The sequence below is a fragment of the Phodopus roborovskii genome, unplaced genomic scaffold, assembly GCF_943737965.1.
Source record: "Phodopus roborovskii unplaced genomic scaffold, PHOROB, whole genome shotgun sequence".
NCBI lineage: Eukaryota > Metazoa > Chordata > Mammalia > Rodentia > Cricetidae > Phodopus > Phodopus roborovskii.
The window spans coordinates 2296726-2368009 of record NW_026125554.1 but is presented as its reverse complement, the minus strand read 5'-3'; the positions used below and the strand labels follow the sequence as shown (position 1 = coordinate 2368009).

General features: G+C 49.7%; 3 protein-coding genes across 6 annotated transcripts in view; all 3 read right to left on the bottom strand.

Annotated features, from left to right (window-relative positions):
- Window positions 1-15949: 15949 nt before the first annotated feature.
- Window positions 15950-24296, bottom strand: Plpp2 (phospholipid phosphatase 2). The gene is given in 7 exon segments (XM_051177494.1): window positions 15950-16645; window positions 16647-16753; window positions 16953-17129; window positions 17316-17373; window positions 19624-19898; window positions 20030-20181; window positions 24124-24296. Coding segments are annotated over 7 exon segments (948 nt in total). The 5' UTR covers window positions 24176-24296; the 3' UTR covers window positions 15950-16518.
- A 6300-nt stretch (window positions 24297-30596) lies between these two features.
- Mier2 (MIER family member 2) lies at window positions 30597-49520 on the bottom strand. 4 transcript variants are annotated; one of them, XM_051177487.1, is made up of 14 exons: window positions 49466-49520; window positions 44290-44380; window positions 43566-43705; window positions 43150-43275; window positions 42650-42767; window positions 42233-42321; window positions 41792-41861; window positions 38480-38631; window positions 38130-38211; window positions 37963-38057; window positions 32975-33099; window positions 32792-32880; window positions 31835-32264; window positions 30597-31544 (listed from the first exon to the last, which is right to left on the bottom strand). In XM_051177487.1, exons 1-14 carry the CDS (start codon window positions 49472-49474, stop codon window positions 31523-31525), a joined length of 1638 nt encoding a protein of 545 aa, XP_051033444.1. In that variant the 5' UTR covers window positions 49475-49520; the 3' UTR covers window positions 30597-31522. The 4 variants fall into 4 exon arrangements, with proteins under 4 accessions (XP_051033444.1, XP_051033445.1, XP_051033446.1 ...); XM_051177488.1 differs by having other exon boundaries at window positions 42650-42761; XM_051177489.1 differs by lacking the exon at window positions 49466-49520 and adding an exon at window positions 48933-49249.
- Window positions 49521-64415: 14895 nt separating this feature from the next.
- The window catches only part of Theg (theg spermatid protein), a 9798-nt gene continuing 2929 nt past the window's right edge, over window positions 64416-71284 (bottom strand). Inside the window, exons 5-8 of the mRNA XM_051177500.1 lie at window positions 71161-71230; window positions 70131-70248; window positions 67207-67366; window positions 64416-64707 (exon numbers count right to left, since the gene is read on the bottom strand). Coding sequence (XP_051033457.1) covers window positions 64469-64707; window positions 67207-67366; window positions 70131-70248; window positions 71161-71230 — 587 coding nt within the window. The 3' untranslated portion in view covers window positions 64416-64468. The remainder of the gene's footprint in view (window positions 64708-67206; window positions 67367-70130; window positions 70249-71160; window positions 71231-71284) is intronic.

Here is a 71284-nt window from a genome sequence, read left to right as displayed (position 1 = left end):
TGATATTAGCCTTCTCATTCTTATATAAACTGAATTCCCTTAGAAGCTATGACAAATAGGTGATTGACCATTAATGCATTTTGAGAAAGGAGCTCTCTGAAGAACAAAATGTAGAATAAATCTCAATTCCCATACTGTTTATAGACTTGGTTGCCTTGGAAAACACTTTGAAATACAGGCTTGCCTGAAACTCATTAGATCCTCTTGCTTCAGGCTCTCTAATGCTATGATTCATAATTCAAAATTCATAATGTAATTCCAGGTATAAATATTGAGATGACAACTCAATAAGTAAATAAAAACAACTAAATGATCAATGAGAGCGTATTTCTCTACTTTCAAATTCAGAAATAAGTTAAGTTTAATCCTATATTGAGATCAACACATTCTGGACCCCCATCGCTGGGACTCCGCTTAAAAGGCCTCAGCTGGAGACTGCCAGGCCCCAGCTACAACCACCTATCAGTGCGAAACATCCTGAATCTCAGCCTGGTCTTTGACCCCCATTGCCTTTGATCCCCATCACCAGGCCTCTCCTAGAGGTGAGTCTGGGAACAATTTGGGAGGAATCCCCACCACACCCTTCCCTAGGAACACCCTGGATTGGCCCCGGATCTTGCTCCCCTTGTGTCCTGTCCACATCGACAGTGTGCCTGGTGCTCTGATACACACCTACCCACCCCTACCAAGAGCCTGCCCTCCACCTAACCCAGCACCCTACCCTGCCCACTATTCCACCAATCTGGTTGAGCACTGGGACAGAGGGTGTATCCAACAATCCTGCCACCTTTGGGGAATTTTCTGGAGGTGTTCTGAGCTAGAACTGGCTATCCACACGGGACCACTCAGAATCCACACCTGCCTGGTCTCTGACCTCCACCTCCTGTCGTCTACTGGAGTTCCAGCCCCTCCCAGAGATCGCTTATCCCCTCTGAGCCATCCTGAGCCCCTGCAGACTGGATCCTTGACCCCATTCTCCAGGCTTCATATACACAGGCCTCAGCTGGAGAGTGCCAGGCCAAGGCTAGATCCCCCTATCGGCTCATGGAACATCCTGAGCCCTGGCTTTCGGGATATTTGACCACCATCACCAGTCTTCTTCTGGAGCCTGCCTGAGGAGAGACCTCCTAGAGAGCTTGGACCATTGAGAGCTACAGACATGGAACGTCTGACCCACATAAGCCCACCTGGGGAGTACCATAGAGAAAGAGAGACCCCACCTATACCTACTGGAAGGAGCAATGAGAAGATGTCAATACAAGAAAATACCTAACAACAGAAAGACAAGCATAACACCACCAGAATCTAGGGACTCTACAACAAATAGATCTGAACTCCCCAAAGCAGATGAAGCAGAAAAGAACAACTTAAAAACTGTCATCATAAAAGTGATGGAGGCCCTCAAAAATGATGTGAGAAAATCCCTTAAAGAAATGGAAGAAAAAACAAACAATAAATTGGAAGAAATGAACAAATTTCTTTAAAAAAGTACAAAAACCAAGAAAAAACAATTAAACAAGTGAAGGAAATGGTTCAAAACTTGAAAACTGAAATAGAGATGATAAAGAAAACACAAAATGAAGGAATACTGGAAATAGAAAGACTGGGCAAATGATCAGAACTACAGACACAAGCATAACCAACAGAATATAAGAGATGGAAGAGAGAATGTCAGGAGTGGAAGATAAACTAGAGGAAATAGATTCATTGACCAAAGAAAATCATAAATCCAACAAATCCTTAACACAAACCAACCAGGAAACGTGAGACACCGTAAAAAGGCCAAACCTAAGAATAATAGGCATACCTACAGACTACAGCTAGGATATCTGAATCTTCTTCGAATCCCCCAAGACAGCGCCCCTTACCAGCAGGAAGTAGTTTGGAAAGAACGACGCCCAAATTCCCAAATATTGTGTATAAATGTTTGTTTTCATTTAATTGGACTTTGTTATATAAAATTAAATAAAAAATACTCTATATGCATAAAAAAATTAAAAAAATTAAAAAAAAATAATAGCAAAAAAAAAAAGAAAAAGAATAATAGGCATAGAGCAAGGCAAAGAAGCCCAGCTCAAATGTGCAGAAAATATATTCAACAAAATCATTGAGGAAAACTTTCCCAATCTGAAGAAGGAAATGCCCATAAAAATACAAGAAGTATACTGAACACCAAATAGACTGGACCCAAAAATAAGAATCTTTGACACATAATAATCAAAACATCTAACATACAGAATAAAGAAAAAATATTAAGAGAAGCGAAAGAAAAAGGACAAGTAACATAAAAGACAGACCTAGCAAAATTACACATGACTTTTCCATGGAAACTCTCAAGGCCAGAAGGTCTAGACAGATATTCTACAGGTACTAAGAGTACATGGATGCCAACCCAGGCTACTACACCCAGCAAAACTCTCAATCACTATAGACAGAGAAAACAAGATATTTAATGACAAAGCCAGATTTTCACAATACATATTACAAATCCAGACATACAGAAAGTTCTGCAAGGAAAACTCCAATCCAAGGAAGTTAACTACACTCACAAAGACAAAGGCAATAGATGATCCCACTTCACCAGAACACAAGGGTGAAGCAGGACAAATATATTCACAATACCACTGCCAACAACAAATCTAAAACAAACAAGCATTAACAATCAATGATCTTGTGGATTCCTTCCAGACTAATATGGTTTGATCAAGCCAGACCACCTGAAACAGAGTACCAGGTGATCCTACATTCAAAACAGCTGGACAAAGCAGCCTTACAGACTACAGCCAGGATTTCTGAATCTTCTTCGAATCCCCCAAGACAGTGCCCCTTACCAGCAGGAAGTAGTTTGGAAAAAACAACACCCAAATTCCCAAATATTGTCTATAAATGTTTGTTTTCATTTAAATGGACTTTGTTATATAAAAAAATTTTTAAAAAATTTAAAAAACAAAAAACAATCAATGATCTTTATTCTCCCTCAAAATTAATGGTCTTAACTCACCTATAAAAAGACACAGGCTAACAGAATGGATACGAAGACAGAATCCTGCTGCATACAAGAAACACATCTAAGCTTCAAAGACAGACATTACTTCAGGGTAAAGAGCTGGAAAAGATCTTCCAATCAAATGGAACCAAGAAACAAGCAGGTGTGGCTATCTAAATATCTAACAAGTGAGACTTCAAACCAAAACTAATCAAAAGAGATTAAGACAGTCATTTCGTTTTCATCGCTGAAGAAACCCATCAGCACAAAGTCTCAATTCTGAACATCTACACCACAAATACAAAGGCATCCACATTCTCAAAAGAAAATAAAACTCAAATCTCACATAAAACCTCACACACTTATACTTGGAGACTTCAACACACCACTCTCAACACTAGACATGACCACCAGTCAGAAACTTAACAAAGAAACAACAGAACTAAGAGAAGTTAAGTCCCAACAGGGTTTAACAGACATCTATCTATAGAACATTCCATCCAAACACAAAAGAATATACCTTCTTCTCTGTTCCACAAAGACCTTCTCTAAAATCGACCACATACTAGGTGACATAGCAAATTTCAACACATACCAAGAACTTGAAATATCTGTATCTTACTAGACCACCATGCTTTAAGTTGGAATTCAACAACAACACAAATTGCAGAAACCCTACAAACTCATGGAAACTGAACAATGCAAAATTGCACCACACCTGGATCAAAGAAGAAATAAAGAAAGAAATTAAGGACTTTTTAATATCCAACGAGAATGAGGACACAACATACCCGAACTTATGGGACACCTTGAAAGCAGTTTTACAAGGGAAGTTCATTGCACTCAGTGCCCATATGAAGAAAACAGATGATAGTCATACAAGAGAATTAACAGCACAACTGAAAGCCTTAGAACAAAAAGAAGCAAACTCACCCCAGAGGAGTAGATGCCAGGAAATAATCAATTTGAGGGCTGAAATCAATAAAATAGAAACCAGGAAAACAATACAAAAAAATCAATGCAACAAAGAGTTGGTTTTTCGAGAAAATCAACAAGATAGACAAACCTTTATCCAAAGTAACGAAAAAGAAGAGAAAAAACATGCAAATTAACAAAATCAGAAACGAAAAAGGGGACATAACAACGTAAACAGAGGAAATCCAGACAATTTTTAGGTCATACTTTGAAAACCTGTATTCCACAAAAATTGAAAGTTCAAAGGAAATGAACAAATCTCTGGATAACTATCACTTACCACAATTAAATCAAGAACAGACAAACAACTAAAATAGACCTATAACCCCCAATGAAATAGATGCAGTCATCGAAAGCCTTCCAACCAAAACAAGCCCAGAGCCAGATGACTTCAGTACAGAATTCTACCAGACATTCAAGGAAGAACTAAAACCAATACTCCTCAAATTGCCCCACGCTATAGAAACAGAAGGTTTATTGCCAAACTCTTTTTACAAGGCCAAAATAACCTTGGTACCCAAGCGCCACAAAGACACAACTAAGAAAGAAAACTACAGACCAATATCCCTGATGAACATCAATGCAAAATACTCAATAAAATATTGGCAAACCAAATCCAAGAATACATCAGAGAAATCATCCACCATGACCAAGTAGGCTTCAGCCCTGGATTTCAGGGATAGTTTAACATACAAAAATCTATCAACGTGATCCACCATATAAACAAACTGAAAAAGAAAATCCATATGATCATCTCCCTAGATGCTGAAAAGCCTTCGACAAAATTCAACACCCTTTCATGATAAAGGTCTTGGAGAGATCTGGGATAACAGGAACATACTTAAACATAATAATAGCAATATACAGCAAACCAACAGCCAACATCAAACTGAATGGAGAGAAGCTTAAGGCGAATCCTCTAAAATCAGGAACAAGACAAGGCTGCCCTCTCTCTCCATATCTCTTCAATATCTTACTTGAAGTTCAAGCTATAAAACAACAAAAGGAGATCAAGGGGATCCAAATTGGAAAGGAAGAAGTCAAACTGTCTCTATTTGCAAATGATACGATAGTTTACATAAGCGACCCAATAAACTCTACCAGGAAACTCCTACAGCTGATAAACACCTTCAACAAATTGGCCAAATACAAGATAAACTCAACAAAAAATCAGTAGCTCTACTTTATTCAGACAACAAAGAGGCTGAGAAAGAAATCAGAGAAACATCACCCTTTACAATAGCCAGAGAAACAATAGTCGCAAACAACATAAAGTATCCTGGGTAACACTTACCAAACAAGTGAAAGACTTATATAATAAGAACTTTGTGGCTCTAAAGAAAGAAATTAGATACCAGAAAATGGAAAGATCTCCCATGCTCTTGAATAGATAGGATAAAGATAGTAAAATGGCAATCTTGCCAAAAGCAATCTACAGATTCAATGCAATCCCCATTAAAATCCCACCACAATTCTTCACTGACCTTGAAAAGATAATAATCAACTTTATATGGAAAAACAAAAGACCCAGGATAACCAAAACAACCCTGTATAATAAAGGAACTTCAGGAGGCATCACCGTCCCTGACTTTAAGCTCTACTACAGAGCTACAGTTCTGAAAACAGCCTGGTATTGGCACAAAAATAGACAGGTAGACCAATGGAATAGAATTGAAAATCCTGATATTAACCCACATACCTATGAACACCTGATTTTCGATAAAACAGATAAAGGAATACAATGGGGCAAGGACAGCATCTTGTACAAATGGTGCTGGCACAATTGGATGATAGTGTGTAGAAGGCTGCAGATATACCCATGTCTGTCACCATGCACAAAACTCAAGTCCAAATGGATCAAAGACCTCAACATCAAGACCTCAACATCAATCCAGCCACATTGAACCTCTTAGAAGACAAAGTAGGAGGTACCCTTGAACAAACTGGTATAGGAGACTGCTTCCTGAACATAACTCCAGGAGCACAGACACTGAGATCAACAATTAAAAAATAGGACCTCTTCAAACTTCAAACTTGCCTTCTGTAAGGCAAAGGACACAGCAGACAAGACCAAATGGCAGCCCACAGACTGGGAAAAGATTTTCACCAATCCTATATCCGACAAAGGGCTGATCTCCAAAATATACAAAGAACTCAAGAAACTAGTCAACAAAACACCAAATAACCCTATTAAAAAATGGGGTACAGAACTGAAGAAAGAATTCTCAATAAAGGAAATCAAAAAGGCTGAAAGACACTTAAGAAAGTGCTCAACATCCTTAGCTATCAGGGAAATGCAAATCAAAACAACTTTCAGATACCATCTTACTCCTGCCAGAATGGCTAAAATTAGAAACACCAATGATGACTCATGGATGTGGAAAAAGGGGAAGACTCCTCCAGTGCTGGTGGGAGTGCAAACTCATACAGCCATTTTGGAGATCAGTATGGTGGTTCCTCAGGAAAATAGGAATTAGTTTACCAGGAGACCCAGCAATCCCCTTGTTAGGCATATACCCAAATGATCCACATCCATGCAACACAGACATGTGCTCAACTATGTTCATAGCAGCATTATTTGTAATAGCAAGAATCTGGAAGCAACCTAGATGCCCCTCAACTGAAGAATGGATAAAGAAGATGTGGCACATCTACACAATGGAATACTACTCTGCAGAAAAAAAAAAAATAATGGAATCTTGAATTTCGCAGGCAAGTGGATGGCACTTGAAGAAACCATCCTGAATGAGGTAACCCAGTCACAAAAAGAGGAACATAGTATGTACTCACTCATATATGAATTTTAGACCTAGAGCAAAGGATCACCAGCCTATATATCATACCACCAGAGGAACTAGGATACAATGTGTATTTTAAGAGATTCATATAAAGTCCCTCACAGAAGGAGGAAGGGACAAGTCCCCCAGAGCACAGGGGAAGTGGGGGGGGGGGCAGTGAATGGAGAGAGATGTAGGAGAAGGCGAGGGGGAGGAGAGGAAAACATGTGCGACTAGGAAGATTGAGTCAGGGTAGGAATAGAAGACAGGAGAGAGAGAGAGAGAGAGAGAGAGAGAGAGAGAGAGAGAGAGAGAGAGAGAACATAAAAAAGAGCCATTATTGGTTTGAAGAGAAAACTGAACCTAAAGAAAGGTCTAGAGACCTACAAGACTACTGCCAACTAACAATTTGAGCAACCGTGGAAAGGCTACCGTAAATGCCCTTCCCAGATAGTGAGATTAACAACTAACTTATCCACCATCATGGAGCCCTCTGTTGGAAACAGAAGCAAACACCCACAACTAAACACTGAGTCGAACTAGAATCCAGATGCAGAGGGAGAGGACAAGACCAGGCTGCAGAAACACATAGACAGCTGACCTGAACAAGGAGGAGATAATGGGCCCCAGACTGATAGCTGGGAATCCAGCATAGGACTGACTCAGGCCCTCCTGAATATGGGTCTCATCTAGAAGGACTGAGCAGTCTAAGGGACCTCAGACAGTGGAACCAGGATGTATTCCTGATGCGGACACATTCCCCATGGATGGTTACTGCCTTAACCTAGAGACAAGAGAGGTCTTAGTCCCTACTTCAAATGACTTGACAGATTTACATGACCCCACCTGGATGGCATTGCCCTACATGCGGAATTGGGGTGGGGGAATGGGAGGGGATGGTGATCAGGGTGCATGTGAGGGAGCAGAGAGAGTAAAAGGGAGGGAGGGAGAGGGAACTGGGATTGACATGTAAAATAAAAAATAAATAATTAAAATAAAAGAAAAAAAGAAAAAAGAAAGCAGACTGAGCAAGTCATGGAAAGCAAGCCAGGAAGCAGCACCCCTCCAATGCCTCTGCATCAGCTCCTGCTTCCAGGTTCCTACCCTGCTTGAGTTCCTGTCCTGACCTCCTTCAATGATGAACAGTTATATGGAAATATAAACCAAATAAACACTTTTCTCCCCAACTTATGCTTTGATCATGGTGTTTCATTGCAGCGATAGAAACTATAACACAATTTTAACATGGTCACTAAGAGCAGCAATTAATAAATGGGACCTCAGGAAACTGAAAGCCTCTCAGCACACACAGGGCCTGTACAGGTCTGCACCAGTACTTCTGTCTATATAATGTGGCTTCCAGGTTAGCCTTTCTATGGGGTTTTTGAGAGTTTGAGCAAGTGGGCCTCTGTCGTTGAACTGTCTCTCGGGCTCTTTTCCTTCTGTTTGTCTTGTCCAACTCTGACCTGTTAGTTTTTATTTTATATTATCGTGTTTTATTTTGTTGTTATCCCTTAGAAGCCTGTTCTTTTCTAATGAGAGACAGAAAAGGGTGGATGGGAGGGATGTGGGGAGGAACTAGGAGTGGGGGGGAAACCATAATCAAGATATATTGTGAGAAAAAAAACATGTTCTCAATAAAAGGAGTAAGGAAAAGATTTTATTTTCTTTTTTAAGTGTGTGGAGTTAGGAGGGTTTTGTGTGCATATAGACGCAGTGTCTAAAGAAGCCAGAAGAGGGCGTCAGATGCCCCTGTATGTGCATTTACAGGCCATCATGAGGCAGCCAACATGGTTGCACTCTGGCTACTACGCCATCTCTCCAGTCCCTGCTTTGTTTTTTAAATAAGTAATCTCTCTCTCGGGCTTGGGAGTAGGGTGTCGGTAGCACATCTCTCCAAAGAATGAGACCCTAAGTTTGGATCCTGAAAGGATGGAAAATACAGCCTAACTCTCCAATGACCCCAGAAAGCTAAAAGTTTAGAAATACTATCTAAAATGCCCTAAAAACCTCAAATTCCAGACCCTGTCCTCTGCCAGTAAATAGGCGAAAGGTCATGCTCCTAGCCACTTTTCTGATTTCGTAAACTGCTTGTGAATCCCCCACCCCAGTGACCTATCCTAACTGCCATTTGTCACCCCACCTAGGAACCCATGCAAATTCAGACCTCCGGGGCTATAGAAAACTGACTGGTCTATAAAGCGCAGACTTGGATGATTTAAAATGATTGGTCTAAAAACTATAAAATGGTTTAAATTGATTGGCACCCACGCAGGCTCTTGATGCTATGAGATGATTGGTTTGTGATGCACGACTTTGTTGTAAACCCTATAAAAGCTATCTCAATTCTGCACTCAGGGTCCTCAGTCCTCTACCCCTCCATGGAGTATGACTGTGGACCCCAGTGCACTTGAAATAAAAAAGTCCTCATTCAGTTTGCATCAAGACTGCTTCTCATGAGTGATTTGGGATGTCCCCTTTCCTGAGTTTGAGCATGAAGGACCACACACTGAGGGTCTTTCATTTGGTGCATTGGCCAGGAATCCTCGACCACCCCTCTAGCCCGACTTAGAGGTGTGTGTGTGTGTGTGTGTGTGTGTGTGTGTGTGTGTGTGTGTGTCAGCCGGAGTCTCTATTCTGAGTATCTGTTTTCTGGTATCTGTTTTCTGGAATGTGCACTTTCAGTTTTGGTTTGCAGCTGTCCTCTCAGACCATAAGGACCAGGGGACTGTGATCAGCAGACGAGCTAGGAGGATCACAGTTTGCCACCCTGCGGGGCACCTTGGGAGGTGAGGAGGCCCAGGGACACCTGGTGGCCTCCGGCTGTCGGTCGGAGTACCTAGTTCTGTTGTTAAAGCAGAAGCTTCCTCCACAGCCATCTGATTCTTTTGCCTGCTTGTGGAAGATGCAGACGGGTTGCATGTGTCTGGATCTGTTAGTTTCTGTTTTGTGTGTTTTCGTTCTGTGTGTCTTTGTCTATAGACGGTGATGACTGATGACTCCCTAGTTTGAGTCTTGACCACTGGACTGAAGTTAAATCTCTAGGCCCATAATTTGTCACTTGTGGTTAGGAAGAGATCTGGCAGACTTTTTGTACCTCTGAGTGGCCAACATTCGGTATTGGTGGGCCACCAGAGGGAACGCTTTTAATTCTGAGATTATCCAAGCTGTTAAGGCAACTGTTTTTCAGACTGGACCTGGCTCTCATCCTGATCAAGAGCCTGCCCCCAGGAGTACGCCACAGCCACTGGGGCGCAGGGGCCAAGCCGCAACTGAATGGCCATGGACCGGGGCAGTGGGCGAACACTGGGCACCCTCCCCGCTCTGGCCCCTGTGAGGTGACCGGCCAGAGGCTACCGCTATCCTTCCTCAGTATCTCTCAAAGTCATTCTTGATACAGTTCTGACCCTTCACCTGGACGGATGAACTAGAGATCAGGGTGCCGCAGGGGGACCTTCTGCCCCCCCCCCCTGAAGCTCAGGTTCCAGTGGCGGGAGGACCTGCTAATGGACTTGAAGCTGGAGAGCAGCCACACTAGAGCAGACTGACAGGGTTGTGACCCTGCCACTGTGCACGTTTGGCGTCCCCCACTCCCCTCCCCCCCCAGGCCGGGTGGCCAGTTGCAGCCTCTCCAGTACTAGCCCTTCTCCTCCTCAGATCTTTATAATTGGAAAACTAACCACCCCTTTCTCAGAGGGTCCCCAATGCCTTACGGGGTTGGTGGAGTCCCTTATATTCTCTCACCAGCCTAATTGGAATGATTGTCAACAGCTGCTGCAGACGCTCTTCACAACTGAGGAGGGGAGAGAATACTATTAAAGGCAAAAAAAAAAAAAAAAAGTCCCTGGGGCCGCTGAGCAGCCCACGCAGCTGCAAAGGTAGGGAGAGCTTGAAAGTCTATCGCCAGGCTCTGGTGGCGGGTCTCTGAGGTGCCGCGAGACAGCCCACCAATTTGGCTAAGGTAAAAGAGGTGATGCAGGGACTCACCGAACCTCCCTCGGTGTTTCTCGAAAGGCTCATGGAAGCCTTCCGGCGGTTCACTCCTTTTGACTCTACCTCAGAAGTTCAGAGAGCTTCAGTGGCTCTAGCCTTCATAGGGCAATCGGCCCCGGATATTAGAAAGAAGCTCCAGAGACTGGAAGGGTTACAGGAAGCCTGAGTTACGTGATTTAGTGAAAGAGGCAGAGAAAGTGTATTACGAAAGGGAGACTGAGGAAGCGAAGAGAGAGAGAGAGAGAGAGAGAGAGAGAGAGAGAGAGGACAGAGAAAAGAGAAGGAGAGAGAAGAGACAGAGAAAGTGTATTACAAAAGGCAGACCGAGGAAGAGAAGGAGAGAGAAGAGAGAAAGAGGAAAGAGAGAGACAGAGAAAAGGGGAGAGAGAAACAGAGTGACAGAAGACAGGAAAAGAATTTGACTAAAATCTTGGCTGCAGTGGTTGAAGGGAAAAATAGCAAAGAGAGAGAGAGAAATGTTAGGAAATTTAGAACAGGCCCTAGACAGCCTGGGCAACAGGACCCCACTCGACAAGGACCAGTGTGCATATTGTAAAGAGAAAGGGCACTGGGCAAAGGACTGCCCCAAGAAGAGAAACAAGGGGTCAAAGGACCTAGCCCTGGGGACGATGAAGATTAGGGGAGATAGGGTTCAGACCCCCTCCCCGAGCCCAGGGTAACTTTGAAAGTGGAGGGGTGACCAGTTGAATTTCTGATGGATACCAGAGTGGAGCATTCCATGCTGATATAGCCATTAGGAAAATTAAAAGACAAAACATCTTGGGTAATGGGTGCCACAGGGCAATAACAGTATTCATGGACTACCCGAAGAACAGTGGACCTTGGTGTGGGCCGGGTATCCCAGAATGCCCTTACCCTCTGTTAGGAAGAGACATTCTGTCAAAAGTAAGAGCCCAGATTCGTTTTGACTCTGAACAGCCATCAGTAACTGATAAACAGGGAAATCAATTGCAAGTCCTCACTGTTAGACTAGAAGATGAGTACAGATTCCACAAGGAGCCTGGGCTTGACCTACACTGTTCGGATGGGACTGGAACCTCCAATATGGACTGGTGGTTGGCCCGAACTCCCTTAGCTTGGGCTGAAGTATCTGAAATGGGTCTGGCGAAACAAGTGCACTGCAGGCTATTCAGCTGAAAGTTAGTGCACACCAGTATCAGTCAAACAGTTCCCCATGAGTAGAGAGGCTCGGGAAGGAATTTGACCCCATATCCAAAGATTGATCCAGCAAGGCATCCTGGTTCCTGTTCAATCTCCCTGGAAAGGAAGCCTGGGACCAATGATTATTGGCCAGTGCAGGACTTGAGAGAGGTCAATAAAAGGGAGCAAGACATACATCCAACTGTCCCAAATCCTCATAACTCCTGAGCACCCTCCCGCCTGAGCAGTCCCCTTAGACCTAAAAGACGCCTTTTTCTGCCTGAGGTTACATCCCACCAGCCAACCACTTTTTGCCTTTGAATGGAGGGACCACAACACGGGCAGAACCAGGCAGCTCACCTGGAACCGACTGCCCCAAGGGTTCAAAAACTCCCTGGCCATCTTTGATGAGGCCCTTCATAAAGATCTGGCCAGCTTCAGGATCCAACACCCCCAGGTGACCCTCCTCCAGTATGTGGATAACATATTTCTAGTGGGAGCCACCCAACAAGACTGTTTGGAAGGAACAAAAGCACTGCTATTGGACTGTCTGACCTAGGCTATTGAGCCTCAGCCAAAAAAGCCAAGATTTGCAAGAGAGAGGTAACCTTGAGACTCTGTTTTGCTAGAGACAAGCAGAGATTTGCATGGCTCCTTTAAGGGAGATATCCTGACTCAACATAAGCAGCAAAAAAACTGCACAGCTTTAAGTAGTGCTGCTAACAATTCAATGGTGTGTATGAGTAGCTGGTTTAAAATAATAATAATAATAATAATAATGATAATGATAATAATAGAAAGAGAGTGCCTTTAATTCCAGTACTCGGGAGGCAGAAGCAAGTGGATCTCTGTGATTTCAAAGTGAACCTGGTATACAGAGTAATTTCCAGGGCAGCCAAAGTTACACAGAGGAAACCCTGTAATAAAAAAGTCATGTAAAGATGGAAAGCCCAGAGAGAATATGGATACTGTATGCTATTCTGTTATCTTTAAATTGCTCAATTGCTAAGGAAGAAATAATTGCTACAATACACTTGATTATCAATGCTGCTAAATTAATCCAACTTACATATTTTAAAAATGCTTTGGCTTCCAAATTTAAGTCTAAGGACAGGTTACTGGGGAAAAGGATTTCTGTTTCCACAGAAAATGAAAAGCTGTGGATTCCTTCCAGACTAACATGGTTTGATCAAGCCAGACCCCTGAAGCAGTGTCCCAGATGATCCAACGTTCAAAACAGCTGGGACAAGGCAGCCTTGCAGACTACTACAGCCACGATTTCTGTGTCTTCTTAGGATCCCCATGACAGCGTCCCCTACCAGCAGGAAACAGTTTGGAAAGAAAGATGCCCAAATTCCCAAATATTGTCTATAAATGTTTTCATTTATATGGGGTTAGTTATAAATAGTTAATAACCACAATCTCTTTAAAGGTAAAAAGGAGATTATGGTATAGATATGAATACTTTGTTATGAATGGATTTTCATTTGTTAACACAAATTTAAGGTCAATTTTATGATATTTATATTTCTTCTCTTGTTTAGGTATTGTGTTAATATAGCTCATTTAGAAATGTAATGTATTAAGCAGCCTTACAGACCTCAGCCAGGATTTCTGAATCTTCTTCGAATCCCCCATGACAGCGCCCCTTACCAGCAGGAAGTAGTTTGGAAAGAACAACGGCCAAATTCCCAAATATTGTCTATAAATGTTTGTTTTCATTTAAATGGACTTTGTTATATAAAATAAATTTAAAAAATTACAATTACAAAAACAAAAAAAAACAAAAAAAGAAATGTAATGTATTATTTAGTACAGATTATAGTTACCTATAATAGTCAAAACTTTAGTTAGGATTTCTAGATATACAGAGATGTATTTGAGATGAATAGGCATTCTCATGAATAGGTTAGGGTTTTTCTTGACAATGAAACATAAATGATCCTGGCAACACCACCTGGGTCAGAGAGGAAGATGGACATCAAAGAAACTCATTATGGAGTTTATTTCCAATATGGCAAGACTGGCCATTTGGGCAAGATACTGCTCTTGCCTGGACTGTTTGACTTTATGCTGTATAAACTGGGCATGCAGGACCCACATGAAAGTGACTGCTGATAAAAGATGGACATTGCTACAAGATTCCTGCTTCATGGAAGAGTCTACCAGACATCCTGCAGGACACAGAGAAAAGTGACTGAAAAACTGCTAATATAGGTGGGCAGTTTAGTTTCCTGCTTTTGCTGAGGAGTCTGCCAGACACACTATGGACGGTAGACTGAAGATGGAACATTACAAAAGAACTTCAGGTGACTGATCAGGAGCAAAATGTCTCTGTCATTTCTAGAATTTATATATTATCCTTCTGTGGTCTTTGAAGGAATTGAGGACAGATAGTTATGGTTATAGTTTTCCTTAGTTAGGGTTAAAGATAAGTTACATATAGGACTTTAGACTCACAAAGATAGATAATAAAATATTTTCTTTAACTCTTGCTAAATGTTAATGGACTAAATATTAGTAACTGTGGTTCTTATTGCATAACTGTTCTGTTATATATTTTACTATATTATAGTTAAAACCCTTCTTTTATTTTAGACAGAAAAGAGGAGATGATAGGTTGTCATTCCGTAAATGTTTCTCTTATTGGTTAATGAATAAAGCACTGTTGGCCAATAGGAAAACAAGATAGGCGGGATGAGGAGACAAGGATGTGGGAAGTAGTAGGAAGGAGTTTCAAGATGTAGGACCAACAGAGTAGAACTCCAGGCCCTCTCTCCAGTAAGATAAGACCACGTGGAAATACTTGGATTAATAGAAATGGGTTAATATTTAAGACAGAGCTAGCCAATAAGAAATGCTAGTTACAGGCCAACAGCATTATATCTAATACAGCATCTCTGTGTGTTATTTGGGGCTGGTGTGGCAGTGGGACTAGGCCAGCGAGAAAAACCTACGCATAACAACACTGGTTACTTGGTGGAGTTTGAGCCAGTGAGAGACCTTGTCTCAAACAAAGAACAGAAAACATGTAAGGATAGACACTTAAGGTCACCCTCTGACCTCCACATTCAGGCAAACCTGAACTCTCATGGACATGTACAGAAGAGTCAGCCCGGGCTGATCTCACTCACCAGATATCATCCTACCTCAGCCTCCCCAGTGCTAGTGTCACAGATGTGTGCCCCACACCCACTGTGCTTGTTAAGCTGAATTCTTCAACAGTCTGACAGGTAGACATTGATGCCTGGAAGAGGCCCAGCTCAGCTGCTGGCTGGCCAAACAGAGCCCTACTATGCTCAGGACATGAAGCCACCCTCTCACTGGGGCCTTCTGACTGTAATGGACCAGCTAGTTCCTATAGGAACCTGGTGTACGGGACACTGGCTGGGGAACACTGGCAGGCATGCATTTAACCAAAAGCATCCCCCAAGAGAATATTGAAAAGCAGGCTGTGTCAGCCACTGAACACCCAGCTACCAAGTACTGTGTCCCCCTAACACTCAGCTACCAAGTACTGTGGCACCCAGCATGCCCCCTTGGTTGGGCTGAGCCCCACGGGCCCCTGGCTTTCAGTGTCTGCCAATGGCATCTGGGATTATGGTGACCCAATCCTGACCCAACCTCTAGTGAAAGGAAGGAAATGGGAGTGTTCCTAACTGTCCCCCTCCATGCTTTCTGACCCAAGACCTGAGGAGTACCCAAGGAGCCTGCCCATTCCCAGAAAGACACACATCTTGTTCTGGGATATAGCAAGGCCTGTCAGCCCTCCTGATGCCTCTAGAAGACTGGCAAGACACCCTGGGAGCATCTTCGGGCACTTGGTGACATGGTCCACAAAGGGTCTCTGTGTTCTAAAGTGGACCTGGCAGAAGTGCCCATTACACACCATGGAAGGCCACAGTGGATATAAGGCCTCCATCTTGGCCTGTATACAAACACCCAAGCCAGGTTTCCATCCCCTAAGTCAATGCTAAAACACATCACACTGGGGAACAAGGCAGGTGCAGCATGGCCATCACACCAGGAGAGCTTAAAAATCAACACTCATGGCAGAGACATTTGGTACAAAGTTTATAACTCACCCTCCCGTGAAAAAACAACTTTAAGTGTCCTGAAATAGATGGGAATGTCAGACCCAGGAGCCACTTCCAAAGCCTGGCTACATATCTGGAGTGGAGGCAGGACTGGACATCAAGCTTGAGGGAGGGGCTTGGGGCCTTGAGTGGGAATCTTCTGCAGGGTTCAGACCCAAAGCCACGTATGACCTTTCAGGCCACCCAGGCTCCTAGGAAGCCCAAGGTTTAGCATCCTTCTTTCACACTTGTGATCCCTGCCCAAAGCCCTGGCCAACTGCCCCACCCAGGCAGACAAGGGGTTCGTTCACTGCCTGTAGGACTGTCAGGGAGGGTGCTGACTTCATGTACCATCTCAGATCAGTCCATTCCTGGGGCCATGCAGAGATGGCCCTCCTTGAAAAGCCCTTGGTGGTGAGAGACAGCTCTCAGAGCAGGACCTTATGTTTTAGAGGCCATGTGCATATGTTCCTAGGGCACACACGTGTGCATATGTTCCTGGATGGACCCTGGCCCACACTCAGAGCCAGCCAGGCACCCAAGATCCTAGTCAATGGTCACCAGACGGGACCCTGGGGCAGCTCCAAAGCCAGTAGTGCCTGACCAGGGCTGGCCTGCAGGTGGCTTCCCAGCTTCCAAAGCAGGAAGAGACTGGGTATTCATAGTGGCTAAGGTCCATCGCCGAGAGTCAGTGTCAGTGACAGACTAGGCTTGCGCTCGGGTTCCTCATCCTCCTGGCAGGGCTGGGGCGGCCTTGATTTGAAGAAGTCTGAAACATAGCGGACCTATGGGGGGGAGGGGCAGGCCATGAGTAAAGCCAGAGGAAGACCAGAGAACAGAGCCAAAGAGGATTGTAAAGTAGATGGGTCCAATGGTGTGGGAAAGCTGGGGGGCAGGGAGGGAGTACAGATCAGCAGGCAGAGGTCACGGGAAGATTGGGGTTAGTCAGGATAGGTCCTATAGGACGAGGCAGGCAGGGCTCACCGTGAGGCAGGCAACCAGGGCTCCTTGCAGGAGGCCGACGAGGACATCACTCCAGTGGTGCTTATGGTCAGACACTCGGGTGTAGCCCACATAGATTGCAAAGGCCACCAAGAAGAACTGAACCGTGGGCCTCAGCAGCCGTGCCCACTTCCAGCAGAGCCGGGCCTGCACGTATAGCTGTCGGGGCATCAGCCCGCATCAGCTGGGCCCGTGGGTGTCCACACCCTACCCAGCCCAGCACAAGAGTCATAACCCCCCCACCCTCAGAGCTTCATCCACATACCCCATTGTGCAGTGGGGAAGACCAAGGCCCAGGGAAGGGGTGCCTGGGTGAGGCTCCCTGGGAAGAAAGCAGACACTCACCGCCAGGAACAACATGCAGTACATGCCAAAGGAGGAGTGCCCGGAGTAAAAGGACAGCCTGGGAGGGAGGGCAGCTGGTCAGCGGGGCCGGAAGGGAGAGCCAGGAGCTCCGTGGGGAGCTGGCAGCCACAGAGGGGAGCAACGCTAAACTATGGGAAGCAGGGCTAAAGAGACGGCTCGGCAGTTAAAGCCCTGACTGCTTTTGCACAGGACCCAAGTTCGCTTCCCAGTACCTACATCCTGCTGCTCACAACAATCCAGGAGTTCTGACGACTCTGAGGGCACCTGCACTCATGCGCATGTGCATATACACACAAAATAAATTATCTTTAAGATCTACTCATTTTTATGTATATGGTATTTTGTTTCCGGCTGTGTACCACATGCATGCAGTGTCTACAAGTGGCCAGAAGGGGGCATCAGAAGTTACAAAAGGTTATGAGCTGCCTTGGGGATTCCGAGAATCTAACCCAGATCCTCCGGAAGAGCAGCCAGTGGTCTTAACTGCTGAGCTGTCTCTCCAGCCTCTTAACCTGAGGGGAGGCTTGCACACAGGACACTCCATCAGAGAGCAACCATCTCCTCTCCTCACTCTCACTTCACTAACTCCAACCCCCTACCCACTCCTGGAGCGGCACAGCCAGCAGGACCACACTGTGGGTGGCAGTCACTCAGTACTGCCACTATCGTGGCTACAGGTGGTCTGAGGTACTGACCATCACCTCACCTTATAAAGATATTAGTCACTACTGCCTCAGAGCTCAAGCAGCAGCCTGGCAGCTATGCTTGGGAAGCTCAGAAGGACCAGGCATCCTCAGAGCTCCCACAATCTTGGCAGACAAAATAAGACTAAGGCAGAGCCCCTAGCTCCACCCCAGCACCCAGAAAACAAGAAAATGGATGCCCAATCCTGCTGACCACAGACCCTCATGACAACATGGCTGTCCACTAAATAAATGGTGCTCGCACTGTCCATTTTCCCCTGTATCTTGATGTTAAAAAGACTTGTGTGCTTGCAGAGAAAACATGCCTGCACACACATAGCATGGCTAATAAACAGAAGCTGTCTAAGAACCTGCTGAGATGGTCAGTGAATAACATGCCTGCTTAGCAAATACGAGGATCTGAGTTCCATTCCTAACACTTGTGTAAGAAGTGAGGTGTATGCTGCATGCGTGTCTGTAGCGTGTGGTGGGTATCCATAGTGGGTGGCGCATGTCTGCAGTGTGTGGTACATGCCTGGAATCCCGGGACTGGGGAGCTGAGGACAGAAGGATCCCTGGGTCTTCTGGGCCACTCTAGAACTGTACTGCTCCAGATTCAGTGAGAGACCTTGTCTTAAAATAAATGTGGAGAAGGACCGGAGATGCAGATCTGGGGTTAAGAGCACTTACTGCCCTTGCAGAGGACCAGGATTCAGTTCCCAACCCCCACACAGCAGCTGACAACCACTTGTAACTCTAGTTCAAGGGGATCTGATGCCCTCTTCAGACCTCCATGGGCTCCTGCATGAAAGTGATGTACATACATACATGCAGGAAAACACATATACACATAAATACATATGTATATATGGTGGAGAGCAATTGACTGATTGTTGGTCGACACACATATGTGGACACACACACACAGCAGTCCATGAGGAGACACAGGTGCCAACCTTAGGGAACAGACACTACAACTAGGCACTGAACACATCCAGAGATAAGAACATCTGTGAGGACAGAAAGAAGGGACAGATGCCAAGAATACATCTCATGCAGGCCTTGGGGACACAAGCCCATCACCCCAGCACTCAGGAGACTGAGGTAAGAAGACAAGAAGTTTGAGGGCATTCTGGGCTGCCTCAAAAATCTAAAACTGCATTATGGATGTGAAAATGCCAATAGTATTGAAAGTGAAAAGGTCTGGAAGGCCTGATGGCTGATCAGAGCTAACAGATAGAGGGCTCAGCAAAGACTACACAGCCAGGGTGTGGGACACACAGGCCACATCAAGCATCAACAACAGGGCTCAGAAGAGCAGGACAAGAAGGGAAATGGTAGTAACAGCATACAAGCTCACCACAGAGGACCCCAAGGAGGCAACAGCTCAGTCACAGTAGATCCCTCAGCACATGCCTCTGCAGGGCAGGCTACTGCCTCCCACACAAATGAACCCTGCCCATTTATGTACCTGCCCTGTCAAAGACACTGAGGAAAAACCACGGCCACCTTCCCTGGCTGCCTACCCAATAAGTTTTCTCCGTTCACCAGGCTCCAGACTTCTTGTCCCTCAGAGCCTTGCCTGGGCTGCAGCTAGTACTCACCTGGCTTCAGTGACATTGGCAGGGCTGCCCCTGCACACTTCCAGCTGCACATAGCCAGAGCAGTTGACCCGGCTCCAGTCAGGGTCACAGACAGCCAAGAAGCTGGGTCGCAGACGGCCGATCATGTACTTGGCCAGGTCGGTCAGAGACTGGCTCACGGCAGCCCCAAACAGGAAGGTCCCCAACACCTTGTAGATGGCAGCCACATAGTTGTTGAAGTCGGAGCGAGAATAGAGACGCTCTGTGTACACCAGGTAGGCCTCCCCCGATGAGACCTGCCAATGGGACACTTGCAGAGCACTGGGCAGACACCGCTCCCACTGTACCCATCTAGCTGGGGAGCTGAGCCCTACATACCTCAGAGCAGAGCTGACCCAGCCCCCACCCAAGCACTTTTCTGCCTTACAAGGATGACAGTGGCTGTGATGATGACCCCGGCCATGAGTCCATGGGTGATTGTGTCTGGACGGTACGGGTACCGGATGGAGTCATCTCCACAGTAGAACCCTCGTTTGTATGGTGTGTTCACCAGGGTCAGGATGATGAAGGGCAGGGAAGCTGTGGGAAGGCAGGGAGAGTACACGGTTCTCCACAGTGCAAATTTCTACCCACATGTTATCTGTTCTGTGGCTGCTCTGCCATGACCCTATTGGAAAATACTCCAGTGCCTTTTTTTTTTTTTCATTTTACATTCCAACCACAGTTCTCCCTCCCACCTCTCCCCCCCACCCTCCTTTACCTCCCCCCAGCCCACCCCTAGTCCACTCCTCCTCCTGGGTAAGGTCTCCCATGAGGAGTCGACATCCCCAACTATCACCGTAGAGCCTTCAACAAGTAATTGATGGAACCCAGACACAGAGATCCACAACCAAGCAGCAAGCCAAGCTCTGAGAATCCAATAGAAGAGAGAGGGGGGAACATATGAGCAAGGGAGGTCAAGATCATGATGGAGAAATCTACAGAGACAGCTGCACCAAGCTCGTGGAAACTCATGAACTCTGGACTGACAGCTGGGGAGACTCCAGGGAACCGAACTGGGCCCTCTGTATGTGGGAGACAGTTGTGAAGCTTGGATTATCCGAGGGGCCATGATACAAACCTGGTGCATGAGCTGGCTTGTTGGAGCCCAGCCACTGAGCAGCTCTACCCTGCTGCACTCCAGCCTCACTTCAGGCCTCCCTTGAGCGGACTCAACACCATCGACCAGAACCTCTACACACACACACATACGCACGCACGCACACACGCTACAAGCACAGTGACTCCCTTCCATCTCATTCCAGCACTCCTCCTGATGAGCCACCCACGGATGGAGTCACTGTTGCTCTCCATGGCTCTGTCCCCTGTAGAATCACATGGTCACCTTAGTGACAGTTGTTTGGACTGTCCCATCTGCATAGGGACACCTGCAAGGGTGTGTTCTGGGTAGAGCCCTGGAGATTGCTCACTGCCTGGGAAGGTAGGGAAGCTCATCTAGTGACACAAAGCTAGACCAGAGGACTGTGGGGCTGTCACCCATAGCAAGGGGCTAGCCAGAGGGCCATCCCTAAAGTATCTGGTCTTTTTACTGTGTGTTGGTGTTTTGCCTATATGTTATAGACAGTTGTGTGCTGCCACATGAGTGCTAGGAATTGAACGTGGGTCCTCTGGAAGAGCAGTCAGTGCTCTTAAGTGCTGAGCCATCTCTCCAAACCTGAGTCTCTCTCTGCTTCTTTCTTTCTTTTTTTTTTTTTTTTTTTTTTTTTTTTTTTTGCCTTCATTCCAAGTTCTGAGCCAAAGCCAATGCCAGCTACACACTGGATATTCAGGAAACTCAGACCAAAGCCCAGAGACACAGACACTCTTGGAAAATAACCTGGCAGTAAAGCTCTAAACAAAGCTGCAACCCGGAGCCTCCAACCAAGGGCAGCTGGGAGGTGAGAGCCAGTCACAAGAGTAGGACAGTGGGTAGCGTCTTGTTCCACAGGCACACAAACACCCCAAATAGGCAAACCTGGGCGAGTACCCTTCGCCTGTGAGCAGGGAAGCTGGGTGTGGTGGGTGTGGCTTTCGGGTTCTGAATGCCAGCAGAACACAAGGAGATGAGCCTCCCTTCAGTTTGCAAAGGGGAAGCAGAGGGGCCCAGAAAGCAGCCCCTGACACGGGCTGGACCCGAGGGCACATGATCTAGGAAGGTGCCACCATCGTGAAGCTAAGAGGTGTAGCTAACATCATGAAACAAGGGTGACAGACACAGTGTCCCCTGGGAGGAGCCAGGGTTCATGACAGTGAGAGAGGCCTGAAGGAGAGAGGTCAGAGGACAAGGTGAGATAGCCATGGGGGAGAAAAGAAGGGTGAGAACAGGGGAGAGGGGGTGAGAGCAGGGGGAGGGGGGTGAGAGCAGAGGGGGGGTGAGAGCAGGGGAGAGGGGATGAGAGCAGGGAGAGGGGGTGAGAGCAGGGGAGAGGGGGGTGAGATCAGGGGAGAGGGGATGAGAGCAGGGATGAGGGGGTGAGAGCAGGGGAGAGGGTGAGAGCAGGGGAGAGGGGGTGAGAACAGGGAGAGGGGGTGAGAGCAGGGGAGAGGGGGGTGAGAGCAGGGGAGAGGGGGTGAGAGCAGGGGAGAGGGTGAGAGCAGGGGAGAGGGGTGAGAGCAGGGGAGAGGGTGAGAGCAGGGGAGAGGGGGGTGAGAGCAGGGGAGAGGGGGTGAGAGCAGGGGTGGGGGTGAGAGCAGGGGAGGAGGGTGAGAGCAGGGGAGAGGGGGGTGTGAGCAGGGGAGAGGGTGAGAGCAGGGGGAGAGGGGGGTGAGAGCAGGGGAGAGGGGGTGAGAGCAGGGGAGAGGGGGGTGAGAGCAGGGGAGAGGGGTGAGAGCAGGGGAGAGGGTGAGAGCAGGGGAGAGGGTGAGAGCAGGGGAGAGGGGTGAGAGCAGGGGAGAGGGTGAGAGCAGGGGAGAGGGTGAGAGCAGGGGAGAGGGTGAGAGCAGGGGAGAGGGTGAGAGCAGGGGAGAGGGTGAGAGCAGGGATGAGGGTTGAGAGCAGAGGAGAGGGGGTAAGAGCAGGGGAGAGGGGGTGAGAGCAGGGGAGAGGGTGAGAGCAGGGAGAGGGTGAGAGCAGAGGGGGTGAGAGCAGGGGAGAGGGGATGAGAGCAGGGAGAGGGGGTGAGAGCAGGGGAGAGGGTGAGAGCAGGGGAGAGGGGAAGAACAGGGGAGAGGGGGTGAGAGCGGGGAGAGGGGGAGAACAGGGGAGAGGGGGTGAGAGCAGGGGAGAGGCTGAAAGATAATCAGAGAGGAGAAAGAGGGAGAAGGAGGGGAGAGGATCAAAGAGAGTAAAAAGGGAGGGGGAGGATGAGAGGAAACAGATGAGGTCAGAGGAAATCCCTTATCATGTTCATGGGAGAAGGCAAAGTTAAGGGTCTGGTGATAGCATAATGGGAGACAACGGGATTCAGCCAGATTGCTTAATGGACATCCCAGGAAGACCACACGCACAAGGACAGCTGCAAGCATGGCTAGGCCCAGCCGGTGTGGGCCAGGACACTGACTCCCAGCTGCGAACCCTCCTCTCCTTCCACCTTCCGTGGGCATCCTTAAGGGATGCTGTCCCACCAACAGGCAAGCCTTCACTGGGACTGGCAGGGCCTCCCTACCAGCATCCAAAGCCTGTGCTGACTAAGGGTAACAACAGGCTGGCATTGGTCTCCTCCTCCTGCTGTGACTCCCGGTAGCTCCGCCTCTAGGGACCCAGGACTTTCCATGGAAAAATGTAAACTATTTCCAAGTCCTCCAGTACCTGGCACACAGTTAAAGCAACAGACATGTTTTAATAAACCCATACAGTCAAAAAGGGTGCCCAAGGCTCGGGGATGTCCCACGGGATCTCCTGGGCTGCCAAAAGGCAAAGCTAAGTAGAGTATCCTTCCAGGCTATGGAAGGTGGACCTAGCCGGAGATGCAGAATGGGGGAAGACAGACGACAGACACCCTGCCACAGCCTTCGGGGCAGGATCCATCCACTGTCCCCTGGGCCCCCGAACAAACACTTGGCCTTTGTTCGCGCCTGGGGGGGTTCGGAATGCTCCTCCCCGCGGCCTGAACCGGACTGGCAGGTTTGTCTGTGTGAGCCTAGCCGTCCCCGCCTCCCGGGGGCACCGTGCTGGACCTTGGCCACCGGTCACTGGCCTGCAGGGTCCTGGTGCCGCCCCGCCCGTGTGAGTCACGCCGCCCCGAGGCACTCGAGCAACTTCCTGCTGCCGGGACCCGGGAGCCCCCTCCCCCTGCAACACACACACACACACACACACACACACACACACACAAATACACACACAAATACGGGAACAGCCACAGGTAGACACAGGCCGGATCCCGCCAAGCACCCAGGAGGAATGGCAGGACTCGCAGAAAGAAGTGGGAAGTACTGGTCACCGGTCACCATTGTCCGCATCCCGAACGCACACTGGAAGGAGGCACCGTGGGAGCGTGAACCTGGGAGAGAGTTTCCGCACCCGGGTCCCGAGACTCTTACCAACCAGCACGCACAGCACGTCCAGCAGCACGAAGACCCACCTCCGCTCCATGTCGCCCCCTCCCAGGGACGCCCGCGACCCCCGCGACCCCCACTTCTCCCAGCTGTTCCGGAGCGTCCCAGAAGCCTCAGGATCACATGGCCGTGGAGACTGCCCGGCCCAGGGAAAGGGCTGGGCTAGACGAAAGGGCCCGGGCGAGGCGGAGGCGGGGCTGGGGTAAGGCGTGGCACAAAGAGAAAGTGCGGAGGCAGGAGGGGGACAGGCAGGAGAGGGCGGAGGCCCTGAGGGGTGTGCTTGCCACCTTGATCCGGGCTTGGAGGGCAGGGGCTTCGGGGCTGGGAGGGGGTCTCAGGACAAGCAAAAGTCTCCAGGCTGGCCTTCTGGTATCTCCGGGCTGAGCATAGGGCTCCAAAGCTTAACTGGAGTCTCCCTGCTGGAAAGGAGTTTTCTGGCTGGGAGGGGCCACCAAATCTCTAACTAGTAGGCCGGAGGTCACCCAAGTGCCCCCAGCACTCGGGCGGGGTTCTACCGTTGTAATACAGAGTTGTGGGTAGGGCAGGCCGACAGCCACCTGGGCAGCACTCAGGAGTTGATCTCAGCCTTTCCAAGGGAGAGCACCTGAACAGGACACCCTGACACCTCTAAAACCAATAAGCACTGCAGCATGGGGTGACCCAGCTCAGGCAGAGATCCATGTTCTCTCTAAGCTAGCCTCTTGCAGTCCCCGCCAGGTTAAAAGGTTCCTTGACACTTCGAGGTGGGAGGTTCTGAGTCAGGATCATGCCCCTGCTGTGTCTACTCTGGACCGACCACCACAGAGAATCTGAGGTTGACCCATGAATGAGCCCCAGGCTACCCTGTCCCGAGGGTGTCCTGGAACCCAGGGCTGGGAACACTTAAGAGCCAAGAGTTGTGGACTCAGGAAAGGAAGTCCAGGCTCTCAATGCTCACTGCGGACTGTGACCACTGCATGAAGCCTCCACTCCAGAGATCATCACAGCTAGCTCCTTGAGGGTTCCACTAGGGCACATTCATAGCCACCATCAGCCGAGGGCAGAAGGACAGGTCCTGGATGAAAGCACTGAATTACTGCTGACCTGCTCCTGTGGGATGTCATCGAGGGTAGAGCGGTCCTGAGAGAACCCAGGTGCCTGCTCTTTGGTGCTGGGAGGAGGCAGCGCGTGCACAGTGACCTGTTCGTGGGTAGAGGAGAGTTCCTGCACCCTAGAAGTGTCCTATGAAGTTGATAGGCAGCTCCTTCAGCACATAGTAACCTGCGAACTGCGGGGCTGGGCAAGGACTGTGCAGAAACCTGGCTCCAGATCTTGTTCCATGTCCATCCCCCACACCTATGCCACAGGCCTGACCCTTTAAAGACAAGGGCATCCCTTGGTAAACTGGGCTCTGATTGGCAGGACTCTACCTGAGGGCACTCTGAGCAGAGCTCCCCCACTCCAGCATTCATTCAAACCATCTACCAGTATGTCTAGAGCCATGACCCAAGAGGTACTAGGGTTCTGCCTGCAACACTGCAACATGTGTGGTGTGTCTCCTGACTCCTGACAAGTCAAATGAATGGTAGCATCCTTCCTGTCCGCTTTTAACCTCTGTTTACCTGTGACCTAACCATAACAACGTCTTCACAGGTCAGGCTAACATTGCAGTTGTGTAAATAAATATGCTAGGGTCCCTTACTGAATGGCTACTGAGAGGAGAGCCAGAAAAGAGGAAGTGATGGAAGAGACGGGCACTGGGCAAGGAGAGGGAGATGGGGCAGGGAGGCTCCTAAGGGAAGGAGGCTGGAAGAGAGTGGATAGGAGGAGGACTGCAGCTGGAAGGGAGGAATACTAGAGGAGGGAGAAACTGGAGACGTTTGAGTAGAAGAGGGGGCTGGAAAGGATACGGAAGGAAAAGGGATGTGACTACCTGAGGAGGACTAATAGGAGGAGGGTGAACAAGAGCAGGGAGGAAGCTGGAGGGGAATGAGTGGGAGGAGGGAGGAAGCTGGAGGAGGGTAAACAGGAAGGAGGAAGCTGGAGAAGGGTGAGAGAATGCACTGGAGGAGGGATGAGGCTGAACGAGTGAGAATGGAGGGTATTGATGGAGGAAACAGGGACTGGAGGAGGGTTGGGGCCTGAGGGGTGTGAGGGAGGTGGAGCGTGAGGCTAGAGGGGATGAATGGAGGGGGTTAGAGGAGCAGGAGCCTGGATAAGCAGGGAGGCTGTGGGAGAGATGAACTTTCATGGACTGTTTCTCCCACCCTTCCCCTCTCTGGAGGATTTGGGTCAGTTGTTAAAATCCTTGGGCAGTATCAGCATTAAAACCTTGTGGAGGTGGCAAAAATTAGGATTAAGGTTAGGATTGGGGTCATGGCTCCTAATCCATTACTAGCATGAGTACACAGTGAGAGGAATTTCCCTAGCAGAATTCTCCCACCAGACCATGCTGGGCCAAGCTGCCTATCCAGTAGAGAGAGCTTGGGCTAGGAGCCTGGCCTTCCCCTGGGGCACAGACTTCACTAGTCCTGCTATCTTGCTAGCTTCCTGTTCCCACAGGGCACTGCTGGCCCGGGGCAATGGAGCTCAGGGCTAGCTCTGGCCCTGGGAAACTCATGGTTACTGAGGCGTCAGTCAGTGTCTCTGAGGGAATGCTGCGCTGGACCTGGGAAGTGACACCACCCACATGCACACAGCCTTGGCTCCCCATTTCTCTGGGGACCTGGAGGCTGTTTCAGTGCTTCCCTTGCCACAGTCAGGGTCAGGGTCCCCCACAACCTGACCCAAGCAAGATGCAGTCCAAGGCAGGAAACTGGGATGCATCCCGGCAGACAGACCCTACAGCCTCGGTCCTCAGGAAATCAGCAGTTAGAAATAGGGTCACACACACCAAAAAGCAAGCAGAGGGTAGCCTGCCGAGTGGTACCGGATGCACTGCACTGCGGAGCTGGCTTTCTGCTGTCCCTGCTCCCTCACCCCATAGCCAATCACCTACAGGGGCAGGCATCCCCTGCCCATTGCCTGCATGAGCAAAGCACCAGGAGGCAGTGGCTGGACAATGCACACACCACCAGCATGCCAGGACCAGGGATGGCTGAGCAGGGCACAAGTGTAACAGTGGGTAATGGAGCAGTATTGCACTGCTCTCAGACACAGGACAGATGTCTTGCTTCAGTTCCCACACACCTCTTCTTCAGACATGGCTACCTCCTTCCCTGCTGCTGCTCAGGACCTAGTACCATACTGAGGGGCTGGCCGTAGGCAGATGAGGGCTGAGTCTGTTGAGGTAGAGATACCTTGGTGCTCCCGTTACCATTACACATCCCTCCTGACATGACAGCTGTCTAATGGTCAGAGCCCCACAGAAGCAGAGAGTGAATCACGACCACAGTGGACTACCTGCTCTCAGTTTGCCCCACCACCACCCCATGAGTGTGTCTCTGGAAACCTACAGAGGCTCTACACATCCCCCTCAAGTCACAACTCCCATCATGCCTCATTCCAACCACAAGGCCTGGATCCAGGTAATGCCAGTCTTTGATGACTACCTGGTTGGGGCCACTGGATGAAGCGAACAAAAAGACAAAGCCCAGAGGGTCAGAGTAGCAGCGCAATAAGCCATTTTCAGCAGAAATGTAATTCTTGGTAATACAGAGCACAGTGTATAGTTTGTATGTCATGGGAATCTGATTACCCGAATTTTACCTGGTTACCCCATCAAGGAGCTATAGACTGGGAGGCTGAACACCACTGAACAGAAGCTTGGACGACAGAATGAGGCCTGGATCCATCATATTCCAGAGCTCTGACCAAGCCAGAAAGCCTGAGGGTCAGGGCAGTAGCAGGCCCGGATTCTGCAGCCTCAGGAGCCTTTCGCCCTCCTCCAAGGCTGTCTCAAGAAGTCCCATTCAAGCTCTCTCAAGCCAATATCCTCTTGCTTGGTCCAGCACAGACTCCCATACTTGTACACAAAAGCCTTCATCCCAGGTCCTGAGGGATGTTCTGGCCTGAGGTCTGAGCTGAAAGCAGGGACAGCACTGGTAGGAACGGCCACGACCATTTGAATTCATGAGAGGGCCTGGCATCTGCCCCAGCTGCAGATGGCGAGGGCTGGTGGCCCAGCTCTGCTACCCAAGTCTTCAGTGTCCCTTACAAAGCAGACACACATGCTGACTGGCAAGCACTGAAATCACCAGTCAGCACGACACAGAGTTCAGGGTAACTCCTGATTCTGGCCCACCTTGTGTCCCAACCTAAATTGGTCCCCCAACACACTTCTGCAGCAGCCTAGCACCCTCCTAGGCTCCCTACAACCTCTCTGGATTTCCAAACTATTTACCTAGAAGAGTGTTCTGTAGCTGGGCCTATGCTTCCCAAAACCATGCAGACCATGCCACAGACACAGCAACTTCTCTCTGTTCTCAACTGTCCCTGCACAAACAGAAAATCCCATCTCACTATGATCATGAGGCCCAAGAAATCTCACCCAAGGACCTGTTGGCAAAGTTAGAAAGACACAGGCCTTCCACGGAAGAACAAAGAGCTGCCAGCCACAAAGCAGGCAGTATGAAACAGGTGACCCATTCTCACCAGCCTCCCAAGATTGATTGACTCAGCTACACCACATTTAAGACTGTCCTCCACAAGAAAATCCTTAGTATCAACTTACCAGGGCTCCTAGGCGCCCAGAGTCTGAACCCACTACCAGGGAACCTGCGTAGGCCCTCTGAATGTTATAGTTGTGTAGCTTTGTGTTCTTGTGAGACTCCTAACAATGGAAGTGAGGGTGTCTAACTCTTGTTGCCTACTTTTGGGGCCCTTTTCCTCCTACTGGTTGTTTTATCCAGCCTTAATATGAGGGTAGATGCCTAGTCTTATTGTAACCATGTTTTGGTTAATATCCATGGGAGGCCTGCTCTTTTCTGAAGGGAAACAGAAGAGTGGATGAAGGATGAAGGGAAAAAGAGGGACTAGGAGGAATAGCCAGACAGGATGCAACACGGATGTGGGGAAAGTAGGCAGTCTTCTACAACCCAAATCAGCAATTAGGTGACTTGCCTAAAATATAGGTATGTTGGACAAGGTGGCTCAGGCCTATAATGCCAGTGTTCTGGTGGAAGGTTCACCCCAGCCCCTGGCATCCATATACCCAGAGTCTGGGATGTTCTGGTGTAAGCTCCATCCCAAGTCCCCTCCCCTCTCTCCAAATCCTGCTACATCTCAGAAAACCCACCAAATGATGACCCCTCCCTCAGAGATGCTCACAACCACTCCCACAGGGTATTGTGGTTTTCTGATCTTTCTTTTCCATCTCCTCTCTAGGGGGCTGGAAAACCATCTGAGAATGTGGTGTCCATTAAACGTGGGCTTTTTTCTAACTTGGTTTGATTTAGTCTGATTTGGATTGCTGCGTTGGTGAAGAGGCTTATCAGGGTGCACAAACTTTTCACCCAGTACGCAGGAAACTGAGAAAGAGAAATTAGCAAAAATTCAAGGCCAGCCTGGGTTTTGCAGTAAGTCTGGGGCTGGGCTACGCAAAAAAAAAAAAAAAACACACACACACAATGAAATAAAAGCAGGGCCAGATAGCTGGCTCAGCAGCTTGCGTGCCGGTAGAGACTGGACCTGACAACCAGGGCCCCACAAGATGGGAGAGAACCAACTCCAAGTTCCCTGGCCTCCCGTGACATGCATGTACCCACTGATACATATACACATAAATAGAAAAACCAGGACCGGAAATATGTTCATGGTACAGAACTTGTCATGTAAAAGGCCTTGGGACAGTTAGACACACACTCCCCCCTTCCCCTCCCCCCCACCCTCTCCTTCCAGACAGAATAACAGATTCCAGACCAGCCTGGTCTACAGAGTTTGAGCAAGACCCTGTCTGTAAATGTAACTACTACATAGTATAAGAGACAGCAAACACAAGGAGTTTTAGCAGAAAAATTAAAAAGGATTCAGGACTGTGAATAGGCTATCTTAGCATCAGGTTAACAGGAGCCATCTGAACAGACCACTATCCACACAGATGAAAGGCCTCCCCACCACATGGGGATTCTCAAACACCACGTTGTCCTTCATCTCTACCAGACTTACTGTCTTCCTTCCTCTGCCTTGGGCCCCACCAAATGGGTCGTCGCCCAGTCCCTGCCCAGTCTGTCTGCAGGTTCAAATTTCCAATGGTGACTGACCTCACACAGAATACCCTTCCCAACCTACTGTCCCAGCAAACACTGGCCTCTGCCCACCACCAGAGTTCTCTGCCCTAATCGTCTCCTCTGCCACTAGCTCCAGGCAAAGTTGGCTGATACTCCATATTTGAGCTGTCTGTGCACTGTGTCATGGCGCCCTGTGTGATCTAGTGGCCTCATGCCTCTCAGCTGCTCTGCTGTGCAGTCACATCCTTACCCAGGGTCCCCAAGGGGTGACAAGGGTTCCTCAGTTCCTGCCAAGTCACCATGAGACAACCCGGGCTTCAAATCAAGTTTAATAAATAAAATAGCATTGGGCAAAGGCAGTCTCACGTCACAGTGTCCTCGGTGGGGCGAGGGACAGTCGAGTCCAGCCACAGAGGCTCAAACAGCACCGCTCTGCCAACACCGGGCGGAGCTGCCTGCCCAGGGACCCCACTCCAAATTGTAAACACCAACATAAATAAAATGTGGGAGGCCAAGGACAAGACGGACCCAGCCATCCTGCTAGGAGCCTCCAAAGAAATGAGACCCTCTGGACAGGGCTGTGGCAGGGTGGTGCTTCCAGAGCTGTACCCCAAGATGCCCCAAGGAGGGAGGCAAGAAGGGAACGGACCACCTGCTCCTCACCCATCAGGCTGCTGAAGCCCCACCTCGGCGCAGGGTAGGGGTGCGGGCAGGAGGCAGTTGGGGTATAAAGTGCGGCTTTTCCTGAAGTGGAGACGGTGAAGGGCCGAGAAAGGGCGGCCACAGGGCGAGGTATATGGCTCTGTGCCCCAAGGTCCCACGCAAAGCAGAGGCTGGGGGCACAACCCCGCTGCAGTGGGGAATGAGCTGGCCTGTGGAGGGTGCCCGGGCAGAGGCTGCTGGTGCGGGATGAGTCCTGCCCAAAGCCCCAGGCAGCACCGCCTGCTCAGCCTCTGCTGGCTGAGGGGCCAGAGGCTGGCTCCATGTTGGGACGGGCCCTCTTTGAGCCCAGCTGCCAGGTTGACTCCATGGCACAGTGGTACCCTGGAGCTGTGGCGGTGCTGGATGCTGAGGTCTGGGGTCTGTGTGGCCCTGGCCACTTCACTGAGTCCCATCATGTTCTGAAGCAGAGGAGGCACCACACAGGCCTGCGTGCGAGGGGTCAGGAAGACTGACTGGCAGGCCTGGCAGTGCTGCCATGTCCGTTCTGAGCACACATGCCCACAGATGACCAGAGGTCAACAGGTCATCACGTTGCACCTAGGGGAAACCATAAGCAAGAGTGAATGGCCAAGGAACCCGAGCCTCGCCCATCCCACCCACTGCCACCACCCAAAATACAGCTGTGACTGCCTGGACAGACAGGTGCAGAGTGTGGAGAAGCCTGGCACCTGCACCCACTTGCAGCTTTGTGAACAATGAACGTATAGCGAAACTGAAAACTAAGGAAGCCAAAGGGGAGGTACAAACAGGGCGGCCACAGACCACTAGAGACAGCTGTGGCCCTGGGCACCAGCCAGACTGTGGAAGGTGCTAAGGGTGACACTCACTGTGACAAGGGCTCTGAGCGCAATGTGGAGGCTGGGCATGTAGTGTGGCCAGTCAGGAAAGGATTCACATCCCCAATGCCAATGAGTCCAAATTCAGTGACTGACAAGGCCATCTGTGCCGGGGCCATAGGCTCTGCAGTGTCCTCGCTCAGATCCACAGGGCTGGACACAAGAGGCAGCTCCTCAGGTAGGGCAAGGTCCACAGCCAGCCTAGGGCTGGTGCCCGGCTCTGGAGCAGGAGTGGCAGCAGCAACCACCGATGAGAGGTCAGCCTGGGAGGTCAGGCTGCTGGGCTGCTGGAGTGAGGCCACAGCAGGGAGCTCATGTAGCTGCTGGAAGGGACATGGTCCTGGCTCTGAGGACTGGAGATCATCCAAGCCTGCTCCAGGCTGATCAAGCCCACCAGCAGCAACATCCACACTAGGCGGCTCTGAAGGGAGAACAGGGGGAGCGCCATGAGCAGAGGGGAGGTTCAGCCCCCACAACCCCACGTTCCTCTCTTGGGTCTCATTCATGCGGGGCCTCCTCAGCCAACTATGCCAGTGGGCTCAGCCACGGAGACTAATTATGAAGTCAGGAGCCAGCCACGTCCACAGCTTTGTAAACTGACATCAGAGGACCCGGAGATGAAACACCAGAACTCTGCTAGGAAAGTAAGAATACTGATGGTTCTGCAAACCCACAAGCACCACGCGGTACAACACAGGGAACCTTGTAGACACAGTGCCAGACCCCTGAACCAAGGCCTCTGCTAACAGACAGACTTGGAAAGCGAGAGTCCTTGCTCATGTCTCCCAGCGTGAATATGTTTTGTCGCTTCCCAGCCAGGGTTAAGCAGGGATGGCATCTGGGGACGGGACCAAGCAACCCCACTGCTCACTATGCACTGTGGAGACTAAGTGGTACAATCCTTGGGTTCCCTGTCCTCATCCACAACCTCGCCACATGTAAACTCACCCATGGACACCCCTGCCTCAGACTCCTGCTCAGGGTGTAACCGGGCAGGGCCATCAGGGTCAAGGCTATCCAGGTCCTGCTCAGCATCCCTGTGGAGAGAGAGCTGTGAGGAGAAAGCCAGGGAAGCAGGAGGGGACACCCCACCACACCTACCCTGGCCAGATGGCTAGCATGAGCACGCACGTGGTTCCAGAGGAGACGAACTTCCTCCGGCCCAGCCGCGTCTGCTGGGCAAAGTAGTCGTACCGCTCAGATTTCTTCCACAGGTAGTAATACTCCACACACTCGCCCACTGACCGTGTGCGCACCTGTATGAACCACAGGCATGCTTTTGGCCTCACTGCACAGTTGCAGGCCACAGGGTTGCAGGAAGAAAAGGCTTCTCACAGAAACCCATGAGACATCACCTACTGACCCTAGTCCCCACCAGTGCCCTATCGACTAGCCTGTGGCCTAAGACCCATGCGCCTAGGGCATCTGCGCTGCTCCCATGAACAACAAGCTAAGCACACAGGTGCCACAGACAGAGCCTCCAGCCAGAGAACAGTGCAAGTTCAGGGTACCAGCCCATGGGAGCCGGCTGCTAGTATGAACATGGACTTGGGAGCCACAGCTGAGGACATGCACTGCAGTAAGGCCCAGTGCTGCCCATCAGAACTGTTAAGCCCCAGGAGACACACCTCACACATTTACAAGGGTGTTTCCGGGGTTTACAACAGGAAAGCCCAAGCTGCATATGGCTGGAGTCCTGAATGAATCAAAAAGGAAAAAGACCTTTAACTGGGAGAGAATTCAATGTGACCAGCCACCTCACATTCCCATCGCCATGGTGGACTGTACCCTCAAATCACGACCGATAACAGATGTCCTTAAGATGTTTGTGGCTGGTGCTGAGAAGAGGTGCCACTGGTTGGATAGACCTGACCGTGTGGTCCATAAGTGTCTGGGAGGGATGTAAGAGTTTACAACTATGAGCTAGAAGCTCTAGACTCTAGCTCCTAGCAGAGCTTCACAGCCACACCGGTGAGAATCCAGAAGGGCAGAGAGTGGACAGAACCGTATAGTGGAAGCCACCAGCTTCCCAACAGGAACAGAGCTGGCCTGAGACCATTCGTGCCATATATTCTAGCTTCCTCCTGTCTAGTTGCTGGACACTGGAATGGGGCTGAACGCAAAAGTAACAGACATAGCTGGGTACAGTAGTGCACTCCTTTAATCCCAACAGGCAGACCTGAGTTGGAGGCCAATCTGGTCTACAAAGCTAAAGCTAGTTCCTGGACAGCCAACGATATGGGGAGAAGACCCCGTCTCAAAAAAAAAAAAAAAAAAAAAAAAGGTTCCAGGCACAGCTACTCCATGGAAGAAATTTCAAGACAGGATAGCACACTCATTGCACAGTGCACCCTGCATCCTGTCAAGATGGAACAGCAGCGGCTTTGGCACGCTCCCAGCGCACTGTGCACTGTGCCCAATCAGATCAACAGAGAGAACAGAGGAAAAAACATGAGGTTCAGTGGGAAAACAGACCTCAAGCAAGATCCCAGCTACAGATCCAGTGTCAAATGCAGCTTCAAGCACTGAGTCCCTGATCCCTGCATTGGGAGAGTAGAATAGTATAGGAACCAGCACTGAAGGCCCCAACTGTAAAAACCCAAATCCATTTGAAAAGAGAACAGAGATCATCAAGGGACCCCTTCCTCAAAGCAAGTGCCCAGGGAATTGACTCCCCTGGTGCAGCCAAGGTGCAGAGGCCATTGCAGCACTGGCACAAAGGGGCCACCACATGCTGGGCTGGAGAAAGAACTCAGCTTGCACCAACATTCTAGAAAGCCACTGGGCAGGAGGCCCTGAGATGCCACTGTGTAAAGCTGTGAAGGCAAAGCCCCAGTTCCAGTGGAGATGCCAGAATGCTGAAGGCACCCGAACCACAGGGCATCTGCCAGGAAAAACTGCAGGCACAGAGTAGAACTGGTCCCAAGAGGTTCCACATGCAACGGCAGCACAGTGAAAAGTGGCAGGGCTAAGGCCACATGCATCCACTCTGAGCAGGACACAGAGCTGTGGCAGCATGTGGACAGTCATGCAGAGCTCTAGCAGGCCTTCTGGCTCAGTCTGCAAAAAGAATGGCAATGTATAGCGAGCAGAAGTATGGGCTTACAGGTTTGCTTTGATTTTTTAGTTATTTGTTTGTTTTTCAAGTTAGGGTTTCTCTGTATAACAGTCGTGGTTGTTCTGAAACTCTCTCTGTAGACCAGGCTGGCCTCACACTCAGAGACCCACCTGCTCTGCTTCCCGAGTGCTGGGATTAAAGACATGCATCATGTCCGATGATTTATTTGTTTGAGTATTTACATGCATGTGTGTGTATACACCACATATGTGCCTGGCACAACTGAAGTCAGAGAAGGCATTAGATCTCTTGGAACTGAAGTTACAGGCATTGTAAGGCACCATGAGGTGCTAGGGATCTAAGGGGGATGCTCTGCAAGGGCAGCCAGTGCGCTTGACCACTAAGCCACCTCTCCAGCCTATAACACATATGTAGACTTACTTTGAAGGTCACAGTTAAAAAACTACATCAAATCTCAGAAGACACTGGACAGCTGATTTCTGAACAATGCAGAGACAGGAACACTGAGTTAGTTACAGGAAGCTGGTTGCATCCCTATCAGGGGTCCTCCAGGAGCAGGGGAGGACTGTGATGAGTCAAAGTGAACTCCAGAGTCATTATGATAGACTTGGACAGTGAATCTTGTCAACCTAACTGGATTTGTAGTCACTTAAGAGACACACTGCTTGACTTGAAGGAGTCTCCAGAGAGATGTAACCGCTTATAGAGAACACACCCTGAATGTAGAAGGCACCATCTGATAATTAGGGGTCCTGAGTGAAAAGGGAAAAGACGAAAACTGAGCAGACAGTGTATCTCTGCTGTGTAGCTGGGGATGAATGTGGACAGCTGCCTCCTGTTCCTCAGCCCTTCCCTGTCATGAGTAGCTACCTTTCAAACTGAGCCCAACAAATGCCTTCCATAAAGCCCTACCTGTCCAGTATTTCATCATAGCGGAGGGAGCCACAGGACACAGATGCAGTGACAGACAGGACACGGATGCAGTGACAGACAGGACACAGATGCAGTGACAGACAGGACACGGATGCAGTGACAGGGAAGAGACAGACAGGACACGGATGCAGTGACAGACAGGACACGGATGCAGTGACAGGGAAGTGACAGACAGGACACAGATGCAGTGACAGACAGGACACAGATGCAGTGACAGACAGGACACAGATGCAGTGACAGACAGGACACAGATGCAGTGACAGGGAAGAGACAGACAGGACACAGATGCAGTGACAGGGAAGAGACAGACAGGACACGGATGCAGTGACAGACAGGACACGGATGCAGTGACAGGGAAGTGACAGACAGGACACAGATGCAGTGACAGGGAAGTGACAGACAGGACACAGATACAGATGCAGTGACAGACAGGACACGGATGCAGTGACAGACAGGACACGGACGCAGTGACAGACAGGACACAGATGCAGTGACAGGGAAGAGACAGACAGGACACGGATGCAGTGACAAACAGGACACGGATGCAGTGACAGGGAAGTGACAGACAGGACACAGATGCAGTGACAGACAGGACACGGATGCAGTGACAGACAGGACACGGACGCAGTGACAGACAGGACATGGATTCAGATGCCAGGCCTCACTTGTGGTGCACCTGGCAAGTGGAGGAACAGATGACAGATCATCCCATGGCCACCATGCGTCCACAATCCCACAGCTGTATCAAGCTAAAACCTGGGACATTCTACTGTCCCCAGCAGTGTCCCACCAACATTCACAGGGGTCCTACCACCTGATGTCCTGACTGATAGCCCCACCCCTGCCCAGGACACAGCACTTCACAGAGACCCCGTGTCTGGACACCCCTCCTGCCCAGAGAGCAGCCCAAGGAGAGGCAGCAGGCTTCACAGGCCCCTCAGGCCTTGCTGCATCCTAGACAACAGGCGCACACTGTTACCAGGGAGCCCAACAAGCCTGTGCCAAGCCCTCAGGTAGCAGACGCACTCCTGCTGCGACAGTTCAGGGCTGAGCACTGCCTGTGGCCAGCTCTAGGTAGTCACACTGAGCAATATCCCTGTGACACCCCAGGCCCTGAACCCCGTATCACCACTCACTAAAGATGACACCAACAGCCCCCAAGTGAACAGGCCCCCAGGATACAAGGCCAGATCTGGGCTGGCCGCCAGCACTGACGAAGGCCTGCATGGCATGCCAGCCCAGAGCAGGGCCAGTGGCACTGCAGCAAGGTAGACAGATACCCACGGAGCACTCAGTGGTCCAGACATGCTCCAGCGTGGAGCACTGAGCCAGTGAGTGCCACAGAGGACCCAAAGCAAGGTGTGGATGAAGAGGAATGGTGGTGCCCATAAACATGGCTGCACTCCATCTTGGCACAAGGGCAGTGAGTTCAAAACTGTTCTCAGCAAGTCATAAGACCTAAAGGTCAAAGGTGTGACTACAGTAAGGTGTCTTATTCTGAATAACAACAGACCTGAATCTGAGGTGTGGCTACTCCTGACCCTCAAGGCTAGGGAAGGAGAAGCTGAATCTAAGGTGTAACTACTTCCATCCTCAAGAAGAATCTAAGGTGTGGTTACTGAATCCTTACAGTAAGTGAGGAAGAAAAATCTATTTGTTCCCTATACACGATACTGTGTTCCCCTTTGTGGTTAAGGTATATAAGAACGGTGAAAAATAAACCTGTGGCACTTCAGTATTGATTGATCTGCCCTCCTGACTTTTATTCTGTCTCTTGTCTTTTCTTTATCATCTATAGCTAGCTCCTGACTTTTATTCTGTCTCTGTCTTTTCTTTATCATCTATAGCTAGCCTTTCCCTCATCCACACTTCCCCTCTCAGGTACGAACTTCTTTCCCTCATCCATAGACCCCCACTCAGGTACGACCTTGGGCTGCTCAGCTGGTTTCCATTGCACCCCCACAAAGACAGCTTCCGACAGAGGAGCCAGCTCAGGAACAGGAGCCTTATTCTTTGGGGTGAGGAAGGGGCCCAGTGAATGTGGCCAAGACTAGGGTGAGGCATCGACAGGCAGGCAGGACGGATCTGGCAGAAGAGCCTCACCCACCTTGTTAGCCTGGATCAGGTGGAAGTTCTTCCCATGTACACGGAAGCCATGTTCAAAGTTCCTGCACTCTTCCTCGCTCCAGGCACAGAGCCCATCTGCAAAGAGAGTGGGGCCATCAGAGAGCTCAGGGGTAGCAGAGAGGAGGGGAGCCCAGAACTGCATCTCACCTCGGATCACCTTTACGTTGAATCTCAGCCTGCGCAGGGCCTCCTCCACGTTGAAATTACACTTCACCAGCTCATACAGCGCCTGGAGCAGAGTGCGGTTTACCTCTCCCACCAGTCTACCAGAGCCAGCAGAGGATACCTATACCCCATGCTCCACCTATACTATGACCTTAGAGCCACACGCTGCAACCACACCATGGCTCCCAGAATTCCAATGGTGCCACCACCTTGACCCTGTCAGCCATCAGGGGTGCCTGACATCACTGGCCCTCACAAGTAGGTTCAATGTGCCATCCCACAGCCACACTGCTGGACCATTCCCTGGCTGATGCCCAGTGTGTGGCCCCTACCTGTTCACTGTCCTTAACCACCTCGCCCTCTGGGATCTGGGGACCGGCCGTCTCCTGCCATCTCCGCTTCACTGCCCTGTACAAGAATTCCTCCACCTCCTGCTCTGGGAGCACACTGGGGCTCCACAGCAGCTGGTCTTCGTTTTCATAGACTGTGGGAAGAGGCTGAGAGTCAGGTGTGACCCACACCAGGGGAGCCAGGGGAGGCACCTCAGCACTTCCCAGCATATGGAACCAACTCCTGGCCTGTGCAGCTCGACGTCACATGGACCCAAGCTGACCATGGCCACTGAGGGAAAAGTTATAGAGGGGGAGGGGTTAAAGGTGGGGGGCAACAAAGTCAGAGTGTGAAGCCAGCAAACTGAATCCGCCAGCAGGTCACAGGTGGTTCTGGAGAGGCTATGAGGATTTCCCCTCAGGGTATCACAAACAATCCCAGAGGCAGTGTCACTCAGTGTGCCCATCTGCAGACAGAGCTTTAGTACACAGCAAATGCAGCAGAACAAAAAAAAAAAAAAAAGGAGAGCAACACAACATGACCATAGAGAGCAGCGGCGCTCACCCATGACCCTAGCACAGGACAGTGTTATGATGGCCAGCCTCCACACAGAATGTTCTAGACCAGCCTGAACTACAACAGACCCTGTCTCAAAAAGGGGGAATGAAACAGAAAACACAGCAACATACACACACACACAACACATCACAGACTGAACTCTATGAATGTAGTCGAATCTGCCATTTAAAAGTTCATGGATCTCCTAGTCTACATAGCCAGTTCTAGGCTAGCCTGGGTTACAAAGAGAAACCTTGTTTCAATAAACAAAACAAGTAAAACCAAAAGTGAACCACAGCCCAGGCTTCACTGAAGAACCAACATACACTTCATTGGACACCCTCTGTTTTCCCCACTCTGAAGAAAGGCAATTTCAACACTTCCATAGGGCAGCATAACCCGGGTGCTAACACTTGACAAGGGACAAAAGCCTGACTACAGGCCACTGCCTGTGAGCACACAGAAACCTGTGAAAAGAGCCTGGGAAGAAACTCTCCAGGCAACTCTGAGGCAGGCAGTGGCTACAGACACAGACAGTGGTTACCCACTGCTGCCGGGCAGAGCTGGGCTCTCCAGACCCTCACTGTTCACCTGCCTCTCAATCTGTCCTTCAGGCATGCTTCCATTTACTGCCTGGCTATGGTGTTACTGAGATTCACTATGCAGGGTCCCCCTCAAACGCAGACTGGTGTGTCTTATGCTGGGTACTACCTGTGCAGCATTCATAGGAGCCAAGTTGGGGAAGCAGGTCCCTAGGGTATGTCTGTGAAGGCTATACCTGACCCCCAGTCCCTGCCTCCTGTCCACCATGAGGCAACCCCTCTGCCACATGCCCCCCACGCCATATTCTTTTGCCTGAGCACATGGGGCCCAACAACCAGGAACTGACCATCTGAAACTTTTGAACCAAAATAAACTTTTTGCGATTGTGTGGGTGTGCAGGAGTGGGGTCTGAAATGAACCCTTCTGCTGTTTCGGCCATAGCAATGGCAACGGACTAACATTGTACTGCTGACCTGACCCCTATCCCCCACCCTACAGCATGCTGCTCCACTAGTCTCCATGAGGCATGCAGTAGCCTGTGTGGATGACACCCACTCCAGCTCCACAGGAGCTCAGAGGCAACTACATACAAATGGACAGAAAGTGCCAAGGATAAGCACAGAGCACAACAGTTGTCGGGAGGAACCTAGCCTTTCTGCCACCGCACACACGTCAGAGTGACCCAAAAGCAGAGCAATAATCGTCTGTAGCTTAGAGAGCATAGTGGCAAGGAGACCATGAGCAGCAGTGTGGACAACCCATCGTGTCAGGGCTGCTCCAGAATGGAGGCCGGCCCAACAGCTGTGAGCCCAGTAGCCAATGCCCTTCACCATGCTGGCCTGATCCAGAGCACACATCAGACACCCAACAACACAACTCATTTTCTGCCAACTAAGGTCAGCAGCTGGACAGAGGGGCTCTTCATCTTCTGAGGCATCAGCCCTGAATACTGACTAAGCATGGCTCCATGGTCACCCTCAATAGACCCACAAGTACAGAGATAGGATAGCTCAGCAGGTAATGGCGCCTGACAATCTTGAGTCTGAGCCATGGAACCCAATCCTGCAGGTTGTCCTTGGACCCCCACATGTTCGTGAGTATGCGTATGCGCACATAATGTAGATATAACATGTGTACATAAAAAAGTAAAGAAAAGCTGGGTGGTGGTGGCGCACACCTTTAATCCCAGCACTTTGGAGGCAGAGGCAGGCGGATCTCAGTGAGTTCAAGGCCAGGCTGGTCTACAAAGGAAGTTCCAGGACAGCCAGAACTGTTACACAAGGAAGCCCTATCTCGAAAAACAAAAACAAACAACAAAAAAACATAAAGAAGCTAATTTGTCTCTAGTGAATGACATAAAATATACACAACAACCCACAAAGCATTGGCCAGATATGTACAAAAGGGTAGAGATTAAGGCCATCCTGACAGTAGGAGGGCAAGCCATGAGTGGGGGACTACAGAACAGAAGCAACCCAGGTTGTGTCCCAAACATGCAAATAACTCCTACCAACCATAAGGGCACTACTAGTGAGGTGGTGATAACGTGAGGGGTACCTACAGCTCCCAGGGGAACACTCCATCTACCTGGGGGCAGTGTGACACCAACCAAGAGATGAATTCGCAACTGAGGAATACCTGGCATGCAATAAGTAAGCAATACATGCTGCATGGGCAGTACACACTGCATGGGCAGTCCACAGAGTGGTGCCCAGAGCAAGGCCACAGAGAGGCACTGCTACCAGAGGTCCATAGAAGAACCACCTGAATGATATCGGAGTGCACACAAGATTTGGGCTCAAGGACACAGAGAGGTATGCTCAAGGGCACTGCTTTCCGGCACACCTTGCACAGCCCATATTGAAGCAGTCACCCCCTACAGGGTCTCTGGCCCCAGCTGTTGGGCAGAGCAGGGAGTGCTCTATCAGAGGTCCTGGCCCCACAGGCTGGGGGCAAGAAGTCCAGACAGGAAGTGACCTCCCAGGTCAAGGAACAATTAGGAGACACAGGAACACGTAGTATATGGTATCCACTATAGGCCCAGAGTAGAGACAAAGGGTAGTGGGAACCATGGCCAGGCAACGGGACATTATCCTAAGGTACTGCTAAGGATGGTGAGCTCCACCCACAGACAGCAAGCAGACACTTGCTAAGGTGCTACCTATTCCTGGAGTCCCTGGACAGGACCCCACAAGGCCTCCCAAACAACTTACTCTTGTCACAATGTCGATTCAAGTGCAGGATGTTGAGGTCAGCTTGGAACTGGGGTCCCACCATGATCTCCTGCAGAGGCAAGAGCCAGGGACAGGATCAGGAAGAGAATGATAGACATGAATCTAGAACCCCACAGGCACCACGGGCTCCAAACACAGGTTGCTGCCCAGAGCTATGAGTCTGCCTGCCTGTTTCCACTTCTGCACTCTGGTGAGACAGAACACCCTGCTGCCTGACCCTGCAAACCCTTGCAGGGGGCTGGGTCACCTCATTGTGGATCAGAGCAGAAGCAGAATCCAGGTCCAGGAACACAGTGGGTCCTACCCACCCTGAAGCCACAGAGCCATCCCACCTCAGAGAGAGCTCAGAGCCTGTGGGGTCCTGGAGGGACAAGGGGTGTAACGAGTATTGTTTTTCTGCCTAATCCCACAGCTCCACACCTTCTTGCACTTGTTGGCAGGAAGCGCGTCCTCCTCAGTGTCAGAGGAGGCTGAGGAGCCTGGGACGTTATCACCAGCCAAGAATGGAGCTGTAGAGAGAGAGGAGTGAGGGGCACCCATCAGGGTATGGCTGGTTCTTCCAGAGGCCTCAATGGCAGCCCGTCTGGCAGCCCCCACCCTACACCATGACCACCCAACCCAGCTGCCAGAAGCTAACAGAGACTGGCAGGCCTGGAGAGCACCTATGTATGATAGCCTGAAGCCACCATCCCGGAAGTGCTAGGCACAGACCCACTTCTGTCTCACTCAATGCAAACCCACCATGTGGCACCTCACAGGACCCCAACCCCACTCCTGGCCACGATGGCATCTCTCATGCAAAGCCCCTGGGTACAGGCCTATGTGACCTATACCCACTCTGATTACGAAAGAGGTCCGAGGCCTCATGGGAGGTGACAGATGGAGTGAGATCATCAGCAGAGGACTGCGTCTCTTCCTCCTCTTCCCCAGAAAGCAAGTCCTTGGCGATCTGCTCCTTTGAACAGGACAGTAAACAGTGTGGCAATTACTTCACCTACACCCAACAGCAACACAAAAGGCCAAGCCTGCTGGGCGAAGGGAACAGAGACGTCTGTGTTGAATAGAGGTGCAGACTCCACATGCCCTCTAGGGCTCCAGCTCCTTCCTCAGTCAAAGTTCCCCAGGATGGCATCCGTCACCTAGACCAGAACCCCCAACCCAGGACAGGGTCACCGTGGTTGTTACCAATGAGAACAGAGCAGGAGAGCAACCGTGAGCAACTGTTGTACTTGCTGACCAAGTAGCCCCCCAATCCTGTCTGGCATCCCCTCTGCTCACCTCCCACTCAGGGAAGCCAGGCACCTCCCTGGGGCCTTTTCAGGGAGACTTGCACTCACCTTGTCCAAGGTCATGTCTGGGAGAGTTGGGGCTGTGTCTCCGCCCTCGCTCTCCTGCTCAGAGATGGGGTCTGATGATTCGTACCCATACAATGCAAGCAGCTCATCGAGGGGCATGTCACTGCTCTGGGAAGGAGTACACGACCCATGAGGGGGGTGAAGCCTAGGATTGTGCCTGAGTCCTGCTGACCCCTCGACGCTCCTTAGCAAGTCCATATGGGGCAGTATGCATGCATCAGGACCACCAAGGAGATAAGCAGTACAGAGACACAGCAGACTCGGGCACTGGTCAAGGCTTTGGGGAGCAGAGCAGCCTGAGGCCAGGCTAGTACACATGCAAACCACATGTGCATGGGCCTGGGCCTGGGCCACATGGAGACCAAGGGGAGCAACTGGACACAGACTGGTAATCATACCTGGGCAATGAAGTCCTTGTCCAGCTCCTCCGGCTTGTCAGGGCACTGTGGGGCCTCGGTACACCCCTCTGGGAGGCTATAGTTCTGTGACAGGAGCTCGGTGAGGTTAAACTGATGGTCTGCAGAGCCCATGGATACCACTATGGAAGAGTTGGTAGGCAGAGTGTGGGGACTGAGTAGGGGTAGGTCTGGAGGGCCCAGAGACTGGGCAGGAGCAGATGAGTCTGGAAGGGCACTGGGGCTAGAGAGGGATGGCATCAGTCAGGTGACAGTGTAAGGCAAGGGAGGGGTCCCAGGTCTGGCCACAGCCACAGCCACAGCACTAGCTCCCAACACACACACAGGGCCACATAGGGAACACCACACAAGTCACTGTAGGAGCACCAAGTTCTGCTACCTGCAGGGTCACAGCCATGTAATGTTTATGGTGGCAGAAACCGCCATCACTGCACCCTTATGGGCCTGCAGCAGATGACCAGTGGACCACCAGAGACCTTAAAGCCACCAGGCATGCAGTCACCTCAAGGAGGGCCCTCCTTGGCTGTTCTCTGTTAGCTAGCCACCATCCCTTAGCTCCAAGGATAAGGAGTGCCCTGACCATTGGCCCACCTCCACCTGACAGGGAGCGCTGAGTTTCCCTGAACTCTCACCCATGCCTGTTCAGTCAGGCCAAGCAAGAGCTCTGTCTGTGGAGGCCTGGGGCAGAAGGGGGTGAGGATGGTACCTGCCGTGGTCTGCAAGCTGGGCTCCCGAGGACACAGGCTATGTGCAAGGCAGGAGGTCACTCGAGGACTTTGCCTCTCCAGCGAGGAGGCCTGTAAGGAAAGAAAGGTGGCACTGGCTCAGGAGCCAGAACCCACCAGCAGACCTCACACAGCTACTGAGGCTCTGGTGAGAGCCCAGCCACTGGGTACCCTTGAGAACTGTAGAGGAAGCCTGGGGACTGTCCAATCACAGCTCCAGTGTGGAGGGACCTTGAAGACATGGGATTTGGTGACAGATACAGACACAGAAGGATACACTTGTGACACTGTTGACAAAGCAGAGAGAGGAACTGGACTCAAGGGTCCCGGTCACTGGGGAGAGCATTGTTCCAGAAATAAAAACAGTGGCTATGCAGGTCGCACTGTACTGAGAAGAGGCAACTCCAGTGTAAGTGGAAGCAAACTGAGGCAGTGTCTGTGAAACCAGGACCAAGAGACGTCAGGGCTGAGCCTGGGCTCGTCCAACACACCTATGCTATGCACTCTCCCACTCCATCAACACCAGCCAAGGCTCCAGTGTCACTGCAAGAGAATGAAATGAAGGGACAGAGGACAGACACCTCTTTCAGCTGGTGATACTGAGGTAGTTGGGTTGGGCTAAACACCATCTAGGTCCCACACTCCAGCAATGAGTATCCTCTAAATTAAGGAAACAACCACACTCACAACAATCAGGTCAGGATGTATACATGTACAGCACATGCTCCCTAAGAACACAGCCATAGAGACAGAAAACCAACTGGTATGAGAGAAAGGATGACCATGTTCCTGCCCAAGGTCCCCACATTGGAAGGTGGAGGCCCTCTGAAGTGACCTAGACAGCTACCCAAATTATAGAAACTTATGAGCCAATTCCAAACAGCACACACAAGCTCCAGGGACCCAAAGAACCACAACCATCCTGCAAAGGAGGTGTTCCCAATTTCAGAAATGACTACAGTCAAAGACATCTCAGCAGAGTGGTGTGGGCCCACAGGTAGGCACAGGTCAGAGGCACACAACTGGGATCTCAGAGACAAACTCCCCAATGGCCTGGAAAAACAAGTCCAATACAAGTAACCAAACAGATCTGCATGTGACAGGACTCACAGGATGGATAGGAACACTGGAAAGCCAAGCACACATCTGGAAAGCAGTGTGTGTGTGTGTGTGTGTGTGTGTGTGTGTGTAGAGACCATTTACTGAGCGGAAGATAAATCAGCAGTCCAGCTTGCAAATGTCTCAGACCCTGAACACATCTCTCCAAATACACTAGTACTATGCAAAGAGGCCATGCTCCTATCAGAACAGAGAGCACACTCCAAGAGTAAGTCCAGAACGGGGGAGGCACATCAGAGCCCGCATGCCTAGAGACAAGCATGCTGCACCAGGAACGGCTTGGTGCTATCTCCAAAGTCACAGCACCTCTTATTCCAGGAGGAAAGGAAAATACAAAGAACAACTCACTCAATCAGAAGTGGGAGGAACACATCTACCCGCTGAAGAACAGATGAAAAAACAAAGCACCAGAGTACCACACCGCCATGAACAAGAGTGAGGCTCTCACACATGCCACTACAAAGACAAGGCCACACAGTGTAGGAAGCACCACCGGGGCGAATCCAGAGACGGCATTTGGGTTTGTAGTAGATGAGAGCTGGGAAGGGGACAGAGCGACTGCTCATGGGGACAGGGCTTCCTTTAGAGGTAAGAGAATAATTTCAAATTGTGTTGGCAGTTACACAACTCCAAAATTACCAAAAGCCCACTGAACTGTGCACATTAAAAGGGAGATAGACAGGGTGTACCTCAGCAAAGCTGCTGCCAATAATAATAACAGCAGTAGTAGTAATAATAAATAATGTAGGGCAGGAGAGGTGGCTCAGTGTTAAGAGCACCAGGGTACAGTTCCCAGCACCCACATGGCGGCTCACAATCATGAAACTCCAGTTCTAGGAGATCCTGCACCCTCTTCTGGCAAAACTCTCGATACACAAGAAATAAAGATACATCTCCTTTCCCCCACCAAAAGTTAGAATGCTAAAGAATGTTTAAAACTTAGGGACACTGTAGCACTAGGTCCTAAAGAACCTGAGAGGTGAAGCACTCATCCCTCCAGAAGTTGAAACAAGTAAACTACAGCCCAGAGAGGTCAAGATACTGATTTAGCAACGACTCCAAAAGCCCCTCCCCTCAGCCAGGCCCATCTACTGTGAAGCACTAAGGCAATACTGCATGCACCCTGACATGCAGCAAGGAGGTGCTGGGAGGCGCAGGGCTGCCTCCTCCCGGGAAGACATGCCAATAAGCCCCTCAAGGTTCTAGTTCAGGACTGACCACAGCCCAACCAGCTTTTAAGGGTGCCCCCAATGGAGGCAGAGAGTTAAGAAAGCAGAGGACAGGAGGATGAGGGGCAGGCTCACTTGGGGCAGCCGCCAGGGCTAGAGACAGGGAAGAAACACGGCATTTGGGCAGGCTGTCAGGCACCTTACACTTCATAACCATTGTGGTGAGGCGAGGCGTCCTAACCTTGGAACACAAGCTAGGACCAGACCCACCGGCCAATGTGAAGGCACAGGGAGGCTGTCCCAGTGTCCTTGGAACCATGCCTAGAGACTAGTCCTCTGTCCCTGCAATCAAGAGCCCTAAGAGGGGAGACACCAAAGGGCACCACAGTTGCACGACTGGCTAGCAACAGTCCCAAAACTTCTTTATCCAAACAGAATGAGAAGACCCTCCTGCTTCAGGTCAGAGTTCAGGGATCCTCAATGGGGTCAGACCTAAACAGAGAGGCTGAGAACAGAACAGTGTAAGACGCAGTCAACAGAGGAACCATACAGCCTGCTCCTTGCCAACCAGGCCAAGTTCACCTCCAGGTGACCCTCAAGGTCCCCAAGACTGACTGGCCAAGGCTTACATATATAGACATGGTCACTGGAAAACCAGGCACATCACTTTAATGTCACTTTAAAGGGTAAGTTCCAAGGCCCTACTTCCCCACATCAGGAAAAACAAGGGCCAGCCTCAGATCTCTGTGACAGGAGGAACAGTAGGAGGCTAGCCTTAAGATGATCCAGGTGACAACAGGACAAACACATTAGAGGCTGGTCCCCAAGGAAGAGGCCAGAGGCAAGAGGGCCCCCAGCAAGGCCTCTGAGAACAGAGACCCAAGTGGGTTGGCGTGGACACCATCACCCTGACTTCTCAGAAGCTGGGACAGTGTAAGCTGTCCCTCACAGGCAGGTTTTCCCAGTGAGATGCAGGGGACCCAGGACCTAGCCAGGCTGACTGTATCGGGACAGGGACCAGCTTTGGAGGTTGGGTCCCAGCACTCCACCGAGCATCTTCTGAAGAGCTGTCGCCATGCTGTGAGAAAGCCCCAGTCCTGCAGAGACCTCATGTATGTGTGACAGCCAACATCCCCACAGGGGAGGAGCTTCAGCATTAACTCCAAGCCAGTCACCTACAAATGGCAACCCACAAGAGGCCCAGTGAACCCCAAGAAGTATGAGAGGTCAGAACAAATGAATACTTAAAGAGCAAGCAAGACTCAAGAGAAACGACCCAGATCCACACCCAGGCAAGGGCCCCTGTGCCCCTGGTGCCCCAACCTCACCCCTCCACTATGGCAGCTAGGCTATCCCGAGAGACGGGTTCAGCCTGTCTCCACCCACATGGAGCCAGGACACGGGATGACATAAAGATGGGGGCTCAACCAAGGCACAGGAATGAAGAAAACAAGGCGGAGGCTAGGAAGCTGGTGTCAGAAATGGCATCTCAGGGGCCAGAAGAGGGGGACAACTGGTAGGCAGCTCCATGGGAATCAGAGCACTAGAAAGGGACCCAGGGGGGGTGTGGTTTCATGAGGACTACAATGGGTAAGCTCAGTGAAAAGATGTAGCTTATACTAAAGGGGGGGGGGGCAGGACAAGCCATCTGTACAGCTTAGATGGCGTACCAACCCTCACTGAGACACACACTAACCAAGCAGATGACACGGAGGACTTCTAGATAACTGCATCCACTTTTTGTTTGTTTTGTTTTTTTCTAAGACAGGATTTCTCTGTGTAGCGTTGGAGTCTATCCTGGAATTAGCTCTCATAGACCAGGCTGGCCTTGAACTCACAGAGATCTGTCTGCCTCTGCCTCCCAAGTGCTGGGATTAAAGGCATGGCGCCCTCCCACCGCCCAACGGACCCCGTCCACTTTTATGAGTTAAAAACACCTCCACATTTGGATAAGATGCATCAGGATCCCACTGGCTATGGAAAGATACTAGCGAGTTCCCTCTTTAGAAGAAACTGAGGTCGAGCCTTTCTGAATCCTAGACTTCAGGACAGGATGTAGGCACAGTCTGGGAAGTCTCCACCCAAGCCACCCAGGGCAGAGCAGCCTCCCTGGAGCCCAAAAGCAACCACTCGGCCACCATGCCCCGAAGGTTGATCTGCCTTGTCTTCATTAGGACTCAGTTTCCCCAAAGGACCACTAAAGAAAAAAAAAAAAAAACTAAACCCATAAGAACCCTCTGGATCAAGCAGCCAGAGAGGTACAACGGGGGCCCCAGAGCCCGGCCCTGTGGCCCACGCGCGGGCCTGTTGCTACCCAAGCGGCCCCACTGGCGCACCGTGCTGAGTTCCAGTCCCGGAGTGGCGGGTTCGTGGCGCCTCGATGGGGTCTGGTCCCGGGGTTCGGCAGCCGCACTCCGTGGTGCAGGTGAGCTCTGGGGTGAGCCCAATAGCCCCGCGCCCGCGGGAAGGCCCGCGCCCTAGCTCCTACAGCCAGACGAACTCCACGCGCGAAACTTTCCGCTCGCACAGCGCCGCGGACTCCGCGCCGTGCTCACCCCAGCGCGCCGGGCGGCGGTCCCTGCGTCGCGGTCCCAGACGCCAGCGCCGCCCACCCACCCCGTCCGCAGCGCCCTCCCGCCGCGCGGCCCCGGGTCTCGGCCCGGCACCCGGCCGCCCGCGCCTCGCGCCCCTCCCCCCCGCCCGCGCATGCGCACCGCAGCTGAGATGAGGGCGGCGGGCGCCCACGGGGCTCACGCTCCGGCCCGAGGATGGTAAGGAAGCTCGGAGCGCTCCGGTTAGGAGAGCACCGGCCGGACCAGGTCTACCCGGGGCAGGTGTGGGAGGGGCCGCTGCCCAGCCGTTCACTCACCTCCGCCATGGCCGAGCGTGCGCGCGGGAGGCGGCGGCCGCGAGGGTCCCCGGATGCGGTGCCGCGCGCTTATTGGTGGAGGCGCTGGGAGGCGGGGTGGGGCGGGACGCAGGAGGCGCGTAGTAGGTGTGCTGGGGCGGAGTGGAGGTTTATAGCCTCAGCCCTGTGTGCCCCGCCCTGGCATCAGCCAACCAGCTGATTCCCGTGTGGGTGCCCAGCCACCGGGCGGGGACTGTCCACAGGTGAGGGGGGCGGTCCAGAGGTGTAGGGGAATGGTTCAGAGGTAAGGGGGGTTGATCTACAAGTGAGGCGGGAGTGGTCCACAGGTGAGATGGAACAGTCTACAAGTGAAGGTGTTCCACAGGTGACGGGCCAGTCTATCGATGGGGGAAGGGGGTTAGAGTGAAGTGGATGATCTGAAGGTGAGGGCAGTGGTCCAGAGGTGAGGGGGGATAATCCAGAAATGAAGGGAACAGATGAAGGGAGATGGTCCTGAAGTGAGGGGGAATGGTCTAGAAAAAAGGGGACAACCCACAGGTGAGATGGTGTGGTCTAGAGGTTAGGGGTGATGCTGCAGAGGTGAGGGTTGCTGGCCAGGAGGTCCAGAGCAGAGGCACATGGGAGCCTCAAGAACAAGTGCATAGACCTGATATCAGGTGGGGCAGACGGAATGGGAGACACCTGGGGACACTCAGGTAGGCAGATGTGGGTTTGCAGAAGGCCTCTGGTCTATACAAATCACCTGATGAGTCTTACCATTGGGGCCAGGAGCAACCGAGCTGGGAGGGGAAGGCACCACTGGGGTGCTGGTAGCCTGTGCCCTGCCCCCTACCTCTGAGCCAGTGCCCCACTCGCATCTGCTGAGTCCTGTGGTCGAGATTCCTCAGGAAAAGAAAAATAAAAGTTCCTTCATTCAGTGAACCAAATACATACTGAATCCATAAGTCCAGTGAGGCTTTGAGACATTTCAACAGGGGAACCTGAGAAGGAAGACTGAGTCCGCCTAGAGAGCTGTGACAAGGATCACTAGAAAAAGCCAGGCATGGTGGTTCACACTTTGTACTCCAATGCCTGGGACACTGAGGTGTGAGGGTCATTATCGGTTTGAGGCTAATGTGGGCTATGGAATGAGACTGTATCTCGAGAAACCAAATTAAATCTGGGTGTGGTGATGCACGCCCTTAATCCCAGCACTCACGAATCAGAGACAGGCAGATCTCTGTGAGTTCAAGGCCAACCTGGTCTACATATGGAGTTCTAGACCAGCCAGGGCTGCAGAAAGAGACCCCATATCAAAGCAAACAAACCTGGGGCCTGGAGAGATGGCTCAGGAGTTTATAAGCACTGGCTGCTCTTCCAGAGGACCTGAGTTCAATTCCCAGCAATCACATGGTGGCTCACAACCATCTATAATGAGAATTGGTGCCATCTTCTGTCATGCAGGCATACATGCCTGCAGAATACTGCATACATAATAAATAAATCTTTAACAAATCAAAAACAATGAAGACAAAGACTCTTCAAATGGGGACTTCCTTCCCCATGGACTCCATGGGTGTCGTGGAGAACTGAGGTACCCTTTTGGCCGAGTGGTAAACATGACATCCCCAGTGAAGGCAGGTGGACCCTGCACCTCCTCGGGTGATGCAGGAACAGCATCGTCTATCCAGGCCAGAGTGTACAAACTGTTGACAGAGGCGTGGGCTCCAGACCAAGCCTTAAAAGGAGCATTCTGTTAAACGGTAGGGACCATTCTTCAGAACTGCCAATGCTGGAAGAGAAAGCTGTATGTCTTCCAGCTCCATCGACAACATGCAGTGTTTGATACTTAATGACCCAGAAGGGAAGGGAAATGCCACATAGAACTCTCAGAACCAGAGTCCAGATGTAAAGGATCGGATTAGTGTTGAGGTTCCCGAAATTGATAGGGATCTACAAGAGAATATTCTTGTTTGAAATGTCAGTGAAGCCAGGTGTGGAGTACAAGTTCACACCTGTAATCACACCATTGACTAGGCTGAGAGGCAAGAGGGTTGCTGTAAGATCAGGGCCAGCCTGGGCTACAGAGTGACTTCACCATGGGCCGTAGACTGAAACATTGCCCAAAGGGGCCAGGGAGCAGCTCAGCAGCCCCTTGCCACTCTTACAGAGGACTCAAGTTCCATTCCCAGTACCCGCATAGCAACTCACAGCTACCTGTAGCTCCAGATGCAAGGAATTCAGTGTCCTCTTCTGGCTTCCAAGAGTACCTGCAGGAAAGCGGTACACAGAGATGCACTCAAACATATACACAGAAATTTTTTTAAAATCTGAAAAAAAAAATAAACCCAGGATGGAGAAATGCAGAGGACACAGGGTTGGTTCCCAGACACACATGGTAGGTCAGAACCATCTGTAACACAGTGACTTTGTCACCATGGCTCAGGCTTCCCTCCACACAATCCCAGTGTCTTCATTTCACCCTTAGGCCCAGTACCAAACAAACTTTTCCCAGTGAGTAGCCAACAAGCAGCAGCTCACCCTTAGGGTTCCTACCCCAGACTGAGGTGTGATTCCCCAAAGCCAAACTTGGCAAACCAGTGAGTTTATTGGATTTACAGAGTTGTGCATGGCCCCAGAGCAGCTAGACCACCCAGGAATGAATGATAATTTCCTATAGCTGTGTAGATGGAGTTTCTTTCAGTCACCTCTCCACTCTCTGTGAACTCTGTCATCTCCTGAGGCCATGAGCAGACTGGGAGCACACTAAGTTAGACAGGTGGCATAGGAAGGGATGGCATCTCAGATAAGGGCTAATGACAGTCCTCAGCTCTTTCTGTGAGGGAGCATCAACAGGATGTCTAACAGGTAGTCATGACTGCCCTGTTAGGCTCAAAATGACAGCATTCCATAACACCCAGGCTGACCCCAATGGTGACCTTGGTGTCTTCCTGCCCATAATGTCTCAAAGTCCATTGTGTCATAATATGGTTTGAGTCATTCTCAAAGATTTTAAGTGGAAGACTGAAGGACTATCTTGATGCGTCAGCACTGCTCCAACAGAATACCACAGCCAAGATGGAAGATGTGCACGTATATGCTGCTCAGGAGTGAGGCAGGAGGATCACTTGAGCCTAAGAGTTCAAGGACAATGTGGCAGTGTAACAAGACATCTTAGTTACTTTTAAATTGCCATGACCATGGCTACTTGCTGTAGAAAGCATTTAAATTGGGGCTTATAGTTCAAAAGGTGAGTTCATGACCATCATGGCAGGGAGATAACAGGCAAGCAGGCAAGGTGCTGGAGTAATAACTAAGAACTTACATCTGAACCACAAGCCCAAGGAAGAGAGGGGGAGGAAGGGACAGAACTACTAGGAATAGTGTGGATGTCTGAAACCTCCAAACTAGTGACACACCTCCTCTAACAAGGCCACACCTTCTAATCCTTTCCAAACAGTTCCACCAACTGGGGGGTCATATTCTCATCCAACCACTACACAAGACACATCCCAATAATAATAATGCCACAAATGGTTTATAAAGGACATAAATTAAATCTGGCATGTTGAATGGACAGGGGTGACATACACCTTGTCACAAAAAAAAAAAAAAAAAAAAAAAAAAAAAAAAAGCTGGCACATTGCCCCTCAAGTTAATCCTAGCACTTGAAAGGCTGAAATCATGAAGATCCAGTCTCAAAAGCTTCCACATTTCCCAGAGCAGGGGAGATGGTTTAGTAAAGTACCTACCTCACAAGTGTTGACAAGCTGAGCTCTGGTCCCTGGCAACATATAGAAGCCAAATCCACATATCTGTAGGTAGCTATGGGGGTGTGGAGATAGAAGGATCACAAAGCTCACACTGGCTGACCAGTCTAGCTGGTGGCCAGTGCTGGGTCAGGTTCAGTGTCTGTTAAAGGACCATGCTCTACTTCTAAGACTGTGTGTTGTTACTGGGTTCTTCAGAAGAGACAAAGGTTGATTGTGCTTTGACAATGGTGGAAGGGCAAGCCCCCCAGCTCCTCAACCTCAAAGCCTTTTTTATAAGGTGCTAATCCTGTGAGGGCTCTGTCAACCCTGAGTTACAAGAAACAGCAACTGTAATGGGGGGGGGGGAAATGCCACAAAACAAGATGGCCCCTTGTCCTATAAAGAGCTGTGTCAAAACTACTCTCAGAATGGATGGCAGGATAGGCCTACTGTGTGCTGTGAGCCTACAGTGCATGTGCAGTATTCTCCCTCTAGTACAGGGACCGCCATCACCAGCACAATGTTCCATGACTGCCTACTGTTTCCCAATAGGTACTAGACATCTGCACCTAGTCCCTGCCAGACAGCCCAGCCACCCGTCGCTCCCATTTGGGGAGTCAGCCTTCTCCCTGTCTTTAGGAAGCTGCCTTGGCTAATCCCTGTGCCAATTTGACACAAAGTAGATTTATCTGAGAAAAGGGAACCACAATTGAGAAAATGCCCCCAAAAGATCATGATGTAGGCAAACATGTAGGGCATATTCTTAATTAGTGATTGATTGGGGGGGGAGCCTACCCCATTGTGGGTGGGGCCATCCCTGGGCTGGTGGTCCTGGTTTCTATTTTTAAAAAAAGGCTGAGTATTTTGTGGGAAATAAGATTCCAGAACACAATATAGGCTGGTGATGTTTATTTGGGGAGAAATCACTTACACCAGAAACATGACCACCATGGTTTCCTGCTCCAAGGATGCCCTGGAATGCTCTCTGTTCCCACCAGGAAGTAAGAGAGCAAGCTGGGGTCCGGATCCCAGACCTAGCCCCCACTAGTCACATCCAATTCTGTCCCCACGCCCCAATGGGTGTGGTCAGTGCAACAGGTGCAAGTGGGGGCAGGGTGGATAGCTCACTACAGCTGAGCAAGCCATGGGGAGCAAGCCAGTAATCAGCACCCCTCTGTGGTCTCTGCTTCAGCTCCTGCCTCTAGGTTCCTGTCCTGTTTTGAGTTCCTGTCCTGACTTCCTTCAGTGATGAATGTGATATGGAAGTGTAAGCCAAATAAACCCTTCCTCCCCAATTTGGTCATGGTGTTTTCTCACAGCAATAGAAACCCTAATGAAGACAGAAGCAAACAGAGAGAAACTCATGTTATGGAGAGGACACCCACTGGAAGTGGAGATAGTAATGTCAGGGAACCATCATGCAGTGGGAAGCGGCCTTGGTTCCAGTGGTAAACCTTGCAGAGCCCTTGGTGACCTACCTACTAGTGGTTAAGGCTGCCCCAGGGAGAACATGACACAGAGAGCTGCCTTCTGGGACAAGTCTGTTTCCAAAACTGGAGTGAGGCCAGACATGGTGTCATATACCTTTAATCCCAGGACTCGGGAGGCAAAAACAGGTAGATCTCTATGTGTTTGAGGCCAGCCTGGTCTGCAGAGTGAGTTTCAGAACAACCAGGGCTATGTAGAGAGACTCTGTCTCAAAAAACAGACAAGAAAACTGAATAAGGGGAGCTCATAGACCCCAGTCTGATAGCTGGGAAACTAGCATAGGACCCCCCTGATTATGATGTTAGTTAGGAGGACTGGGAAGTCTACGGGGCCTCTGGTAGTGGATTAGTATTTATCCCTAGTATACGAATGGACTTTGGGAGCCCATTCCACATAGAGGGATACTCTCTCAGCCTAGACACATGGGGGGGGGTGCTAGGCCCTACTCCAAATGAGAAGACAGACTTTGATGATCCACTATGGAAGGAAGGCCTCACCCTCCCTGGGGAGCAGAAAGGGGATGGAATGAGGGTTGGAAGGGGGACAAAGAAAGAGGGGAGGGTAGGGGAACTGGGTTTGACATTGTTGCAAATTTAAATTAAAAATTATTAAAAACAAAAAAAGACAAGAAAAAAAACTAGGGTGAGCTATGGCTTCAAGGAACCACCCTCCTGATGTTGACATGACTTCTGTGACTTTTGTGTACACATCCCTAATAATTTGTGAGGTTTGTGATTTTGCTCTAGCAATGACCTCTATAATTACAGTCATATGATTGGATTTCATTCTATTCACCATCCAATGGGGGAGAGAAATCAACTTAAAATCTCCCACTGATGACACTTCAAAAGGAAAGAGAAATGTAAAGTTCTGTGATACATTTTATTTAATGCAACATATCTTTAAGTATTATCTTTCTGACATGCATCAATATAAAATTATTAACGAAAGTTTTTGCAATGTTGGAGATCAAATCCAGGTTTTATATAGTAAGTACCTACCTCACCATTGAGCCACAGTCAATCTATTGAGATATTAACATTCTTGGATTACTACTGTCTACACTCCTATATATTTGCACTTATAGAACATGTCAGCTCTAGGCATCTGCATTTTTGATGTCTTACAGCCACCCTTGGCCACTCCTGTGACCCTGAACAAACACCAGTCTGTGACATACTGACTACTTCGTTGCTTCTACGGACTCTGTCATTAAGACAATGTTGGCAAACCAGATGTGATGCAGGCCTGAAATTTTACTAGGGATTACCAGAGCTTGGCACATCCTATACCAACTCTCACCCGTGAGCCAAATACCTAGCCCCTCACTAGGGGACTCTAGATAGCACTCCACCCTGACCACACCCCGAGCCCCTTCTTGGGGATTCTAGGCAGGAGATCCTCCCATGACCAGATCCGTGCCCCTCATTGGGGTATTCTAGGCAGGGGCTCCAACCTGACCACACTCACCCCAGCCCCTCATTGGAGGATTCTAAGCGGGTCTCCACTTCTGACTATACCATTACTGGGGGATTCTAGATGGGTCCCCACCCCTGAGTCACACCCCCAGCCCCTCATTGGAGGATTCTGAGCAGGTCTCCACCCCTGACTATGCCCCCCAGTCACTCACTAGGGGATTCTAGGTAGGGCTCCATGCCTGAAAACACCCCCAGTCCCTTACCTGAGGAGCCCCAGAGGCTCTACACCTTAGCTATTACTTAATTTGAGACAAGGTCTTGTCAAGTTATCCAGACTAGCCTTGAGCTTTCAGCCCTCCTGCTATGGCCTCCTGAATACTAAAACTACGGGAATAAGCTACCATGTTTGGCTGGGTTCCAGGCAGTTTTCTTAAATCATAAATCTAAGTATTTCTTATCCCATTACTTTACCTGTGTCCTTTGAGGGTGTCATTTTTATGGATGTTGCATCTCCTTGTTCTTGTCAAGTTCACTGTGATCTTCCTGACCCTTTGGGATCATCTTATTTCTCTTTATTTAGCTGGTTCTCACAAGTCCTGCCCCTGTGTCCCTTCTTGCTGTCCTTGGCAGTCTGGTCTCCTTAAAGCTACTTCTAAGTGGATTTGTCCCAATCTTCAGGTGGCCTCTGCTTTTGCCTCCCATTTCATTGTGTTTTCACCTCCCACAGCTGTGAACTCTTGTGTCCCATTTAGGACCTCACAAGTCAACTCTTTTCTTGATCTATCTAAATTGCTATGAAGCTGGAGGAATAGCTCAGTAGTCATGAGCACTGGCTGCCCTTTGTCTGTCTGGTTTTTGAGACAAAGTCTAACTCTGTAGTCCAAGCTGACCTGGAACTCACTCTATAGACCAGGCTGGCCTGGAACTCACAGAGATCCACCTGCCTCTGCCTCCTGAGTGCTAGGATTAAAGGCCTGTGTCACCACCATCTGGCTACATATATCTTTTTTTTTTTTTTAATTTTCATTTCATCTGTGATGTCTTTAAATGGACTGTATTCTTCAGTGTCTCAGTTATGAACAGGTATGGGCTCTCAGAGGTGACCATTGCTGGGGTTGGTTATGTGACCCTGATCCCCCACTCCAACCCCTCTACCTATGGTAGGAAGTCCACTCATGACAGGCTGTGTTACTGGCCTTCAGTCTCCCCTGTGACTGCCCAAACTGGCAGCTGCTCAGCAGACATCACAGCCAGCTCCAACTTCTGAGGGTCCAGTTGTAAGGAGTACTGGTTTTTTCCTCCTGACTCCAGGTCTTGTCCCGCCGCCGTGCCAGCCCCAAATAATGCACAGAGACTCTGTATTAGATATTATACTGTTGCCAGTTACTACTTTCTTATCGGCTAGCTCTGTCTTAAGTATTAACCCATTTGTGTTACTCTGTGTATTTCCACGTGGTCTTCTTACCGGGAGCTGGCTGCCGCATACTGCTCTCTCCAGACTCTCCATCTTGGCTGCTCCTTACCACTTCCTATTTCCTCCTTGTCTCCTAGTCCCTCCTATCTTCCTTTCCTATTGGCCAACAGTGCTTTATTCATTAACCAGTATAAGAAACATATACAGAAAGACATCTCCCATCATCTGGTTCCATGTTTCCTCCTTCAGCCATGCACCCCCTCTTCCTCAAGTTCCCAACAGGATGAGCAGTTTTCTTAGAGGATGGGAGGTGTTATATTATAGATAATATTCCTTTGCAACTTTTAAACCTATTAACCCAAAATGGTGGTGCACAGCTTCAGTCCTGGTGCCCAGGAGATGCAAGCATGTGGATCTCAGTGAGTTTCAGGCCAGCCTGGTCTACATAGTGAGTTCCAAGCCGGCCTGGTTTACATAGTGAGTTCCAGGCCAGTCAGGGCTACACAGAGAAACCCTGTCTCAAAGTAAAACTTTTTAAAATTAAACATACTTTTTAAAATTAAATATATCAAATGGTACTTCAAAGCAGTGTTGAGAGAGGAGGAGGAGAAAAAATGGAGAAAGATGGAGAGAGACACAGGGAACAGTGGAGAGATGGAGGGAATAGAAGAATAGAAATGGAGAAGCAAAGGAGAGGGGAATGGAACAAAGAGGAGAGGAAGGGGAGGGGAGAGGTGGGGGAACACAGGGGAGAGGGGTTTAATTATCAACAAACGCAGAATTATATTCTCCAGTACAAACCAAAGAAGAGCACAAAACCTGTATACAATCAGGTCACTCCACGCCCACCCCCAGTGGTCTGCTAACAACTTAATGGTGTGTACGAGAGCTGGCAATGGCAGTGACCACGTCTCCCAGCCGGCAGCATGCTGCTGGATGGCGATATAGATCAAGACAGTGAGCACAGCTCTCAGTTCTGGCGGTAAAAGTACCCGCCGCCACTTTTGATAGACCGTGGCTAATACAGCTATGGCTTTCATTTGACCCACGTTGTCTACCAGATAAAAGACTTGTGGCCAGAAAAAGATAAAGATTTACAGTAAAGACAGATTCAGATTAAGAAAAACCTCTAAAGGTTTACACTGTGTTTTAAAATATACATAGGCTTGGGAGAGATAAGGAAACAGGATACAAATGGTTTAAAAAAGAAAAATAAAAAAAAAAAAAAACAGAGAATAGCTAGGTGTGGTGGCACATGCCTTTAATTCCAGCACTCGGGAGACAGAGGCAGGCAGATCGCTGTGGTTTCAAAGTAAACCTGGTATACAGAGTTAATTCCAGGACAGATAAAAGTTACACAGAGAAACCCTGTCTCAAAAAAAAAAAAAAAAAAAAAAAAAAACGAAAAAATAGAAATAGAAGAAATAGAGTAATAAAAAAGCCAGGTAAAGATGGAAAGCACAGGGAAACTTTGGATATTATATGCTGTTCTGTTATCTTTGTATTGTTTGATTGCTGAGGAAATAGCAACAACTGTTAAAACAAATGCTGCTGGATTAATCCAATTTATATATTTTAAAAATACTTTGACTTCCGAATTTAAGTCTAAGGACAGGTTACAGGGGAAAAGAATTTCTGTTTTTGTTTCCACAGAAAATAAAAAGCTGTGGATTCCTTCCAGACGAACATGGTTTGATCAAGCAAGACCACCTGAAACAGGGTCCCAGGTGATCCTACATTCAAAACAGTTGAGGTAAGACAGCCTTGCAGACTACAGCCAAGATTTCTGCATCTTCTTAGGATCCCCAAGAGAGTGCCCCCTACCAGCAGGAAGTAGTTTGGAAAGAACGACGCCCAAATTCCCAAATACTGTCTATAAATGTTTGTTTTCATTTAAATGGGCTTAGTTATAAATGGTTAATGATCACAACCAATCTCTTTTTAAAGGTAAAAGGGGGATTATGGTATAGATATGAATACTTTGCTTTGGAATGGATTTTCATTTATTGATACAATTTAAGGTCAATTTTGTGATATGTATACTTTCTTCTCTTGTTTAGGTGTTGTGTTTATATAGCTCACTTAGAAATGCAATGTATAAATTAGTACAGATTATAGATAGTTACCTATGATAGTCAAAACTTATAGTTAGGTTTTCAAGATGTATTTGAGATGGATAGGCATTCTTCAAACCTTTCAAAGACCTACAGAATATGGCATTTAAAATGGTTTAAGGTTTTTCTTAGCAATGAGGCACAACTACTCCTGGAAACACCACCTGCATCAGAAAGGAAGATGGACATAAAAGAAACTCGTTATGGAGTTTACTTTCAATATGGCAAGACTAGCCATTTGGACAAGGTACTGCTCTTGTCTGGACTGTTTGACTTTATGCTGTATAAACTGGACATGCAGGACCCACAGAAACGTGACTGCTGAAACAAGATGGACATTGCTACAGGGTTCCTACTTCATGAAAGAGTCTGCCAGACATTCTGCAGGCACAGAGAAAAGCGACTGACAAACTGCCAATACAAGTGGGACAGTTTAAAGTTTCCTGCTTTGCTGAAGAGTCTGACAGACACACTATGGCCTATGGGCTGAAGATGGAAGATTACAGAAGAACTTCAGGTGACTGACCAGGGTAGTTGTCTCTGTCATTTCTAGAGTTTATATATTATCCTTCTGTGGTCTTTGATGGAGTTGAAGACAGATTATAGTTTTCCTTAGTTAGGATTAAAGATAAGTTACAATAAGACCATCACAAAAATTGGATAGATGATAGAATATTTTCTTTAAATCTTGCTAAATGTTAATGGACTGAACATTGTTAACTATGGTTCTTATTTGATAACTGTTTTGTTATATATTTTACTATGTTAAGGTTAAAACCCTTTTTATTTATGACAGAAAAGAGGAGATGATGGGAGATGTCATTCGGTAAATGTTTTTCGTATTGGTTAATGAATAAAGCACTGTTGTCCAATAGGAAAGCAAGATAGGTGGGACTAGGAGACAAGGAGAAGAGAGGAAGTAGTAGGGAGGAGTCAACATGTAGAGATTGAGAGAACAAAGGTCCGGGCCCTCTCTCCAGTAAGATGAGAACACGTGGAAATGCTAGTAACAGGCCAACAGCTTTATATTTAAAAAAAGAAGACTGGAATGTGAAGTGGCTTTGGATAGTAGCGCACACAGCATTTGAGGTACCCATTGATCCCAACATCTTGTCTTGTTTTATTTTGTTACCAGACCCCCAAAAAGAGTCATACTGGGTCATCTTGTGTAGACCAGGCTGACCTTGAACTCACAGAGACCTGCCTGCCTCTACCACCCACGTGTTGGGACTGAAGGCGTGTGTCACAACTTCTTGTTTGGTTTTTAGCATTGAGAATCACAGTTCAACCTCTAGGAAGGGATATCACCTGAGCCACCACCACAGCCACCTACTGCTACCCACTGACTTGGCCTAGCACTTTCTACTTCATTCCACCTATGGCCTCCCCACACCCCAAACCATCTGGCACTGCATCTGCCACCATTGGAGCCTTGGCCCTGCCCCCTCTGGGAGAGGACCCTACCCTCTAGGCCCTAATAACCTGGGGCACATCAAGCTCCCCTTCCCTGCCCACTGAAGCCCCAGAGACCTTGGGGCAGCCTCCTCACACCACAAAGAATCCTGCTGCCACAGCATCTGCCACCATCAAGTCCTTGACCCTGCTACACTTGGAAGAGTCCCAAAGCTGTACCAGCATTCAGCAGAAGCAAGGACCCAGCTCCAACTGTAGGAAGAGTGACCACCTAAGCCACAGACCCCACCTACACCAATTAGAGGAAGAAAGACCCCCCCTGAATCACAGACCCAACCTGCACCCACTGGAGGAAGAGATGGGTAGATGACTGTATAAGAACACATTCAACAACTTAAAAAGCAGTATGACACCACCAGAGGTTCTTCTACACCAGCAAGACCTGAACATCCTAACACAGATGAAACAGAAGAAAACAACCTTAAAAATAACTTTATGAAGATGATAGAGACATTTAAAGATGAAATGATAAACTCCCCTAAAGAAATGGAGGAAAAGACAAACCAAAAAAAAAAAAATGGAAGAATTCAACAAATTTCTTAAAGAAAGCAAGGAACGCCAAGAAAAAACAATCAAATCACTTGTTGCTGTGTAAAAAATCACCAATCCCAAAGCTAAAGAGGAGGTACAAGCTGCATGTGGCTGCTCATAGAATTCATGCTGCCCTGAAGGCTAAGGCAGAAGGATCTCTATGAGTTCAAGGTCAGTCTGGAGTAAACAGTAAGATCGGGGACAAAGTGAGACCTGCCTCAAAAAGCAAAAGACCTGTGCTGGCTTCCTGAGATCAGAAAGGTCCTAAGCAGGTGCTCTGGCCACTCCCCTCCCTTCTTTGGTCCCCTCCACCATTTTGTTTTGTTTTGTTTTGTTTTGCTTTGCTTTGTTTTTTTTTTTTTAAATAACAGATGACATTTGCTTTGGTGACACAGCGTCCCTGTAAAGAATGACATCTACCTCTAGGTAGGGACAGTGGGGCTTGCCAGTGACCTCCTAGGGACCCCCCCCCCCAGGAAGGCAGGTTCACCTTGCGATAATACACTTTTTCCTCTGAAACTTCCCTGCCCCCCAGTGCAGCCCCTGGAAGCCACCATGAGGCTGGTTTGAGGCAAGACCCAGGAGGAACTGTTTCCTTTTCCATCTACTGTCTTTTTCTTCCATATGCTGGCCCAGAATTCAGCATGACTTTAAACTCCCTAACTAGCCCTTTGAACTTCTTCCCCTTTGTCTAGCTTCCCTGCAATTACTCTCTGCCAGGTGACTGACCTCCACTCATCTCTGCCTTATCTCAGATGTTGTGGCCTTTGTTCCTTCTCTCCTCCATTCCCACCCCCACCCCTTTCCAGGCAGCTATGACTTGTCCAGCTTGCCCGCCCTGGAGTTTTCCTTTGAAACTCCAATCACTCGTCCTCCAACTGCCCCTTGTGGCGATTCTTAAATACTTTTATTAATGAGACCGAGAACCCCAAAAAGAGGACCCCAATTTCCCAGATATCATATGACACCTCGACTGGGACTCCTTGAGATTTCTGGAACACTTCTTTCCTGCCTTTTAGTTAGTTGACAGAGAAGAAAAGAAGAACCTCTTCGGGCACTCCTCAATAGTCATCATTGCCCCTCAGCCTCCATCCTGCAATCTATTGAACTCATCTGTGTAATCAGCTATCACCCCCAGTTCAGGAGCCCCCGTGGCATCTGTGAAGGTGGAGCATGACCACAGGCACCAACTATACACAGTTTGCACCTCAAAGGGCACATTGGTCTCCCTGTCACTAACCAGAGCTGGGCACAGTCTTTCTCTGAAGGGGTACCAAGCCTCATTTGACCACATTAGACATCCTCCCAACTATCTCCCCCAGTTCCTGGGTGCACCACCCAAGAAATACAGAAGTGGGTACCCCCACCCCACTATCCTGGATGGCCTCCTGTCCAAGCTGCCTCCCTCCTGCTGTGGAGACCCTTCTGCCTGGCAGCTGCCTGAGCTGTGAGAAAGACCTCACCTCCAAGAACTTGGCTCTCTCTGGTCAGACGCTTCCCTATCATCTCATTTGGAACATCAGCTTTTTGATTCTTGGTTTAGGTCTGAGCAACAAGTGCTCAGTCATAGTCTCTAAATTACCAAACAATAGCCAGCTGGTGGTAGCCAGCTGGTGGTGGTGCACGCCTTTAATCCCAGCACTTGGGAGGCAGAGGCAGGCAGATCTCTGTGAGTTTGAGACAAGCCTGGTCTACCAGAGCTAGTTCCAGGACAGCCTCCAAAACCACAGAGAAACCCTGTCTCGAAAAACAAAACAAAATTATCAAACCAGTTAATATCTTTGGAGCAATAAAATGTATAATTTAGTACAGATTATAGGTAGTTACCTATAATAGCCACACAAGCTGGTAGGGCCTATCTCACTGCCCTGAACAGGGCAGCTGGCTCACGGATGCCCCAGCCAGCCACACAGGAAACTCTGTGTAAGGTTTCACATGAAGATAGAGGCCTCCTCCGCAGCTCCATGCTCCAGAATATTCTCCTTGAGATTAAGTGAAGGACCCTAAACTGGGAATTATCACAGACCCAGTGTCACCATGGGATCCTCAGCAGAAGCTGGAAGAAACTGAGCTTCTAGCTACAAAGGAGGAAGGACAGACCTCCAGCTGATATGGCCCCCTGAGATACTGGGTCTACCATGAGGAAGCACATCTACTCCACCCAACTGGAACGGCAGAGTCCATGTCAAGGGCTCATCACAGACTCGAGAAATGACGGACCCTGGGGGTGGTTCATTGGGAACCCAGAGCTTGCTCAATTTGTCTACACTGTATAACCAGCTGCCCATATCTGAGGGACTGACTGACAGAAGTCTGATTCTGCTCTGGAAGCCATGTTCTGCTGTGTTCCTAGCTTGTGCAGTGAAGTGTCTTTAGATGTCAGAAGGGGCCAAGAATGTCCCCCTCCCCACCTCACTGCCTCCCAATCCTCCCTCTAACACCATGACCATGTGATAGTTTCATCAGTAAAACTGAGGACCACATCAGGAACCTCATACAAGGATGATCAGCTTCTCATCACGTCACCAGACTGACTAACATGCCATGGGCCTGAGCTTGAGGTCTGTGTGGGCATGTGGGAGGCAGCTTGATGGGAAAGTTCAGGGAGATGGGGCAAGGGCCTGAGGCCCAGCTTCAGAGTCCCTCAAGATGGGAAGAGAAACTTGGAAAATAAAAGGGCCGCACATTGCAGGTAGAATGTGAAAATAACATTATTATTGTTCTGGCCTCTGGTGTCCCTACCCACCCACGCCACGAAGCTCGGCGAATCACGTACACAGGTGAGGATGCACTTGGGTGTTTACTGGGGGTGGGCTGGAGATCAGGCCTGGATGTCACACTTTCTTGGTGATGTATTTGGGGGTGGCAAGCTCATAAATACGAGGAGATGCCTGGGCTACCAGAGAGGCCGGGGAGATATAGTATGGGTCGTAGCCCTCGTTGAGGTCCTTTCGTATTTTGGGCTGGGCCAGGGAGATGATCCGTGAACTGGCCACTGCTTTCTTGGTGACGTCCAGGATCTCCCACTGAGGGTTGCGGTCAGGAACACACTTTTCTGACAGGGGCTTGGGTGCTAGAGGGCAAAAGAGAGAAACAGTGCCAGGCTCAGGCTTCTTGGGCAAAACTCCAAGCTTGGTCTGCCCACCAGCAAATGATTGACAGAATCTGTGGGAGCCACACTCACGGTGTCACTCAGAGCACATGGCATCCACACACTGGAGTATTACACAGCCCATGAACAGGGCTGAGGCTCCAAAACAACACAGTATAAGGGGTTGGGGGACTCAAGGACAGTGAGAGGACCAGACACAAAAGGACACACAGCATAGGCATCCAGGAAAGGAAACATCCAGTGCAGAATACAGAAAAGGAAGTGGATTCAGGGGTACAAGAGACCAAGGAGGGGACCAAGTGACTACTCTTTTGTGGTGATAGAATGTTCTGGAACTGGTTAAGTGATGACTGGACAACTTTGTGAAAATACTGAAAATGCAAGAGGGTGAATTGTGAAGATGTTTCAGTTGGTTACAGTGCTCAGAAAAGAGGCCACATCTACCAGGGAGAACGTGGGTCCATCTCCACCTGGACCTGATGGCAGTGGTGGGAAGAGGGAGAGCCTGGCCTGTGTGTTCTCCCTGGGATGGGACGCATGGTCACAGGCTTCTCCCTGGGATGGGAGGCCAACAGCCCAACTGCACAGTGGCCTTGGGGAGAGAAATGGAACCCTATGATGGTAAATCACCATGGAAACCCACCTCTAGGCATATCCATGAGAACCTTCCTAGAAAAGTTTAACAGAGTCAGGAAAGTCCACTCTGAATGTGGCAGCACTGTTCCAGGGACTGTCCCCTCAAAGTGTGAGCCAAAAGCAACCCTTCTTTAAGTGCTTTCTTTAGGTATTTCATCACAGCAAGAGGAAAAGCAGCTAATGCAAGCCCATGCCCTCAAAACCCAGGCGCCTCCCAGGTTGGGTCAAAGCTCCACTAGCAAAGGTCCTGGGCTAGATATGAGACAGTACCTGGGATCCAGTGGACCCTGGAGCAGGGGGTCAACCCTCCCTGGACTAGGGGCATTGAAGCTTTCAGCCACTGTAACAGCTAAGCTTTTCTCTCTTTAACAATGATTTTATTGTTTAATATGTATGAGTATTTTTGTCTATAGGCACATCTGCATCACATACATGCATGGTGCCCTCAGAGAGCCAGAAGAGAGTATCGGGTTCCCTGGAGCTAGAGTTACTGATGGTTTTGAGTTGCCATGTAGGTGCTGGGAGGAGTCACACCAGGGTCCTCTGAAAGAGCAGCCAGTACTCTTAACCACTAGCCCCAACATCTGGGCATTTAAACTCAATGAAGCACAGCACGACAGTGGAGAAGAGGCCACACACACACACAGGACTGACAGAAACAGAACTGGGCATGCTCCCACCCATAGCCAAGCACACCCATTTGCCAGCAACAGAACAAGTGCCTGGCAAGCACAGGGCTCCAACTGTAGCCCAGAACCAAGACATGCTGGTCACAGTCCTTTGAGGCTGGGCACTTGTGTCAGGCAGCAAAGCCTGAAGCTGCCCTCAGCCACAGTGTACACACAATGAGGTCTGGGTGAGCGGGAGCATACACACACACAAAGACATGTATGCTCACACATGCTCACACCGCCTGGGACTCACCCCTCACCATCTGGTATTGAGAGAACAAACAAGCGAACAAACAGAAAACCCCATAGGCAAATTTTAAGAGGGCAAGGTGAGATTGGAAGGAATGACCTCAGGGAGTCGGAAAGAGCATCTCCAAACTGTACACCAAAACCCAGGGCGAGGTAGCTGGGAAGGAGGCGGGGAAGACAAGGCAAATGGCCAGCCTCCTGTTGTGCAGGAATAGCATAGCCACAGTGACTCTGCAAACTGATGGGACTCTCAGGTCCAGCACATAGTGAACAGAACAAAGATACACCTAGACACACATCGCTCATAGGTGGTGGTGCCACGTGCAAAAAGCATGTAGACTATGCCAGGGCTCCCTGTCTGAGATGAACAGGGTACAGGAGGGAGGGGGGAGTCCTGACGACGACGACAATATGTAAGGCATCTACTGAAGGTCACCAAAACCCACTGGCTGCTGTGTACTGGAAATGGGGGTATTAGGGACCCCAGTGTGCTAAATGCACAGCCCACAGGATTCTGGCATGTTCAGTGTGGGGTTAGGGTGGTGGGATAGCCTAGAAGAGGCATTTGAACTTGATCACACAGGCTGTGCACAGTGTGTATGAAGTGTGTGGCCTCTAAGCTGTGATATTAGATGCCATTTTCACTTTCTTTTTTAGGCACTTTTGTCTTTTCCATGAACAGTGCACACTACTTTTGCCACTGGTGAATGGCTTTCATACAGATGGGAATCAAATAATTGTTTCAAAGCAGCCCTCACAGCACCCACTCTCTCTCCCATGACCTCTAATAGTTTCCAGGTTTCAGACAGCCAGCCTATCGTTGAGGGAGATGAGCACTCCTGGTGGACGCAGGTCTCGGTTCTTCTCCTCACCCACCCCCACATCCCGGAGAGCATCCACTCACTTGCCAACTGAAGGAGGCGGTTGTAATCGGACACGTGGGGCTTGGGTTTCGGCATAGGGTCCCACTCTTCCAACAGGGTGGCTGGGGGCCTGGGCTTTGCCAGGTGAAGGGTCCGTGGGGTGGGGACCGCCAGTTGGGCTGCTCTGGACACCTGGGAAATCTGGAAACAGTAATGGAAGCAACAGAGTGAAGCAGCCATGATTCCTTGAGTCCATGGAGCAGAAGTACCCTGACTCCTAGGGAGAATTTAGGTTTGCAATGTGTTCAACAACGATTAGTGGCTTTAGTACCCAAAGAGCCCCTTCACAGAAGCCACAAGTTGGCAGTGCTCTCAGCTGACTTGGAAAAGGTAAATCATAAAACAAAATACCAGAAATAATAATAACCCAGCATGTTGTCACACACCTTTAATCCCAGCACTTGGGAGGCAGAGGAAGACAGATCTCTGTGAGTCTGAGGCCAACCCTGTCTCCAAATAAATTAGATAGATAGATAGATGGATAGATAGATAGATGGATAGATAGATAGATGTAGATAGAAAGAGATAGATAGATAGATAGATAATAGGTAGATGTAGATAGAAAGAGATAGATGTAGATAGGAAGAGATAGATAGATGTAGATAGAGATAGATGGATAATAGACATAGAAAGTAGATAGATGTAGATAGAAAGACATAGATATAGATATCGATAGGTAATAGATAGACGTAGATGGAAAAAGTAGATAGATGGATATTAGATAGAAGGATAGATAGATAGATAGCAGAGATAGATGGATGGATAGATGGATAGCAGAGATAGATGGCAGAGATAGAACAGACTATCACTGGATAATCACCTGAAAACACACTGGTGACAATGTAGCAGAGACACCATGCACAACAGCAGGAAAGCAACTCTGTATACAACTTTGAGGGGTTCCTGTGACTCGGAGGGAACCTTGGAGCTCTGGCATCAATGCGCAGCACACACACAGAGCCAGCAGGTGACTATACCGAATTCACTTGATCAGTGTGAGGTCCGGGTTCAAATGCTTCCACATAAGGCGTAAGTAGCAGAGGGAGGGAGGTGGACACTAGTCACCAGCAAAGATGAGGACAGAATGAGCTCCTGAGGTGCAGTGGGAATATGGAGATGCCACAGAGGGTCTGCTGAAGTGTCAGGGAAGGCCATGGAGGGGCTGCTGAAGTGGGAAAGAGGTAGGCCAAAGGGCATATTTCCCTATGTTCTAACCCTGTACATCACATGTATGCACTGTCTCCAGTAGCCAGAAGAGGGCGCCAAATCCTCTGGAACTGGACTCATCACCAGGGGTGTGCTGTGGATGGAGCCCAGGTCCTCCAGAAGAGCAGCTAGTGCTTTTAACAGCTGAGCCATCTCCAGCCCTAGCCCGCTGTCCAAGGCCTCAGAATTAGATCTATGGCTGCTGCTCATCACTCACCTTTGAAAAGCTGCTACAATTCCCAGCCTGAGTCTTCATCAATGACCCTCTCACAGGTCCCTTAACCTTGCTCCCTCACAAGCCCAAGGTACTGGTGCATGTGCCACCAGTCTAGCAGGGCTCATTGAGCTCTGCAAAAGCCAACACACACAGAAGGACACAGTGCCAGCCCTGGTGAGTTGGTTTCAGGACTTCATGATGGGTAGTGACAGGGAGACCAGGCCAGTAACCAGAGTGACAAGACACACAAGACTTGTATGGGACTAATGTGACTGAGAAGTTGTGCTGGGCAAAGCCTGGGATTGGCTGAGTCTAATCTTCACCTGTTACAGGGGAGCAGTTTGCAGAAGGACAGGAAGTTCCCTTTGGGGCCTCAACTCCAGGTCCAGGAATCTGGACTCTTCAGAGGGTCCTGGCGACCGACCATGGAGGCCTTAGGGGATTGCAGCCCCGAGGCACCGGGTGTGGCCTGAAAGTGGGGCCCAGCAAGGAGGAGGTGGGTGCATCACACTGAGTGTAAGGGTGGGGGCCAGAGGCAGCAGGCAGGAAGAACCATGAACTCGTTTGGATCCTAATGAAATCCAAGTCACCTTTGAGAAAAACAGGGAATTCAGTACAGGCCACACTTTGGAACGTTAAGGAATTATTGTTATTCTTTTAGTGTGTCTTTGGTCTGCTGTTAAATTTTCCTTGGTCTATTAGAAATGTGTATGTGGGTGTTATGAGAGAAAGGGTATATTGCTAGGACTTGTTTTGTGTTTTTGAAACAGGGTCTCACATACCCCAGGCTGGCCTTGAATTTAAATAGTTGAAGGTGGCCTTGAACTCCTGATCCTCCTACATCCACCCCATGAATCATGAATGCCATGGATGACAGATATGTGCCACCACACCTGGTTGGACTTTGGTTTGGTTTGGTTTTGGGTGGGGGTTGTTTTTGTTTTTGAGAGAGTCTCTCTTCATAGCCCTGACTGTCTGGAATTCACTATTTAGTCTAGGCTGGACTTGAACTCACAGTTCCTCCTGCCTCTACAGTGCTGGAATTAAAGGCATGCACTGCCATGCCTGGCAGGCCTTTGGTTTTAGAGATAGGGTCTCTCACTAAACCTGGGGCTCACTGACTCAGCTAGACTAGTTGGCCAGAGAAGCCCAGCTGGACTTCAAAATTATTTTAAAAGCAGGTTCAGATGACCACAGAGTGACTGGTCACAACCCTTTGGGTGGTGTCAATTCACAATGGAGCCCCATCCCAGATGGAGACCTGATGCTAGGTTGACTGAGAGTGATCAAGAGGTCTTGGAATCCCAGGTGGCCTTGGAGGGCAGGAGAGGGTGATAAGGTTCAAGGGGCAGAGTTTTCCAGATGAATCAGTGAACCCACCCACCCCATAAAGGCTGTACCCCCTCTATGCCCTCACCTACACCCAAATGCAGCTGCACCCACTGGCCCACCCACTTGGAATGTGTTGCAAGTGCTACCTACCTCAGACATGTTGATGCTCCAGATGTTATTGCGAACCTTTGGAGTAGCCAGTTGCTTTAGCCGGTTAGAAGGTTGATACTCCAAAGTGGACCGAGGGATGGGCCAAATGGGCGTGGTCCTAAAAGGCACCCAGAGTTCAGCCATCATCCTGCCCCTCTGGAGAGCTGAGGGGCTAACCATGTTCTTTCTCAGACTGCTCAGAATGTTCCTGGAGTGTGTGAGCCTCGGGGCAGGAAATGCCTCCCAGAGATCATCCAGCAAGGGCCAAAACAGGCCTCTCCCAAGTGTGTCCAGGCCAGAGTGAGGTACCCTCAGGTGTGCACTTTCTTTTTCCACTTTCCAGTGTGGCAAAGAACCAGCTGCAGTCCCCATCAGGAGCCAGGGATAATATGTCCTGTGGCTGCCCCAAAAGGCTGAGCTCAAAGGGTAAGCTGGGGTCCCATCTCTGCCATGTCCAGGAGCAAACGCTGCCACAAGAAAGCCATTGCTGGGCTGAGCTTCTAGGATCGCTAAAACCACCCTTTCCATCGGCTGCCAGAGGCTGGAATGCAGCAACTCACCCTGAAATCCACCCCAGTGCTAGGGTCATTGTTACCCACAGGTGAGCATGACTTCAGCTGGATCCCACTAAGGTGACAACATGGCCCTAACATAGAATAGCAATAGCACAGGTGGGAAAACCCAGGATCCTGCAGTGCTGGCATGGGGACCACTTGGACCATCAGTGGGGTATTATTTCCTCTGTGCACAAAGACAGCAAAGCTTTACCTGAGTGGCTCTGAGGACAGGCTTCAGAAAGCACAATTGTCCCTCCAAGTCCTGCCTCTACTGCCTACGGTCATGAACACCAGTGACAGCAGGCCAGGTTGATCACCTGTGGGTGCTGTCCCCATAACCTCCAAGGTCAGTCAACCACGGGACATTGACTAGGCACTCTTGAGACTCAAGACCCAGACGTGGGGCATGCTAAGCCTACCCCAGAAAGAGGCAGGAGGAGACTCAGCCACGGCACCTGCCGGCCCTCTCTCACCTGTTGTTGTTGTAATACTCCTGGTAGAACCTCTTGGGCCTTGACAGCTCCTCCACTCGGCGGGACACCGCTGAACGGAAATGGTCCAGTCACCACAGCCACACTGGGCCCCAGCAGGAGCCAC

Bases quoted from the DNA above. Each gene is read 5' to 3' on its own strand.
- Mier2 (XM_051177487.1), bottom strand. The intron at 32,881-32,974 runs GTGCGTGCTCAT...CTCTCTCCACAG, and splicing joins TTCGTCTCCTCTGGAACCAC to GGATGCTGAGCAGGACCTGG. The intron at 32,265-32,791 runs GTGAGTTTACAT...TTCTCCCTTCAG, and splicing joins TGAGGCAGGGGTGTCCATGG to AGCCGCCTAGTGTGGATGTT.